The sequence below is a fragment of the Erigeron canadensis genome, chromosome 2 (genome assembly GCF_010389155.1).
Source record: "Erigeron canadensis isolate Cc75 chromosome 2, C_canadensis_v1, whole genome shotgun sequence".
Classification (NCBI taxonomy): Eukaryota; Viridiplantae; Streptophyta; class Magnoliopsida; order Asterales; family Asteraceae; genus Erigeron; species Erigeron canadensis.
The window spans coordinates 5,704,085-5,770,545 of record NC_057762.1 but is presented as its reverse complement, the minus strand read 5'-3'; the positions used below and the strand labels follow the sequence as shown (position 1 = coordinate 5,770,545).

General features: G+C 32.6%; 8 protein-coding genes, 2 long non-coding RNA genes and 1 other non-coding gene across 13 annotated transcripts; 7 read left to right on the top strand and 4 right to left on the bottom strand.

Moving 5' to 3' along the window:
• Positions 1-9,417: 9,417 nt before the first annotated feature.
• On the top strand, positions 9,418-10,482 carry LOC122589182 (zinc finger AN1 domain-containing stress-associated protein 12). The gene is made up of 2 exons (XM_043761432.1): positions 9,418-9,653; positions 9,903-10,482. The coding sequence occupies exons 1-2, from the start codon at positions 9,549-9,551 to the stop codon at positions 10,380-10,382; spliced, it is 585 nt and encodes a 194-aa protein (XP_043617367.1). The 5' UTR covers positions 9,418-9,548; the 3' UTR covers positions 10,383-10,482.
• A 1,581-nt stretch (positions 10,483-12,063) lies between these two features.
• Positions 12,064-12,972, top strand: LOC122587591 (metalloendoproteinase 2-MMP-like). The gene has a single exon (XM_043759769.1). It carries the CDS (start codon positions 12,064-12,066, stop codon positions 12,970-12,972), a length of 909 nt encoding a protein of 302 aa, XP_043615704.1.
• A 5,810-nt stretch (positions 12,973-18,782) lies between these two features.
• On the bottom strand, positions 18,783-20,851 carry LOC122587590. Its single transcript, XM_043759768.1, has 2 exons — positions 20,744-20,851; positions 18,783-19,280 (listed from the first exon to the last, which is right to left on the bottom strand). Exons 1-2 carry the CDS (start codon positions 20,849-20,851, stop codon positions 18,783-18,785), a joined length of 606 nt encoding a protein of 201 aa, XP_043615703.1.
• A 5,316-nt stretch (positions 20,852-26,167) lies between these two features.
• Positions 26,168-31,409, top strand: LOC122588621 (uncharacterized protein DDB_G0283697). Of its 2 annotated transcripts, XM_043760777.1 has the most exons (7): positions 26,168-26,395; positions 26,558-26,690; positions 27,491-27,594; positions 27,781-27,925; positions 28,022-28,162; positions 28,658-30,521; positions 30,991-31,409. In XM_043760777.1, the coding sequence occupies exons 1-6, from the start codon at positions 26,208-26,210 to the stop codon at positions 30,497-30,499; spliced, it is 2,553 nt and encodes an 850-aa protein (XP_043616712.1). In that variant the 5' UTR covers positions 26,168-26,207; the 3' UTR covers positions 30,500-30,521; positions 30,991-31,409. The 2 variants fall into 2 exon arrangements, with proteins under 2 accessions (XP_043616712.1, XP_043616711.1); XM_043760776.1 differs by lacking the exon at positions 30,991-31,409 and having other exon boundaries at positions 26,169-26,395; positions 28,658-30,894.
• Positions 31,410-35,901: 4,492 nt separating this feature from the next.
• Positions 35,902-37,162, top strand: LOC122587588 (arginine--tRNA ligase, chloroplastic/mitochondrial-like). Its single transcript, XM_043759767.1, has 6 exons — positions 35,902-35,971; positions 36,222-36,299; positions 36,402-36,471; positions 36,633-36,722; positions 36,800-36,868; positions 37,145-37,162. The coding sequence occupies exons 2-6, from the start codon at positions 36,274-36,276 to the stop codon at positions 37,160-37,162; spliced, it is 273 nt and encodes a 90-aa protein (XP_043615702.1). The 5' UTR covers positions 35,902-35,971; positions 36,222-36,273.
• Positions 37,163-37,369: 207 nt separating this feature from the next.
• LOC122588462 lies at positions 37,370-37,785 on the top strand. The gene is made up of 2 exons (XR_006322164.1): positions 37,370-37,464; positions 37,548-37,785. It is a non-coding gene; the product is annotated as an uncharacterized LOC122588462 (long non-coding RNA).
• Positions 37,786-39,375: 1,590 nt separating this feature from the next.
• Positions 39,376-41,040, top strand: LOC122588457 (protein ALP1-like). 2 transcript variants are annotated; one of them, XM_043760583.1, is made up of 4 exons: positions 39,376-40,043; positions 40,120-40,345; positions 40,432-40,599; positions 40,711-41,040. In XM_043760583.1, the coding sequence occupies exons 2-4, from the start codon at positions 40,246-40,248 to the stop codon at positions 40,881-40,883; spliced, it is 441 nt and encodes a 146-aa protein (XP_043616518.1). In that variant the 5' UTR covers positions 39,376-40,043; positions 40,120-40,245; the 3' UTR covers positions 40,884-41,040. The 2 variants fall into 2 exon arrangements, with proteins under 2 accessions (XP_043616518.1, XP_043616517.1); XM_043760582.1 differs by having other exon boundaries at positions 40,432-41,040.
• Positions 39,705-40,191, top strand: LOC122587587. Its single transcript, XM_043759766.1, has 2 exons — positions 39,705-40,043; positions 40,120-40,191. The coding sequence occupies exons 1-2, from the start codon at positions 39,705-39,707 to the stop codon at positions 40,189-40,191; spliced, it is 411 nt and encodes a 136-aa protein (XP_043615701.1).
• Positions 41,041-46,512: 5,472 nt separating the features above from the next.
• LOC122588461 lies at positions 46,513-47,902 on the bottom strand. Its single transcript, XR_006322163.1, has 2 exons — positions 47,668-47,902; positions 46,513-46,849 (listed from the first exon to the last, which is right to left on the bottom strand). It is a non-coding gene; the product is annotated as an uncharacterized LOC122588461 (long non-coding RNA).
• Positions 47,504-47,594, bottom strand: LOC122590364. Its single transcript, XR_006322500.1, has one exon. It is a non-coding gene; the product is annotated as a small nucleolar RNA snoR20a (small nucleolar RNA).
• A 3,917-nt stretch (positions 47,903-51,819) lies between the features above and the next one.
• Positions 51,820-53,189, bottom strand: LOC122588456 (secoisolariciresinol dehydrogenase-like). Its single transcript, XM_043760581.1, has 2 exons — positions 53,090-53,189; positions 51,820-52,762 (listed from the first exon to the last, which is right to left on the bottom strand). Exons 1-2 carry the CDS (start codon positions 53,113-53,115, stop codon positions 51,943-51,945), a joined length of 846 nt encoding a protein of 281 aa, XP_043616516.1. The 5' UTR covers positions 53,116-53,189; the 3' UTR covers positions 51,820-51,942.
• Positions 53,190-66,461: the final 13,272 nt, after the last annotated feature.

The following is a 66,461-nucleotide window of genomic DNA, read 5'->3' as shown; positions in this document are numbered from 1 at the left end:
TTAACCTTTATAAAAAAAATATTTAAAAATCTTCTTAATATTATAAAAATATGATATGTGAATTCTATTAACTTTCTTTTCTAATGTTTCTTTTAATTTTGTCAATTTCGCAACATACCATGATCTTGTAAATTCAAAACTTTACATTAATGGTCAAACGGTAAAAGATCAAAACTTAATGGACAGATTAGAAAAATTACAAAACTTCAAAGATATAATTTTAATGACCAAACCATAATATACCAAAAGTTATGATAGAAGTTAAAACAAAGAAAATGATTAACTTCTATAAAAGTTCTTTGTAAAATCTTATTAATATTATCAAAATATGACATGTGGATTCTATCAACTTCTTTTTTTAAGTCTCTTTTTCTTTTAATTTTATCATATACTATGATCTTGTAATTAGAAAGTTTTATAAAATAATTAGTTAAAATGATACATTGTCTCTCTTTATTTAATATACAAGCTAAATCAAATAGTTTATTGGTTGGGAAATATTGAAATTGATCTAAAATGTTTTTCTTTGCTGATATAGATTATTTTTGTAAATCCATATGTATCCAACCAAAAAATGATATTGTATTAACTATCTAGCATAATATCCGCATGATGTGAGTGAACAAATAATTTATATCTTATCAGTATTTAGTGATGGTTCCCAAGTTTGATATATAAAAGCCGGAGAGTTTATTGCGTATCATTTGTTTTTATTTCCTATAGTATATTAAATTAACTTAGTTTTAATGTTTTCTATAAAACAGTTTTTTTGTTAATTTATTTTTTATCAATAATTATGATATAATTAGCTTTTTCGTACAGGTGATGTTCGAATAGAAATAAACTCCCTCACTATAATTAGGTTTCTTGACAACCGGATCCCGCTACCATTAGCTGAGCAACGGTGGCCAAGAAAAAACGTACCATGCTAAGCTCCCCAACAACTAGGCCTTAACAGTGTATGAATTTATAGTTGACAAGATTCAAACCCCGCCTTATAGGTAAAACTTTTTTATATGTATTGTAAATTTGAAATGGATTAATAGTACGTGTAATTAATTAGCGCAAAGTTTATGTTCAAGAAAAAAAAATATATGTTCATAAAGTAAAGTAGTAAGTAATGGGTAAAATAGATAATTCATATATTAAATTTTAAGGAATTTAATAAGTGGGGAAATTATTATAAGGGTTAGAAGATAAATGAATATAAAATTATCAAAAGGCGTGAGTTTAGTAAGAAATGCAATTTGATTGTATGTTAATATATCAACTAGCTAATAAACCAGGGTTCAATCCGGGTTAACGGATAGACACTTTGCAAATAAATCGAATGATGCCCAAATAACTTTAAAATATGTTGTCATATTAAAATGTATAATAACAACGTTAAATAAGTTGAAAAGTTGTGATAATTTATTACGTAAAAAACAAAACTAAACAGAAACTAAAGTTGTGTAATTGTGGACACACGTTAAAACACATTCGGTTGACAAAAAAAATACGCTATCTGAAAAGAAAAAAACCAATAGTCTTCTGCCTATTATAACAAAAAATAAGATGATTAAAATCTTATATAATAATATGAACATTTAATAAAAATCTATATTAATGATCCATATTTTTAAAAAAAATACTTTGTATGATGTCATAATTAAATTATAAAGATGTATGGTAATACAACTTTTAAAAAAATCTTATTTCACAATTTTTTTTATTAATATAATAATAGATTTGTGGGATTTTTTATTCTGCTTAAAGGAGTGAAGAGTTGACTACTACTTCTTAGCGGAAAAATGCAAAACGTGGTCTAACATTTTAAAGAACACAACTACACAAGTATTGATGGAAGCATGCATGTATGTATAATGTATCATTTATATACTTTGCTTGGGTGCTAAGGATTTTAATGGCACCAATGATTATGGTTTTGATCATTATATTTAATTGGTCATTTTAGTTATTAAACCTTAGCTTACTCTACAATCTTGTCTTATATGCATAAACTTTTTTCTCGAACACAATAATCGCACTCAATAAGTGATTTGATAAATTGTGTATAAGCTAGCACACAACAAGAAATTTGGTTTTTCGGCAACGAATTCTGAAAACTCGTCACCAAAAACCAACTTTCTTGTAGTGGCAGAAGTGTATCCATACGTCAACTACTCAACAATCAAATGCATTTCAAGTTATCTAGTACATGGCTAAAGATTGGGGTGACTATGTCTGGCTACGTTGGGCACCGATCGATTTCCTATGATGATATGTTGTACTTTTACTAAGGGTAAGAGTGAAAAATTATTATGTTCTGGGTGATAACGTATGGCTTTCTTCACCCGCCATCGTATAAAAAAACTTTATAACTAATTTTTGCTACTTCAGGTAAACCTATGTCTACTAGCTTTTTCACCAACACATGCCTCGGATTTTAATGTCACATTATTCGAACAAATAAGAATTTTAAGTAGCTTTTTAATATTAAAAGAATTAATGTTTTTGAATTACATATCTATATTATAAACGCTTGTTAACATATCATTTACATTTAGCAAAAAACTATACTATAGTATTTCTTTTTTACATCACAATGGTATGTCATTAATTTATCTAGCAAAGTTGCTAGATCGAGTACATCATAAAAAAGAAAATCCACTCTGCCCACGATAGTTAATTACAATGCCAATTATAGTTATATCAGTGCAGATACTAATTTGTTACCTTGCCCACATTTCCCGAGTTAATGCCCAAATTAGTGTATTTGAAACAAATAATTACCAAAATGATGTTCTTTTAAATATATTTGTTAAAATAGTGTTTTTTTAATATTATTTACCAGAATAGTGTTTTTATAAGTTTTTTATATTTTGCCATCTCTACTAGACCATTGAAACTTAAAAGTTTTTTATATAAGTTTCAAACTTTTAAGTTTTAATGGTCTAATAGAGATGACAAAATATAAAAAACTTATAAAAACATCATTTTAATAAATAAGTTTGCAAATATTTTTAGAAAAACATTAATTTAGTAATTATTTTTTTCAAATACACCATTTTTTGCATTAACTCCACATTTCCCACGATTAATATTTCATTTTAACTTGAAATAATAACTTCCAAAAACAAAAGGACAAATATTGTTTCGCATGTGAGTATTCTAATGTTGACATTTAAGGGGTTAATTAGGCCTGCATTTTCAAAGTCATGAAGCAAGGGTTTAACCAAAAGGTACAATCCTTTGAAATTGGTGACTAAAATTGGGGCCCTCTTGATTATGTTATATGACTCCTGGCATCCACTTGATCTTGTTGTCTTGTGTTTGATTAGTTTTGAGGTAACCATTCTTTTCCTGTTCATACCCACTTTTCTTTCTGTAAAGTGCCAAAATCAACATCTAAAAAGTTCACTATTTCTATATACCAAAATTTTATTTATAGTGATATTTATATAAATGGGAAATTATTAATACTTTTAATAAAATAGCCTAAAAATCCTCAGAATTAGTGTTCTATTGAATAATGACATGTGAAAAAATCAAGGAACAAGATTAGGAAATAGAATTAGTGGATAATACATGTCACCTTTTTAAAACTTTAAAAGAATTTTTAAGCTAATTTTTAAAAGAATTTATTATTTTCCTTATGTAATAGTAGGTAGGCTAAGATTTACTTAATCATATCAGTTGAATTAATAATTTCGTTAGTGACTGCCTGTAAAGATATGTATGTAGATATTAATGGTTTTTTATGCATATATTTACTTTAGATATTCATTATCATAACCAAATGATTGGATCAAATTATTAACACTATTGGTTTATTGCCTCTATATATAGAGTCTTTCTCATACACCGTCGTAGGTGGTATCAGACCCATAACTCGTAAAAGACCATATTGAGTGTTACGTTTATTGTACATACCAAATGCTTTATATGTAACTACCTATTGGTTGCAAAAGAAGCAAGAACACATAACAAAAATTACTTTAAGGCCATCACTTTTGGATTTTTTAAGTTGAAGAATGCCACACGAGTTTTTATTTTTTATGTTTTTTTCTTTTATAAACCATTCGATTTTAGTTATGAAGAATGACTTTGTTAATTATGGACCAACTACCATATTTGGTCCGTTACTAGCTCGATCATCCGAGCAGTCCATATTACCATTTCAACCTGTAAAATGAAACGTAAGAGATCAATCAATTGGGTAATAGCCTAGTCGCCACCAACCGTCACTTTTTAAGGGAGGTCTTGGGTTCAAGTCTTAACTTGAGATAATCAGGAGATTATTAATTGGTTAAGAATCACCTGAACACTAGCCTGGCTGAGGGATTAGTGGGTACCAAATGGTACATGGAATCAGGGGGTTTCCATCCAATTACTTTTCTTTTTCTTTTTTTTTTTTTTTTTTTTTTTTTTATGTGGGCAGGGACGCATGGTTAATAAAGCATTGAAAGAAACAGAAATAGTTAAAAAAAAAAAAATGGGTAGGATTATGCTTTAGAACTTTATCGAAACGAAAGGGTATTATTCCTTGTCTTTACAAATGGGCAACTTTCCCTTTTGTTTGCTAAAAGTCACAAAAACACGTCTTCTTGGAAGTATCAACGTACCACCAATCCACCAGTACTAATCATCATATATCATATGCTTAACATTATTTTCCTCACATCTAACCTCAATAATTTGCAAGAAATGAGAATTAAATCCTGACCTCTATGTTCAAAAACAATGGTTTTCCAACTAATCCAACTTTTACTTATTTTCCAAATTAATCTAAGCTCAGTTATAACTTAACTTCATTATAATATAGAAGACTTAGATATAGATTTCAACACTTTTTAGTGGTTTTAAGTAGGGGTGTTTGTGGTCCGGTTTGGTCTGGTTTTGACTAAATCTCAAACCAAACCAGGATTCGCGGTTTCAACTTATTTCAAACCAAACCGGACCTGGTGTGTTGTCAAACCGGACCAAACCAAACCATGTAAGTCGGTCCGGTTTGACCGGTTCAACGGTTTTGTGATTTTTTTTTTTTCATTTTTATCCCCAAATAATTTTATGCATATATATTCCGTATATATATTTTTTTCTTTCTTTTATTACTCAAATAAATATCACGAACACTATGATCTTAATATTATTAATAAAGACACAGATAAAATTAAAAGTATATTGTGTTTTATACTCACAAAATATGAAATATTAAAGGTGATGAAGGACTCGAGTCTTATAATTTTGATCTTTGAGTGGAAAATAGTGGAGTAATGAAGATGAAAAAAATAAAAAGATAAACTAAAAATACGAAAGAATGAAAGAAAAATTAGATATATATAATATAAATAAATGTTTATTAAGATATCTTATAAATGTCTACCAAATTTTTTTTTTATAATATATCTGAACTAAAATACCTGATAATATATTGCGCATAATACTAAAATAAGTAAGTAGAATATTGATGTGCAAAATCGAGCTTTAAATTTATAAACTAAAACTACCCAAAAACTCACTACTACGCACTCACGGGCAGTGGACCCGATCGTTTGTAATATAGTTAAGAGGTAAGTTTGAGTTCGTTCTCAGGGACTGGGAAATGATTAGTTGCTTGTAAAATGGTTTGAAAAACGGATATTGCTTCGAAATTCCTTTTTGACAATTAAATAAATCGGTTTTGCAAAATGTTTGCATAAATTTAAAAGAACAGTGCAGACAGTATAATTAAAACTCATCCACCTTGACTTCCCTTGACTTCAAATGTGATTGCATTTGATGAAGAACAAATTCTCTAGAGTTTAAAAGATAATCGTGACAAGATTAAGCTACTCACGTGGTACCACCAACCGTGAACAAATTATCGAATCACCTAACTACTAGTCGAATTACCCAAGCCGGTACCACCAAAACCAAGACAATTCTTCTAACAATCAGTTTTATTGACTATCAAATTATCAACTGAACCTATGTGACAATAACGTGGTACCACCAACCGATATCAATCACGTTGACAAAACTAATCTTTTCTTAAAATGATATTCACTATCATATCATGAACTAGTGATAATTACTTATAGACAAGTAATCATTTTAAAATCACATACACATTCAACTGGTACCACCAACGAAGAATCATATGCAACCAATACCGAAATTAATTAATGAAAAGAATTAATATCATCAAGATCACAGAACAACGATAATTAAATAAATCCTTTTGAATTAAAAATATTGCAATCACATTATCCGTCTAGTTTCATCAAGGTAGATGATTAAACAGTTAGCCACTCATGATCAATTCACAATAATGAATAAAATATAAGAGAAACATGATGTACCAATTGTTTGAAGAAAATAAAATGCTAGACAAAAAGTAGATACGATCTAGATGGGTGCCCGTAATATCTTCGATGAGTCCGCCTAAGTGTTTCACTTGATTGGAGAAGGAAGAATCTTGATAGAGCAGCTCCTAGAAAGATTTTGGATGATTGAAATTCGACCTGGGGTTTTCTATTTATACCCCTCCAAAATCTGATGCAGAAACAAGGCAGGGTCTGTTCTCCCGTGCACCCACTGCGGCGCAGTGGGGTTAAGACTTCCCTCACTGCGGCGCAGTGAGGTATTGGTCGTTCTTGACTTCGGCTGACTGCGGCGCAGTGGTTCGTGTGATCACCACTGCGGCGCAGTATGATTCCACGACTTCTTTTCTTCTTCAACAACCTGTGGCGCAGTCCTTCTGTTGCCATCCCCAATGCGGCGCAGTGGGGGTTTGTCCATGAATTTCCGTGGATCGGGGCTGCGGCGCAGTGGGCCAGTGCATCCCCACTGCGGCGCAGTCAAGAGCTTGTACATGACCAATTTATTTCGGTCTCGATTACTTGCTAAGCTCTGCCGTCTCGTCCATTCAAATCAACTCTCATCAACATAACGTACTTCCTGGCCAATAATCACCCGAAAATGTACCAAATAGACGCGTAACCTGTTTAGAGCCTGTAAACACTAACAAACACCATAAACGCGTCAGATGCATACAAAAACGACTAAAAACATATATTAAAATGGCCAATAACGATGTGGGTAATGGGTATAAATTAGTCACATCAAATATCTTCGGTAAAATTTGATAAATATGTGAAGTAATATATTATATATGTACATATATATCTTTTGGTCGAGTCCGGTTTTTGACGGTTTACGTTTTGCTCAAACCGTAACCGAACCAAGGAACCCGGTTTTTCAAAAATTAAAACGTCAGACCAGGCTTTAACAACTCAATCCGACCAAACCAATCCAAATACCCCGGTTTAATCCGGTTTTGACGGTTTGATGAACACCCCTAGTTTTAAGTTCTATTGTAACTTTGTAAGCTACCCAAATGAACGTGTGAGGGCTAAACTTAAATCAGATGAACTTCATATATATCAAGTATTGGGATGGGTTCATTTGTCTTTAGTCTTTTACCCATATATATGTATGATAATGGATAATATGTTATATATATATATATATATGGTAACACTCCGGTCAGAACACTTTTAAAATAAGAACGGTGAGAACACTTAAAAACATCATGTTGATGCATTAAAAGTCCATAAAACTAACATAGTGCTTAACTAATTATTATTATTATTTAAGTGTTTAACAACACATTGATCTGTCAAAATCGAAAAAATCACGTTTTTTATTGGATGCATCATTTTGATGAATATGCATCTAAGATGGATGCACAAAACAAAAAACGTAATTTTTTCAATTTTGACGGATCAATGTGTTGTTAAACACTTAAATAATGATAATTAGTTAAGCACTATGTTAGTTTTATGGACTTTTAATGCATCAACATGATGTTTTTAAGTGTTGTCACCGTTCTTATTTTAAAAGTGTTCTCACCGGAGTGTTACCATATATATATATAGGGATCAAATGAGAAGGAACCTTAAGGAGAGAAGGTTCGTTTTTTATTTTTTTTAGTTTGTTTTTTTTTTTAACTTTTTTTATTTTTTTCATTCTCTCTTTAATTTATTAATTCCATAGAAAAATTCTAAAAAATTTTAAAAAATTTTTATTCCAAAGGGGGTAGCCTGTAAACTATAAGCGAAGCCTCTCAATTTATGGCGGAGCCATGATGGCGAAGGACGAAGCCCGTTAGGTAGATCACCCCATCACCGATCACCCCCTATTACCTATCACCCTCTACGACCTATCACTCCCACCAACTACCCCTTATTAATATCCTTAAGGGCGAAACCCGTACCGTACCCTACCCTTACATGTATAACCCACTAACTCGGGTTGAAAATTTTTTTATTTTATATATTTTTTTATGGATTGAGTTAGTTAAAGAAAAAAAGGATGAAAAAGGTGAAAAAAAGAAAAAAAAAATCAAGAAAACAAGCTAAAAAAAATTTAAAAACGGATCTTCTCTCCGGATCTCTACCCTATATATATAACCAATTAGTAAGTTTCCAACTTGGTTAAAAGAACATAAAATACTTTATATATTGATATGATGGGACCAACAAGAAGTTAGCCTAATGGTAAGACTTAGTTGATGATCTTAAGGTTCTAGGTTCGATCGCCGTTTGATACAAAAAAATAATTCTTTTAAAGTACCCGTTACCAATGAAGCCTAGACCCACATGTGAAGTTTAAATACGCGTGTTCCATCCTTAGGGGTGCCCGGGATCATGTGGGGGTTAAGATGGAGGTATTGTACCGGCATCATATGACCCATACGTGATGAGTCGATGGGTATCCAATTATGATACCAGGGCTAGAGTTCCCTCCATTACTTTTCTTTTTTTTTTTATATGATGGAGTTCCCTCCATTACTTTTTTTTTTTTTTTTTTTCTATTTGGATTCGAGTCTCATCACTATATTTGTGAGGTGGATTAGTGGTTTGGTGTTTCATTATGCATTGGTTTGTTCATACTGTCGGTACATTTGCACTATAATTATGATTCTAAGAAGTAATTACAAGTTTAATTCATTCCTTATGACTCAATGGGTATTTTTATAAACAAAAAAAATGCACACCCAATGCTTCATAAACCAAAAAGAAAAACATGATTTTTGGCTTTTTGCTTGGTCAAATATTCAAATGAGCAAATCATAACATATATTTTAATGGGCTGGGCTCGTTATGCATTTTGGATCATGTTCAGATATTTACTAGCTACATTACATACATATAAATTTTCTTTATTTACTCCCAATCCAACTAGTCAAGCCTACCCCAGAGGCCCATACCATTTAATTCAACTTAAAGCCCAAAAAACACCACAGCGCGTTATCTCGTTAACGTGTCGGTCCCACACTACTTATCCACCTAAGATCGAAAGAACCACCTAGAAGCTTTCGGTCAAACACGTACCTACACATATATGATTCATGTCTTACGCCCCAAGCCAACCCATAATAAAACTATATCTGTGTATCTATATATACGACTTCCCCCAAAAAAATTCCAACACAAATTTAGCTAACAAAATTATTATCGTCATCTATTTCATCCTGCAAAATTTAATTCTATCTTAAGATAAAAAAAAAAATTGTCATCATGGGAGGAGGAACAGAAGCTTTTCCTGATTTAGGCCAACACTGTCAGCTTTCTGATTGCAAACAACTTGATTTTCTTCCATTCAAGTGTGATGGTTGTCACAAGGTATATATCTATACATAACTTTTTATAGTTCCCGTAATTAAATAAAAAGCTCATTGGCATAATTATATAAATTTTTTAATACATGTCCTAGCAATTGTGGAAGTTTTATTGTTGGATGGTTGTTATTGTATTATTAAGGGTCCCTTTGGTAAAGGGCTTTTTGGGTTTTTAGGAGCTTAAAAACCTCGAACTTTTAAAATGAACCTCTTTTAATGGTTTAATTAATCTTTTGATATTTATATATTGTAGGTTTTTTGTGTGGAACATAGATCATACAAGTCACACGAATGTACAAACTCGGACCATAACAGTAGAAAAGTACTCGTATGCGAAACTTGCTCAATGTCAATCGAGATTCCACGAAACAGCACAGGTGGAGAAGCCGAGATGAATTTACTTATATCGAAACACGAAAAATCTGGAGATTGTGATCCAAAAAAGAAGAAGAAACCGACTTGTGGGGTTAGACGATGTAAAGAGATCCTTACCTTTTCAAATACAAGTACTTGCAAGTCTTGCCAAAGCAAGTTTTGTTTGAAACATAGGTTTCAATCGGATCATGCGTGTAAAAGTACTAGTACGCCGGCCGTGGCTGCTGCTGCTCGTGCCGGTGGTAGAATCGGGCCGTTTTTGGTTGCTTTGGCGTCGAGAAACGGGCAAGATTGTACAAAGAAGAGTAATGGGTCTAAATTGGCTTCTAAGCCTTCTACATCTATCAAAGCTTATTAAGATTGTTGAGCATGTTTGTGTTTTGAACAAGATTGTTATGAATTAATTGTAATTCAATGCGCTTTAAAAGACGTAAATAAGGGGTGTGTTTAGTTGCTTATTGATTTGGGATTTTGGTTGCGTGTGATTTACATCTTTTATACGATCAATTATAAAAGATGTTCATATCTATATTCCTTTATAAAACAAACTACCTTTTTTTTCTTCTTAATTTTAAGAACCTGAAATAACACATTTACTTTCCATCTTAATACATCCTTATTTCTGTTTTATAGATAGTGACTAAAATGCCTTTAAAAAAATTCAACCTTTATCTCTCCCTTATGTAGAAACACATAGCAAAAACTCTAACTCAAAATTCATTCCCCTCCTCCCCCTTTGATATCCCCACCGTAACAATTCATCACATGTCTGACCACAATGAAATTATTTTTACGTTAATAACCACACCATCACCGTTGCCATTACTGCCGCTGCATTGCGTGAGCATCAATCTAGTGAATGTTAATAAAACTTGATAAATAGACATAAGTATAGAAATGTTAGACTTATTTATAAAGAAGATATATATTGAGATTGAGAAATTCTATTTGGTTCGAAAACTACGGTTTATATTGGGATATTGGAATTGGGATATTCTATTTAGTTCGAAAACTACTGTTTTATTTGTGGATGAATTGATTGGGAGTTTCGGAAACCTTGGGAATTTGTTTTTCTTTTAAAAAGGGATAAAAGTATACTAATTATGAATTAATGTTTATAACGTGAAAGAAAAACTAATTGCGTTCATTATAATAATAAAGTTTCAAATATTATTTATTTTATGTATTCGATCAATCAAAAACTTACAAATGACATCTTATATAGTTGTCATATATACATAAATACATACGATGCATAATTAGTTATATTCACAAATATTTATCCCTTTTAAGAATCTTCTTGTCATACTACATAAACAAGTTTAAGCAACCGGATAGTATTAAGATAATTTGTTATAATTATTGTTATGTAAATGTTAAATATGAAAACGAAACTTTTTATTAACTAAATTTTAGGATTGGATGCATCACCTTTAAAGGGATATATAAATGTCATAGATAGATTTTATACTAACCCGGTTAAAAGTTCTTTATCCCCCCAAAAAAATTGTAACATAGGTTTTGATTATTAGTCTTATTTCCCTTTGAAAAAAGATGTTTACAAACATACATAATATTTGAGTTGGTATAATCATTAAAAAGAAACAAAACAATCACGTGATTTGATTTGCGGAAATTCTGTTTTTAAATTATGGTTTATAATCATAGCAATATAGCATTTTTCTATAAATATATGTAGCGCTAATTAATCCAGTTGAACGAGCTCTAACACTCTAAACCATTTGAATTTTAAAATCTGTTTAAATTTGTAACATATCTGATCCACTAATTTAGTTAGCTATAATTTTCTTCATAATGGCAAAAGTTAAAACGCACAAAAACAATAAATACAAATTGAGACCATTTTGATATACTACTCGAATAATTTTAGACAAGATAATATATACTACGTATGTAATTGATTGAATATCCAAAGTTAATGGAGGGCGAAATCAACGACCAATACCCCCATTGCCATTGCTATAAAAAGTCCCAGTAACTTTCAACTTCTTACCACAACACTCTACTAAATTATACTAATGGCTTTCATTGCTTTTTTATCCTTTTTGTTAATCTCATTGTTTTCTGTTCTGCCAATTTTTGGTCATCATCTAAATTCATCACCTTTTTACTTCATCAAAAACCTTCAAGATTATGAAAAAGGTAGCATTGCACCAGCCCTCCATGACCTCAAATTATACCTAGCCCGATTCGGTTATCTAAATTACAAAAAGTTCCCTTACAACATGAGTCCCGAAAACTACTACTTTGATGAAGACCTTGAGGCTGCTCTCAAACGTTATCAAAACTTTTACCGTTTGAACCCAACGGGAAAACTAGATAAGCCCACGGTTTCACAAATGCTCTTGCCTCGTTGTGGACAGCGTGATATCAGATATAACCAACCTAACACAAATTTTTTACATACCGTGTCTCATTATAAACTCTTTCCTGGCTTTTTTAGATGGCCTGCGGGTAAAACCAACCTCACGTATGCATTCAACCTAAGCTTTCCAAATGAATATATACCTCCTGTCATTCGTGCTTTCGACACCTGGGCTTTGGCTTCTTCTGGATACTTCACATTTACTAGAGTTGAAGAAATCACGGGTGCAGATTTAAAGATCGGGCTTGAAAGAGGGGAGCATGGAGATGGGCAAGCTTTTGATGGGCCTTATGGTATAATAGCACATGCTTATGCGCCAACAGACGGAAGATTTCATTATGATGCAGATGAGAATTGGTCTGTTGGGCCTGGACCCGTTCCTTCAACACTTGATTTGGAGACAGTGGCTCTTCATGAAATAGGACATCTGCTTGGATTAGACCATAGCAAAGATGAAAATGCCATAATGTGGAGTATAATTTATGATGGGTCTGTAAAAGGATTGGCTTTAGATGATATTTTAGGGCTGAAGGCTTTGTATGGGCTTATGAATGGGCCTTAGAAGGTTTTCGGGCACTAAATGGTTCTCGGGTCATTCATGTCACCTGCGTGACCCTGTGCAGTTACTAAGAGCCGGGTCACGGGCATGTGTGGAAGCAGAACTTTTTTTTTTATAATCAGGGCCAGTCAATATCTATGAATTGCTTGCCAAGCAGTAGTAAAATAGTTTTTATTTTGAGTCTATTTATGCACTGTTAAGTTGTAAAAGTTCCTTGGCAACTTCTAATAGCATTTTCTAGCTTTATAAAGAACAAAATTTCTGAAAGTACCAACTGTTGTTCCTATGCATCTTGATCTATTAATATAGTGTTCCCATAAACCATATCCCTGTATTAGAGTGGCACATCTGATGGAATTTCACAACATTCGTGCTGCTGAGGGTACAAACATGACCCCATCACCGGGTTTCATAGACAAACCAGCTCCATGAACCGGCAACACGCATTTGAGGCTCAAAAAAGATACAATTATATACTTATAAAATTTATGCAAACAGATATCTGTTGGAGTGTTTTCAATACGTTTACACAAGATTTTTCTTTATATTATATCACTTTTAAAAGTGGTGTATGTCTAATACCTTGAAATTACAACAAACAACTAGCAACTTGTCTTAGCTACTGGTATAAACTAATTACTCCATATCTAATCAAATATTGAAATCTTATAACATCGATCATGGTGATTATTCTGAAATGAACATCCAAACATCCATATATTTATATCAACTCAAGACATCGTAAGCATATCAACGAACACTTCACGAACTCCATCGATTCAATAAGTTGTACAGGTGTAATACAGATAAATGCACGGATAAAAGGATGATCCATCAGTAGGTAAAAAGACTAATCAGTAAACACAAATTGGGTACATTGCAAGGAAACCAAACAAGTAGGCAACAATTTCTTCATTCTATCTATAAACTCAAAAATTATCAGAAGGCAGAAAGCAAACAATTCCAAAAGAAAATGCCACAATGTTAGAGGACATCCAGGAATGAAAATTGTTTCAATTTCATGAGAAGGAATGAAAGTTGTTTCAATTTCATGAAAAGGGGTTACAACTTCAGGAGTCACAAGATGAATAGATCTATCCTGGATTTCAATATATCAACAAAAGGCTCTAAATAAGTAACAAAACTAGTAATAGGAAAACTGATTTTAATCTTAAAGCTAGCAAAAAGCCTTAACTCCATCGTTGTTCCTAAATATATCATTTTACATGATGCACTTTGCATAGTGGTAAGTCAATGCTCTACCAATGTGAAGCAGGCAACAAACCAAGTAATTTGATGCTGCAGATCCAACTCCAGTCACTTGAATACTGCTAAACCCGGACCAATCGTGTAGTCTATATCTGCTTTTGGACATAATATAAGCAATCATAATACATGGACTTATTTAGTCATGACACTATTCATGTACGTTTAACATAAATTGGGTACATGATTCTCAAAACTCTTCAGGAAACCAAGAAACTGTAGCTCAGCATATTTCAAAAACGTTATGAGTGCCACTGGTTCTTCCAACAACTCCTTCTCTTTCAAGATTTTATAAATCTCATACCTTGGTTTTACCCGTTTCTCTAAACTCAATGTCATAGAAGACGCGCAACCAATCAAATACGAAGGGGTATAACCTAACTCTATCATGAAGAAGTTTAACTTATCCGTAAGTGTAGTTACCGACTTAGTAAAACAGTAAGGTTGAGACCTAATCATAGACGCTATTTCGTTATCAGACCAACCAAAACTTCTAAACACTTGTTTCTTCTCCTCTATTTCAGAGTCACGACGATACATAACCACAACTAACCCATGAACAAAATTTGGTTCACGACGAGAAATCCCCAATTTACGTTCGACATATTCCATCTTACTTTTAAACAATTCTGGTTCTTTCTGCATACGCTTAGAATGGTCGCGCAACAGCCTTGAAATTTTCACATCCGGTACACCATACCGTCTTAATAAAGTAACATTTGCATATATTCTTTTAAGCTTATCGGTGTTTAACAACACCAAATGTAAATGCTTATTCTCATCAAACAAACCTACGTTTTGAAATATCGAAGCATTCGTCGAAATCCGATTTATCAAAGAATTAGTCCACCTAAAACTCTTAACAGCTTGAATCACATTTTCATTACTACCTCCCCCTAATCTTTTTAAAATATCAAGCCCGGGAATAATCTGGGTATGTAACCCGCACCTAAATATAGGGTTTGGTGAGGTCTGCAAGTTAGGATATGTGGAGCATAAAAGATGATATCTTTGATCTGGTAAATCTTGAAATTTTTAACAACTGATTCATAGTTAGAAGTGGATTTGGGATGAGGAAAGTTACCTCTGGAAGAGATGGAAATGGCGTCTTGTTTGGAGAAGAGGAAAGTGTTGATGAGGTAATCGACTATGAAATTATTGGGATTCTGATCGCCGGAAATTGGTAGAGCAACGGAGGAGTGGTGACGAAAACCATTTGACCGGAATCGGAACAAACCGGAGATTCGATACATGGTGTGATGATGGTAGACTGAACTTGGTATGACAAGAAATTGGGATTTCTTCATTTTCAAATTTTAGCTTTTTTTTCCTTTTTTTTTTTAATAAAAGTAAAAATAAAACTTATTTAGCATTTTTACTAGGATATTCATTGAGTTTTGTACTTCAGGATCTCTTTCTTTCTCCCCCATTTCTTATGTTGTTATTGAAAAAGAATAAGCGCTATCCATTGAGTAAAGTAAAAAAGGGTTTTTTACATTGATTTCGATGGTTGGTGGCCCCTTCGAGAGTTACGGGTCCTTGTCGCTGCATAAGTGGTAGCTCGCGCTCAAAAGTCTTCCGACACGAGTCCTAGTCGTTGCGCTGCGGTCTGTTTCCCGGCTTCGCTTGCACGATTTTAACTTAAAAGTGGTACATGATAATTTGCTTGACATGAGTGTTTTATATGATGGAATCGAACCAGAAGAAAAGAAATGAGAAAAACATCTCTTATTTAGTTGCATTAGAAAAACTACAGGTTATTAGGCAATTAATAACATGTGATTGTTTAACAAGTTACGTATTGTATTTTTTTAATAATAGAAAGTTTAACAAGTTGTAACTACGAACTTGTATAACAAATTTTAGTTGTACAATTTTAATTTTGCATTGGGCCATATCGATGAAGACATATTATAGCATGGTTTGGATTAATGGTATTTATCTTGTTTTTTGGAGACAAAGATTATGAGTTCAATTATCATACCATGCAAGAAAGACCTTTTTTACCATTTAGGTAGAAAGTGAAAGTAGTCTCTCCACTTAAGTAGAGATAAGATTTGCCTACGTCTTGACATCCCATATTAAGACTTAAAACTCACAAAACTCTTCCAAGTATATTTCAAACATAAAAAAAAAACCAAATATTTAAATAATATGCATAAAAATGTGTATAACAAAAGATGTAGACAAATAGAAAAATTGATGTTTAATAAACAAAAATATAATACATATGTTAATAAGTGAACTAAATTTGCATATTTTGTATATAAGAAAAAGTTAAATTAGGGACTCTTTATTTTAGGGACTCCTTCTACCTACTTCTCCGGCCACCACCACCACTACCACCATAATCACTTCCGACCACCACCGTGATCCTCCACCGACGGTGACCATCTCCGGCAAGTACAATTTTTTTTAAGTAGATCACCCATAACCGGTGACCCCTTATGAACTATCACCCTCTATTACCTATCACACTATGACCTATCACCCTCAATGATCTATCTCCCCACCAGCTTTGGTTTATGAATATTGATGTGTGAAATTCGAGTTAAATTTAAATACTAGAAATACTCTGAATCAAATACCACACACAATCGGGCAGTGGACCCGTCCGTATGCAAAATAGACTAAAGTAAGTCCAGGTTCGTTCCATAGAGACTACAAAGAGCTAGCGAGTTTTAAGTAGCTAAAAAGAGTGTGGTTTTTAAAGACACCACGTCATCTTGATTTTTGTATTGAAAAGTTAGTTTATTGAAAGAGTTAGAAATTCCGAAGAATTTATCGAAAAGAGAATTGTCTTATTATCAAATAGAATTAAAAGATCATCCACTTCGACTCCATGACACACATTATTTAGGTTGCATCTATGTTCAAACCAATTCAACTTGTTGATTTTATAATGAGGTTAGACAAAGAACTCACTAGTTGTACACCTAGCTTATTACCCTATCCGACCCATTAACCAATCTTTCGACCCCTAAGTTCTGGTGACCACCTTCACTATCAAGACCTTGACGAATTTGTATTGTTATTGTAAAAAATCTTGTCTATCGATTTTACCAAACCGTTAACACTTTGAATTCTATTATATATTGTCGTTTATTGTCTTGTTACCACAAGTCAACACCTATTAATTGTACCCAATTAACTAGAACAGTGTACTCCTAAACTTAGATACCTCTAAATCATTCATACATTATCAACAAAACAGTAGATAAGAGCACAAGAACTCAAAACATTAAGATTACAACAAAACGTTTAACAATCAACTTGAATTCAAAAGATTATGCAACCATTATTCAATGTGTCACTTCATCTTAGTGGATGATGAAGTTATTTAGTTAGACATAATCATAAATAAGTTACAAATAGTAAAAGAAAGAGTAACATCTTGTACCAAAGTGCGAAAGAGAATGAAAAGCTAAGAAAATCGACGTTTGATTGCCTTGAAACTCACGAGCAACCCTTAGATCTTGGTAGACGAAAAAGCTGCTGAAGATTGCCTCAAAGAACCCTAAAATCGACTGGAAGTGAATGTGTATCGAATGGGAGGGTTTTGGTCTTGTATTTATAGTGTTTCGCAAAAGTCTTCATAAACCGACCTACAGGTGCGGCGCACCTGGCCGTGTTTCCAATTTTATCTCTGCCCGATATGCTACGCACCACAGGGTTGGTGCACCGCACCTCCCTGTTTTCTCACATCTTCCAACTCCCTGATCAAAATATGCTCCGCACCAGCCTTCCAGGTGCGACGCACCAGCTCTGTTTTCAGCCAAAACTTGTAATTTTTATTCCGTCTTCACTCGTACACGTCCACAAACCATCCTAATGCATCTTTTAATCATCCGAAAGCCGTTTCTAACCATTTTACCTGTTCTAAACTTGCAATCACTAACAATACCATCAAAGCATCGAATATACATGTAATTTGCACATAATTAAGCTTAAAACGACTTAGAAACGATATGAGAATTTATATATAAATGAACATATCAATATCCTTAAGGACAAAGCCTGCTCCGAATCATAATTTTTATTTAACTTACACACGTGTAAGTTGTACTTACACATGTGTAAGTCTCGCCGGAGATGATCGGTGGTGATTAGATCTGATGAAAATGGACGGTCTAGATCGAGTCCCTAACAGTCTCTAAAATAAGGAGTCCATAATCTAACTCACCCCTTTGTGTACATATATATATATACTTACTAGACATTCTTATTTGCAAGGCCTATACTTATAAGGAATCGCTTTTAACCCACTTCTAACACTATTTATCACTTCTAGACACACCAAGAACACCCCTTCCTTATAACCCCTACTTCTAACCCACTTCTAACACTATTCATCCATTATTATATTATTTCATTTTATATTTTTCACAAAATTAAACAAACACAATCTATTATAAATAAAACACATTTTATTATTAGAAAAACAAATTGCAACACTTATAAAAAACATAAAACACATTACATTTATTTAAAAACTTAAACATAAATTGTGAAAAAATCACATTATTATAAGAAAAAAAAAATTGACATCAACGTTGACGGCCGTGTTCCGGGAGGTTCCAAACATGTTCAACCAAAGCATTGCGGAGTTCATGGTGAGTCCTTCTATCGCGCAACTCCCCGTACATACGAAGCTGCGTTGAACACCTTTCAGACCACGTGCGAGTTGGGAGGACAGTGTTAACTATCAACTCTTTTTCAAACTCTGTAATTGCGCCCCCGTTATCTTCAACGATCATGTTGTGCAGAATCACACAACATAACATGATACGTTTTATCTTGTTCACACTGTAGGCCCGGGCTTGTTGCTCAACAATCTGCCAACGACCTTGAAGAACCCCAAATGCTCGCTCGACATCCTTCCTTGCAGCTTCTTGGTATCTCTTGAACTTGGTGGTTTTCGGCTCCATCGGGCACTTGAAAGACTTGATAAGAGTGGCCCATTCAGGATAAATACCATCTGCCAGGTAATATCCCTTTACAAACCGGTGGCCATTCACCGAAAACTCTACTTTAGGAGCCCTTTCCTAAAGCAAATCGTCGAACAAATCTGATTCGTTGAAGACATTGATGTCGTTGTTCGAACCAGCAGGGCCAAAGTAAGCATGCCAGATCCACAAATCATCGGAAGCAACCGCTTCAAGCATGATTGTGGGATGCCCCTTGTCGCCTCGCGTGTACTGCCCTTGCCATGCCACCGGACAGTTCCTCCACCCCCAATGCATGCAATCTATGCTACCAAGCATACCCGAAAAACCCGAAAAATTGGGATTTCTTCATTTTCAAATTTTAGGGTTTTTTTTAATAAATAAAAGTAAAAATAAAACATATTTAGCACTTTTAACTAAGAACTTTTTTTTTCTTTTAAAGTTGACTAAGATATTACTTAACAAGAGTGTTTTGTAGGATGGAATCAAATAAGAAGAAAAGAAATGAAATTTTTTTTTCTTATTTAGTTGCATTAGAAAAACTACTTGGTTATTAGGCAATTAATAACACGTGTTTGTACTTACCATTATAACCCAGTGATTGAGCACCAACTTTACATGTTATAGGTCTTGAGTTTGAGACATGAGAAAGACATTTAAATGATTTTTACAAATAAATGTTTGAGTCCTATAGAAGGGGCAAAGTTATATCCCAATTAAATGTCAAGGAAACAAGGGTGTTTGTAAAGAAACATATTGGTGTAAAACGAAGGTCTAAGCGTTGTTAAATAATTTTTGTTAGACTGAACTAACAAATAATTTTTGTGAAAAAAAAACTAAATTGATAAATAATACTTTATGTATTAAGTAATAAATAGGTGATTTATAGTTATTTTTTATTAAGTTAAAAAGAAACATAAAATATGACTTAATGTGTTAAATTCCTAGTTATTAATTTTATTAAGAAAATGTAAATGAGGCCACGACATAACCTTTATTTTTTAGTGCAAGATATGTGCAACCTAAACTGTTTTCGAGTGGATTCGAAGTAGATCACTTTCAATTCTTCTGTTTAAAACAAAAACTCTTTTCGATTCACTATTCGAAATTACTAACTTGATTCTATTTCTACTAACTAACTTTCCAAAGCAAAGTGACAACACGGTCACAACCCTCAATTACTTTGAATTGCATTATTTGAACAGCTTCTCTAACAATAGTCTTTGTGTTCAATATCGTATTTACCAAGTTAACTATATTGTTTATGAACGGGTCCCGCAAATGTGTAATAGTCAGTCGCTAGGTGATTCGCGTTATAAACTTTAAGACTCGAAATTACACATCAAGTTAATACATCTATATTATCTAATAAAACAAATCATCCATTTTTATCCTCAAACTTTCTGTCTTTGAAAAACCAAAAATATTTTTTTTCTTTATTCACTAATTTAAACATCTCAATCTAATATACATATAATACCTTTAATGAAATAATTTACAGTATAGATTCCCAAACACTTAAAATAACTACAATACTACCTTTAACATCAATTACCTTTTACATTCACGACCATCGTTGCCCCATCACCATCATCACTGTCGTCTTCACTGCCACCCCCACCACCGTCATCACCGCCACCTCCGCTATCATTACCCCACTGCCGTCGCATTGTGCGGGCATAAATCTAGTTATATAAAAAGTTTATTGGTTCTTTTTTTTTAAACGAACCAAAAAGATTTTTATTATGAAGGTGGATTTTAACAAGGCTTATGATAATGTAAATTGGGGCTTTCTCATTCACACTATGGAAAACCTAGGTTTTCCTAACAGGTGGTGCAACTGGATTTATGGTATCCTCTCCTCTGCTAGGGCATCGGTGTTGGTAAACGGGGCACCCACTTCTGAGTGATAGACTAATATTGGACGGGCCTCTAATATTGAATGAGGCCGTTTCATGGGCTAGGAAAGAAAAGAAAAAGATTTTTATTATGAAGGTGGATTTTAACAAGGCTTATGATAATGTAAATTGGGGCTTTCTCATTCACACTATGGAAAACCTAGGTTTTCCTAACAGGTGGTGCAACTGGATTTATGGTATCCTCTCCTCTGCTAGGGCATCAGTGTTGGTAAACGGGGCACCCACCTTCGAGTTCCAGTGTCACAAAGGGATGAGACAAGGAGACCCCTTATCCCCCTTCCTTTTCTTATTGGTGATGGAGGTTCTGTCGAGGCTCATGACCAAAGCCTGCGAAGCTGGAGCGATTTGTGGGTTGCAACTTCCTAATCAAGGTCCAACTCTTTCCCATTTACTTTATGCAGATGACTGTACGTTTGTGGGGGTTTGGAGTAAGGAAAATTTAAAGAAGATTACTCATCTTTTAAGAGTTTTCTATATTATTTCGGGCTTGAAAATCAATTTGAGCAAGTCTAGTTTAATCGGGGTGGGGGTGGAGGACATTGAGGTGAGTAGGATGGCGGAAATAGTTCATTGTAAGCGTGGCTCTCTTCTTTTCGACCACCTTAGTATTAGAATAGGTGGGAATATGAATAGAATTTCCAATTGGGACTTCCTGTTCAATATTTTCAAATCAAGACTTGCTATATGGAAAGCGAGGAGTCTATCGATGGCAGGGAGGATTACTTTGATCAAATCAGTGATGGAAAGTATTCCTTCTTATTACTTTTCTTTGTTTAAAGTTCTTGAAAAAGTTGTGAATGGGTTGGAGGCGATTATTAGAAAATTTTTATGGAGTGGGTCGAGTAACAACAAGAAAATTCATTGGGTATCATGGGAGAGGGTTACTTTACCTATTTCGTCTGGTGGGTTGGGGTTGTCCAAGTTGAAAGATATAAACATTGCCCTACTGTCTAAATGGCTATGGCGTTATAGGAATGAACAAGAAGCTCTATGGAAGAGGGTCATTGATTCGATTCATGAAACTAGGAGGTGTTGGGAGCCTATGCCTATAAACAGTGGGGTGTCGGGGGTATGGAAGGCGATCGTGGGCTGCATAAATAAAGTGAAGGTTGGTGATAAATATTTGGGAAGGTGCTTTAAAGGTATATGTGGATCGGGTGATAATATTAGGTTCTGGCTTGACATTTGGACAAGTGAGAGACCTCTAAAACTGGTTTTCCCTCACTTGTTCAAGTTTGAAAGGAAGAAAAAATGTTTGGTGAAAGAGAGATTTGGTGGCAATAGCTTGGTGTTAGGGTCTGATTAGTCGTGGAGCCGAGCCCCTCAATCTTTGGATGAAAGGGATGAATGGGAGAGTCTAAAAAATTTGCTCGATGGCATTGTGTTGAATTAACAAAGAGATAGATGGAAATGGTTAGGAAGTAAAGATTTGGAATTCTCTGTCAAAGGAGTGAAAGAATTTCTTAGAAGTGAGGCTATTCAAAATAATAATTTTGTGTTCAAGTGGTCGAAATGGGTGATGAAGAAGTGTAATGTATTCATGTGGAGAGTTTCGATTAATCGGGTTCCAACCTTACTTGCTTTTAAAGAAAGGAAGTGTCAATATGGAAGCTTAGCATGTGGTTTGTGTCAAGAGGCAGACGAATCCATCGAGCATTTGTTGTGCTCGTGCTGGGTGGCGATGGATATATGGTATAGAATTAGCATGTGGTGTAAGGTTAACCCTCTTTTCTTTTTCTCTATAAAAGATATCTTTGATATTAGCAAGAACGTGGACTAGGCAGAAGAACAAGGAAAGTGTTTAAAGGCGTGGTATTTGTCACGTGTTGGTGCTTGTGGAAGGCGAGGAATGAGAAGAAATTTGAAGGTAAACCGGTAAAAGTGGAGGAAATTATCCAAGATATCATGACTACGAGTTACCTATGGTACAAGAATAAGTCTAGATGTTATTCACTTAGTTGGCAAGATTGGGTTTCGTTTGATGTAAATGTGTAAATAGTCGATGTATATTGTTAGCCACTCCTTAATTTTGGGAGTTGGCGAGTGATGAATAAAATTTACTTTTCAAAAAAAATAAATAAATGTTTATTAAAGTATTATTGTTAGGGTATCCCCATGAGAGCCTGGTCATAAGCGAATGCACTCTATCAAATCGAGTAAGTTCGGATTTGTACTTTATTTATCGAGATTTAACATTGTTTTAATAATGTATTTTATTTACTAACTTATAATTTTTATTTTGAGTATTTAGAAATTAAAAGAGTTATAAACTCATAAGTTTTGATGAATAGTGATGCATCAAATTTGGTATTAATGATCAAGGTGTTGATAAATCAATTCAAGATAAAGAGAAAACATGAACATATAAAGATAACATTTTATTTAGTAAGTTATATACTCGTAGTTAGTTTTGATGAATAGTGATGCATCAAATTTGGTATTTTATCAAAGTGCTGATAAATCAATTCAAGATAAAGAGAAAAGATGAACATAGGGTTGGTGATTCATTGGTAAGGTCTTTGACTTTGGGGAAATCCATCAGGGTTCAAATCCCACTAGTTCTTGATTGTTTCAGTGTGTTGGGTGTGTTTTGGGGGATTAGTTCTTTAAGTGTTTTTTCTGATGTAACGCTGACAGAGTCTAATTATTGAGGGATGAGTGATAGAGCCTCTTATCATCTTTGGCAGAACATGTGAACTCTAAAAAATCTCTCTATATTTGATAGAGGTAAAAATGTATATATTTCAACCTCCTCATATATTATCAAAAATGATATTGAGACTCAAAATCTGTAAAAGACGTTATTGGGTTAGTTACCTTTTTCCTGGTAGCAAAATGCACATTCAATTCATACGTTTGTATTAACCAAAACATTGTTGAATTTGTCTAAATCCAACGAGACCACCGATTCCCAAAAGTACACGACTTGATCGTATCTGTGGTCACAAATCGTATCTTCACTACTCTTACCAATCTAGAGCTTGTTGGCAACGGTTAGTGTTTTTGAAACCAAAATAATACTATTATCACCTCTCATAAGTCCATTAATTTGGTTGAGTGGGGACCTGCCCATTGAGTGAGAGGCAGTATGTCTCAATCAGGAGCCATCACCACCGTCCAACTGCCTAACCCACGTCTCCCACTTCACCCTATGCATTCAACGGTCACGATCTAATATCAAATACGACAAAATAAAAAGTCATTTTCATCGACCAATAAACATGGATTGGTTCTAGACTTCTAGGGGAAAAGTGTTTGACGTTAGAAGAAGAAAACCCACCATGTGTCAAAGTTTCTTAATCCCATCCTTAAGACATATAAATTTGCTTTTACCTCCCACCTATTTTATATTATTACATTTTACTCCTGATATCTTATATATTTTCACCAAACAATTGTTAGCTTCAATGTTAAGTTTCACTAATGTAAAAGCGTTTGACTAGTCTATTAATCAACGAAATATGATTATTTAGATTTTAGACAATGATGTTATTGATAATACAATGTCATCTAAAGAAAAAGGATTATGCAATATGAATTTCTTTCTTTTGATAAGTTTCAATTATATAGTTATGATATTACCTATATAATATAAATAATAACTAGATTATTGTCCTGCGTAATACACGAGTAAATATATTTTTATACTTATATATATCACAAATATATTTTTCTTAAGTAATAATTAACGAATTAGTAATAATTAATAAATTAAAATATTCAATTTCACTTTATTATTATTTGTGTTTTTGACTTTGATAATTTCACAAAAATTTATTATGTTGTTCATTAAGTCTTATTGATTCAATAAATTATTCAATGCCAAAAGTTATTGCTTATCCAAGTCATCACAAATATCTTGATGTTATTCGGATTTCCATATCATATCATAAAAAATATCATAAAAAATATTGGTAGATAATACCGACAGCAAATAAATCTATATAAATATTAAAACAATAGGAATCCTAACTTTTTAAAACCCTCTTTAATTTAAAACTATTTTTAAAATTTGCCACATAAGATTTTATCCTATGTGCTATCTCTATAATTTTTCACAATATTTATTTATATATGCAATAAAAAATATTAAATATATATTGGTATGTAAAAAATAAAATTATGAAATTAATAAAATTGATTTTGTTTCCTAAAACCCACATTAGTTTCATATATAGATTACATAATTGTGTCGACACATCACACCATTGTCATATTTTTTTTTTAAGTTGGTTTTTGATTTCATCTTTAAATTCTTTCGACTTTTAATATGAAAGTAATTGGGTTGTTAATTTTTTATGTGCTTTATATATCATTATATTTCTCAAAAAATTTATATGCTTTAATGTATTATTATATATTAGTTCATGTTCATTTTTATTCTTTTTACGTAGGTTATTTTAAATAGCCGCATATTGTGCGGGTAAAAGACATAGTAATAGTATGAAAGTGTACTGCGTTTTTACTTGTGAAGCCCGCATAAGCTTTACATCTACTGTATATTAAAATTATTTTTATTTCGATATTATGCCATTACTACTTGAGTAACTTCCATACCTTTGCTAAGAAATAGTAGTTCCATAACTTTCTTATACACAGTTTTTGGAAATTCATATTCATTTTATTTTAATGACTATTATTTATTTATTTTTAGTCCTGCTTTTAAACTAGTAACCATTGCAAGATATTCAGTCTTGTACTTTTCTTCGAGTCGAACCTTTATTAAAACTAAAACGACTCAAGACTCATATTCATTTTTTTGTTTTTATTTTTTGCGGAAAGCAAGTTGAATTCAAACTTGTTTTTTAGTTCAGTTTGTATAAACATTTTGTTTCTGTGCATCTTTTGGACTGCATGCCAAAAAATAAAAAGCACCAACCGAACAATCCGTTCCGGTGCTTATCATAAAGAAATCTTTGTATGAAGTTATTTGAGCAAATAATAAACTTCAAAACATCAGGGACCGAAAAACAAATTACAACATCACTACGTATAAAACATTTATTTATTTATTTATTGATATTTGATTAAAGAAAAAAACAGCTCCCCCTTCGTTATTTTGAATTCACCAGCAGCTAAAAGTTCCTCACACAGTTACTACGTGTATATGTATTTTTATTTATTTATTTATTTATTTGAATATTATAGATCCATATGTTTCATTGATTCTTGGAAAAACTTATATAAACAAGGAAAAAGAAATAAAAAAAAAAATCACTCATTTTTCGGTGTTGGATCTGCTGCTGCAAGAATGTTAGACGGATTGTTAGGGCGCAGTGGCTTCAGCTCTAAATGGTTTGCTTTTTTTTCTTCTCTATCTCTCTCTATATATAATAATAATAATAATAATAATAATAATAATAATAATAATAATAATATTGATAATGTGTTTTATTTGATTTGAAATATATATTAGTAACGGAATTAATTAATTAATTAATTATTGTTGGTATGAAGTAAATCATTAGTAAAGCCAACGAGGACACGGATAGAGGCGTTGCGAAAGAGAGCCGAGGCGAAACAGAGGTTTTCGAAAGAAGATCTTGTTAAATTGCTTGCCAATGGCCTTGATGTCAATGCCTTTGGAAGGGTAATTATTTAATTAATTAGGTTTTTCATTTCCTTCTGTTAAATTATACTTGTATTGTTTTGTGCAAATGTAATTGAATGCGAACAAGTTAATTTAAAAAATATATATATCGTACATGGCAGCTAGATACATTGAGAAAAATGATACATACATTATGATATGTGGAAAGTACTCTTGTGAATATTGAGTTTTCGTAACCACTGGGTAATAGCCAAGTGGCCACCAGCCGCCACTTTTCAGGGGATCCTGGGTTCGAGTCTTGCCAAAGGCAAATTTGTGATAATCAGGAAATTATTAAGTGGTTGAGAGGAATTAGTGGGTACCAAATGGTACATGAGATCATGGGGTTCCCATCCAATTACCCCTTTTTTTTATTTTAATATTGAGTTTTCGTATTCTATCCAAGTAGTGATGTGGCTGTTTAGTCTCACCAAATTCCATTGCCTTTTGTTGTATATTTGGTAAAAAGCGATACTCAAAAGAATAGGGGAAAATAACCTACCTGATTAGACCGTACAATAAGGTTGCTGCACGTAGGTGTCCTGATTCTTTTAGACCGATCATACTGGTGGACATTTGTGCCCCTTTCCCTTTCCGATATAGCTTCTGGTCTCGTTGTCATTGCAAGTTTTAGTATACTACATAATCTCTGTACGAGATTCTGGTTAGTGCTTGCCTTTCGTTTCCTAGCTCTAAGCTTAAAAAGCACTCACTGTTAGAGTATTTGCATATGTTTGTTGTTGATCTGATTGATAGAATAATTTCTAACGAGAGTTGTTTCGTGCGAGGTGGTGATACAGACTGAAGAGTTTATAGCTGGATTAGATCTCTTATCTTGTTATACCTTCATTGACCAATCATGTGAATACATATTGAAGCAGTTGTCAGTCATGTCGAAACTAGGGTATGAAGAAAACGTGAAGCTATATTTACTCATTTTCTACTATTGTATTGTTATTTGTTTATTCTCTAGTAAGATTGTTATATTTCTATACATTGCTCCCAAAAATAAAATAAGATCATAAAAAAGGACGGAATGTGCACATTGTTAAGCCATCTAATGCCAACGTCATGCACTTGATCCATTCAGGCAATGCCCAGAAGAATGCAGAGAGACAGTTGCATCCCTTATGTTTGCGGCTGCAAGATTTTCTGATCTTCCTGAATTACGTGATCTTCGGGATGTATTTCAAGAGAGATATGGAAATGGCTTAGAGTGTTATGTAAATCAAGCAGTAGGTCTTCAAATTTTAAGTGAATGAATAATCCCATAAATCTTCATTTTATACTCATTACTATATACATATAACTGGTTTGTGGATGTTTGCTAGTTTGTTGAGAAGTTAGCCTCTAAACCTCCCGTGGTAGAGAAGAAAATAAAGTTACTTCAAGATATTGCTGCAGAGTTTTCCATTCAATGGGATTCTAAAGGATTTAAACAAAGAATGGATAAACCCACCACAGTTGCTCAGGTATTGTTAATTATACAAGATTAATACCAACCCCTGCTCCCCATCAAAAGACCCTGAAAAGGTGTGGGATGCTGGTCCTCTTTGTGTGTTGCTTTGATGTCCTCCAACTCTTTATAGTTCAAAACAAGCCTTTGAAAATATTTCAACTGACCCCTTGTATTCTATTATCATATTTGGCTGGCAGATAGGAACGTATTGAGTTTTTTTTAATGAATATCTTGTATTATACCAGACTCCAGATTTAGTGTTTAGTTTTATCTTTAATATTTTATTTATATTAGTTAATATGCTAGTTACTGAATTTTCACAAGTTTATAAAAACTCATCGAAACATTATATAAGATTGTAAATTTGTTATACTTAGATATCTATTATAGTTAGTTTTGGAGAATTAAAAAATCAACGTAAGTTTCTTCCTATTGAATTGATCATTCCATTCTTATGATACATTGCACCAAACATAACTGTAATTTAGTATGCTTATGAATACTGTAGGAACAACCAAAGAAACCTGGAGCTGTGGGTGCCACTGATGATAAGTTCAGACCCCCAAATGCAAATAACTTTTTCCGGGAAAATGATCAGCGTTCTAAAAAAAGAACAGAGCATGCTGAAGAAAGGCTGATAATGCACAATGATGGAAATGTAAATATTAGAAGGAAAGAGGGGTTTGATAAACCACCCATAAAAACAGAAGAATGTTCTAAAGAAAGAATAGAGCGCATTTACGAGGGATCGCTATCGAAAAATGCCATGAATGGAAATGTTAGGAGGAATGAGGAGTTAAATATCCCATTTGTAAGAAGAGAAGAAAAATGTTTTAAAGAAAGAATACCTCATGATGAAAATGGGATTGGAAATGTTCGGAGGAAAGAGGATCAAGATATTCCGTTTGCAGGAAGAGACAAAAAGCGCTCCAAAGAAAGAATAGAACATGCTCCTTATAATAGGAATGGATATGAAAATGGGAATGGAAGTGTTAGGAGGAAAGAGGTGTTTGAGTTTCCATTTGAAGGGAGAGACGAAAAACTTGCCAACAAAGACGAGGGACTCGCCAGGAGGAAAGAGGTGTTTGATTTTCCGTTTGTGGGAAGAGACGAAAAACATGCCAACAAAGATGAGGAACTCTCTAGGAGGAAAGAGGTGTTTGACTTTCCGTTTGTAGGAATAGACGAAAAACGTGCCAACAAAGATGAGGAATTCGCCAATAAGGCAAAGAATGGTGGGGAATATTTTAAGCCAAGGCATGAATCTGATATGGAGAAGAATGCACATGGACAGTTTGGACAGCACGATATCCCTGTGATGGTTTTAAGTTTAGGTAGTTCTTATCATGACAAGGAGCGGGAAGCTTTTGATGAGGATCGGGTGCACAGAAGTAGAAAGGAAAGACATCGCTACAAACAAGAGCCAGTTACAAGCAGGGAAGAAACTATTGAATCCAGAGAAATTGATCACTTAAAAGGAAGGTCTGAAATGAAAAGTTCCAGAAGATCGCGTGACAGACGACCAAAAAATCTTGACAACGGTCATGTGAATGCTGACCCAAAAGTAGAAAAACCTGATCTTCTAGATCATGGAAAATCAGAAGGCGTTTCAAATGGTAGAAAACATCCAGATTATGATGATGAAGATGCTTTGAAGTCAGCAGGGAAAGTCAAAGCTGAAGAACAAATTAGGTTAAAGTCCTCTTTACCTCCACCACCATATGTTAAGCTAAACATCCCGCCACCATACAGTAAGCCTCACAATGCATCAAAGTCAGAAAGGGTCAAGGAAGAAGCAAGTCTCAGGGTTGTGGACGATCAGCATTACCAGAATGATATACCTTTACCTAAGCCAAGATCAATTAGGCGGAAGCACTGTAAATCCTCATCTATTCATGACGATATTGGAAGCTCAGAAGATGCCCATATTGTGAAAAGAATTTCAAGTAGCAGAAGAAAAGAAGGAAAGGGGTTACAGATTTTATTTGACGACGAGCATTATCATAGCCACAAGGATGAAGAGGAAAAAATGATGGATAAATTGTTATTACACTACAGTAAAAAACCTTCAGCTTATGATATAGCAAAATTGAGAAAAAAGAAATCTAGATCCAACACAAGCAAATCTCCATCTCCACATCATATAAGCAAAGATGAGGTGGCAGAAATGATTGTTCCTCCAATGAGATCACTCTCTCTTCCAAACGAACATAGTGGCGAATCAGAACCTAAGAAAGTGTATGCTCGTGCCAACTCATTTCAGCCCGATAATCAAGCTCCACATGTGCATCCTAAGCTGCCTGATTATGATGATTTGGCAGCCAGATTTGCAGCATTGCGAGGAGGGTGAAACAATCTTCTTGTGGGTAAAGGTACACCATTTATCTGATACTAGTATGAAACCGCAGGAGGCTGGACCATACATATTGTAGTCAACAACAAAGGCCTGTTGTCTTGATTTCTTTTGTTTCTCGACGCGTTAAACTTAATAGTAATGATTGTTTGAAAGAAGAGTGTTGTGATGGATTAATGAGTGATGGTTTTGGTTATGTTATTTATCTCTCGCGGATCAAATATCTAAAACCAAGAGATTTAGCTAAAAAGGAACGGGCCGAACAGCTCAAAAGTTGCAAAGTGTAATTCTGGTGTGTACAAGTCTTATATCCCTTTATTCAATGATCCCGGTTGTAACTCTAATGAAGCAGTTTCACTGATTATATTAAAATGTTCAATGATTGTTTGCTAGTGAACCCGATCCTATCTATCTAATATATTACGCATTTTGCCACCTGTGTATATGAACTACTGCTCAAGTTTGTAATGTGTTTCTATAAAAAGCAGGGAAGCTTAAAGTTGCATTTGAATTTCCAACTTCGCGTAGGAGGTTATGAAGTCCACAAGAGTGCAACGGGAGCGGGAATTTGCAATTGAAGATGTTGTCACATGTGTGAAAGACTTACCAGCGTATAATCTTTTGAGACGATGAAAAAGTGAAAAACAACACTTGAGCTACGATTTTCTTCAAGGTTAGCTCATTGTAAATTGATTTTCACATATAACATCATGGCATCTGATGAATGATGCAAATATTCATATTGCAAGAGAGAAAAACAAGTAAAGGTTGGTCTTCTAATTTTTGTACAAATAAATGTGATTGACTTGACTTAGTCAGTTGAATGTGTGATTTTTTAGTTGAGGTTGTTGATTTACATTTTATTGTAAAGCTATTTTCAATTTGAACTTCCAAATATACTCTTGCACTTGGGAAATTTGAAGATTTCGTAAGGTGCAACTGTTTGTTTTGAATGGTTACCCGTTACCCTGCCCGATGATTTTGCCACGATAACACTTAAATGTTCATAGCTAGAGAAAGGTAAATCGAGACCATGTGTGAAAAATGAGGCGTTTCACTAAGCACTCCACATGTTAGTTTGTATACTTGATTCATGAACCATATGTCCATATGACTGAAACTAAATCCATCTAGACATATAATTTTACAAGTACAATGCTTGATTCTACCAGACCCAATACAACAAATCAAGATGACCAGCCATGGCCTTGTTGATTGGCAGGGGATGGCAGCATACGTTCTGCAGGTTGATTTGTTTCTTATTTAGATAGAATGGTAATGAAAATGGGTCAATGGGTAGATCCCTTAATCATTTTATTTATTTTTGAACGAATATACTTATTTTATATGAAAACATACTACACTATACTCGTTGGAGTCTTAGCCAGTGGCCAGAGTGTTGTTTTCTAAGAGTTTCATTATATGGGAAAGAGTTCAAATCACGCCAAAGATATTTGGGTTGGAGGCCTCAATTTATAATGCTATATACATTCAAAACATGAGAGGAAAATTTTTTACGGCATTTTCAGGATTCGAACTTGAGTCAGACACATGCACACCAATTTCAAAGAGTATTGTCATTCCCTTGCTAAAAAAGAATATTTTGAAGAAGTTATCACTAACTTAAACAACGTAAGTGATCTTAGTGAAAATCAAAGATGGATAAAAAAAATGCTAGTCATTTGTGTTACTTACAATTCAAACAATTTTAAAAGATAGTAATATTTTTACAATTTTTTTAGTCATATCTAACAAATACTCCACAGAGCTTAGAAAAAAAATTAAAAAGCTCCACGAAAGCCAGGGCAAAAGTCCGGGTGTCCAACCACTAAGGTAATCAGTGAAGGACAGAAGGTTTTCTCTTTACTTAGGATGAGTTTACTCATATGGTGTTGGAATCTAACCGGGGTGATATAACTGGTAACACGATGATATTCTTATGATCCATCAATGGTCTAAATTATGCGTTTTTAAAGAATTCTATAGGTTATTATTATAGGATTGTGATCATTTGAAAACTAAAATTTTTATGAAAACTAGAAAACTGGTCAAAACACACTGTGATCTGAATTTAACACAATGTGTTTTGAATTTTCTTTTAAAAAACACAATGTGTTACACATTGCGTTTGAACAATTTTTTTAATTTTTACGCGCTATAAAAAAACACTGTGTTTTTAGAAAACACAATTAAAACACATTGTGTTAGATTCAGATGACAATTTATTTTGATCAGTTTTATAGTTTTCACATAAATTTTAGTTTTCAAATGAATATTTCACTATTATTATAACATAAAATTTTAAAAGAGGTAATATATGAATTTTGATCGTAACAACCTAAGCAAATAATAATCAAAACTATAATCGGTTCAGTTTTACCAAACCTAAAAATTTAACCTAAATTGGGCTTATTTGAAAATTTTCTTCTTGGATTGATGTTTTCGGGCTATTGAAATTAAAACGGGTCCAACAGACAAACAGGTAAACGAAACAGTAGACCGGGACGTTCGGACGTGTATATAGACATGCAAAGAAAGTATGAAAACACATAACTTAATAAACCTATCCTTCCCCTTTTTTCGCCAACCTTTTTCGCCGGCGACATCTCGTTTCCGGCCGCCTTACCGCCGCCCACAGTTTCAAGCTGCCATACTTCAGGTTAGTTTTCTGGTTATTTTTCCCTTTCTGCTTGCTATTTTCTACTGTACTATTTTTCTTTCTGATTTTATTTATTGGACTTGTTTGTTGTCATCTATATGAAAAACAACTATATATATATATACACACACACATATACATACAACTATCCGATAAATGCATACGTAGTACGTCTTTGTTAGTTTCCACTTTGTTTAGTCCTCATCGGGGTGTTCAAAAGTTTCCAAAAACCAAAACAATCGAAAAACCGTTTGGTATAAATACGATTCATGACTTTTAAGATGGACCGTTAACTTGTTTGGGTTATGGAAACTTAATAATACAGGCCCAGTTTGCTGTTAAGGCAGCAGGCCTTAAATTGTTTTAAGAATTAAGACAAAGCAATGGGCCCCTTTATTTACTTAAGCCCAGTTTGCTAGGTAAACTTGGGGATCAAGTTATTATTTTTTTTATTATATTATATATTATAGTATATTTATATTTGTCATGTACGAGAGAGATTAGAGACAGAAAGCTTTAATTAATAATATAAATTTATGTGGTTGTTCATATATTATTGTTATTTGTGCTGTGTTTACTCTCTTAATTAATTGCTTGTTACTACAAAACTAGCCAGATATTCCGATCGAAAGAAGCATCTAGAAGAAACTTTAACACACGATCCGCATCAACCATGGCAGATTTAAATGCAAGTCTTTTAGACTTAAACTTTGTCATACTCCTGTCGAACTAATATGTAACTTGTTTTATGATTACACTTACTTGAAGTATAGATACAAAAAAACAGAGTTAATTACAGAAATCGTCCCTGTCGTGGTATCTAACTTACAGGTTTCATCTCTAACTTTTAAAAATTACAGTTTTAGTCCAAAAAACTTTGCTCCGTCAACAGTTTTAGTCCTGACCATAAACGTCCGTTTAAAATCAGGTCACATGATTCACACGTGATAGGTAATCTCGTAAATTGACTTAATAATACCCAGAGTTAATTACAGAAATCGTCTCTGTTGTAGACGGTCACTTGCAACTTTCATCCCTAACTTTCAAAAAATTACAGTTTTGGTCCAAAATTTAAAATAAAATTAAACACAAAATCATTTGGATTTCTAATGCATAACATATATCACATATACAATCCCAGATCCAAAACCAAACAAAAATTTAATCCAAAATTTAATGAAACTCCAAATATCATTACTTTCATATCAATACATGATCTGTATACAAACATAATATATAATTATATATATATATTAGATCTATTCATTATATACAATTAACTCATAAACAAAAAAATCTTATAAAAATCTCACCATCTTTATTATTCTTAGCTCTTCCTTTGTTTTTATAAGTTCTCAAAACAAAAATAAAACTAAGTAAAAAAAATATCAATTACTTAAAACCCATAAACATTTAAATCGAAGAGAGTCTGAATCTTTAGTTTTCAAAAAGAGAGTAGGGTGTGAGTTAAGATTGTTTGTGAATTTATATCTGATAGAAATAGAAGAAGTTGGATAATTAGGATTTTTTTTTTTGTGTGTAAATGTTTCTTTTCATATAGATTGAGAATACAAATTTTGGACCAAAACTGTAATTTTTTGAAAGTTAGGGATGAAAGTTGCAAGTGACCGTCTACAACAGGGACGATTTTTGTAATTAACTATGGGTATTATTAAGCCAATTTACAAGATTACCCATCACGTGTGAATCACGTGACTTGGTTTTAAACGGACGTTTATGGCTAGGACTAAAACTGTTGACGGAGCAAAGTTTTTTGGACTAAAACTGTAATTTTTGACAGTTAGGGATGAAACCTGCAAGCTGGGTACACGACAAGGACGATTTCTGTAATTAACTCCAAAAAATATGACATATGCATTGTATTATATATAAGTGTACACAATTAATTAAGATGATGACAATTTGCCTATGGTTTACAGGAAGATAATACAGGGAGCCTTAAAGATCAATTGTCAAAATTATTTGAGGCTTCACTGAAAGTTACTATCCCTGATATACAAGTTGAGCCTATAATTGTCGCCTGTGCCAAAAAAGAATTTGGTGACTACCAATGGTATATACTCTTTCTTAAACTTATCAATTTTCAATTTGTAATTTAATTACTAGTTAAATACTTAAATTATTAGTAACTATGTATATTGCAAGCTTTTCTTCAGACTGAGAAGTACTAATGCATAAGTTTACATTTGGTAACAGCAATAATGCCATGAGTGTATGGCCTAAAATAAAAGGCTCCGATACGACATTTAGAGGTCCTAAGCCTGTTGGAGAGGTAATAATTTTTTTTTTTTTGAATGTCAACTATCATGGATGTTGAATATACAGATTGGATTTTATTCGAAGCTAGTATTTGGTTACGAACGATCTTTGTTATTATAGGCTATTTTGGAAAATATTCCGAAATCTGAAATGCTAGAAATAGGATCATGCTCGATAGCTGGAAAGGGCTTTGTGAATGTTAAGTTATCAAAGAAATGGATAGCTAAGGTATTAGTCCTTTCTAACTTTTCTAAACATGCATTCTAGTAATTAGTTTTATGTCTACTTAATTATTGTGATTGTTATCCCTGCAGAGCATTCATAAGATGCTGATAGATGGTATTAACATCTGGGCCCCAAAATTTCCTTTCAAAAGGGTAATTGTGGACTACTCGTCTCCCAACATAGCGAAGGAATTGCATGTGGGTCATCTACGGTCGACTATCATTGGTGACAGTATAGCACGGATGCTTGAGTTTTCTAACGTTGATGTCCTCCGAAGAAACCATGTTGGGGATTGGGGCACTCAGGTACACACATTAATTCATCTCCCCATATATTTGTTTGTTGTATCTAAATATTGAATATTTGTTTGTTGTATATATCTAAATAAGTTTATACTCGCCTCTATGTATTTTGTTTGGTTAGTTTTTATGCTGTTCTAATTTTAGACACACACAACTCGCATGTGGTTAGAATAGAGAAATATATATTGCCCACACCTTCTTTCTTTGTTCTTAGGTATGTCTGACGAATAGTCTGTAACATTTTATGTTGCAGTTTGGGATGTTGATCCAGTATTTATTTGAAGAGTTCCCTAACAGGGAAGTAAATGATCTGGATATCAGATAACTTCAGGTGAGTATATATGCTTTTACATTACTTAACATGTACATGGACACTCAATAGATTGACCAATTACACCTTCAATTTGACTCTTGGATACTTGGTTCTTAACAGGTATGCAGACTTGAAGAACAATAGATTGACCAATTACACCTTCAATTTTGATCGGATGCTCAATGACAAGGTTTATTTTATGATTTTGTCTTATTTTTATCATGTTTAATCATTTTTTAACGGCAGTTTAAAATTTCAATTAGTGATGTTACTTGCATTTTAGACAATTATTTATCACTTATAGTGTTGTGGGTTCTCTTTTCTTATGTGCTCACATTTGTCAATAATTAGGGAAATACTGCTGTGTATCTACTGTATGCATATGCTCGAATATCTTCCATCATCCGGAGATCTGGTAAAGACATTGAGCAGTTGAAGAAGGTAACGTTTTTTCCTTTCTTATTGAATTTTTGATTCGAATATCAAGTTTTATATTTGAATTCAATTTTTTGTGACAGGAGGGGCAACTAATCCTGGAAAAAAATGAAGAACGCGCACTGGGATTACATCTGCTCCAGTTTGCTGAGGTAAGACAAGTTTTTGTACAAGAAACCACTATTTAAGCACATTTGCTCACTCGTGGCAGTGGGTAATTTCTTAATTTTTAAATGGCCTAGAATGGCCAAAGTACTTTTTTATGTTAACTAAATAATGTGTTAGATATGATTACGAAAAGAATTATTGCACCATTAAACCAAAGATTATTTTAGACCAAAATTGGAGGTTGTATGCCTTATTATACTTTCAGTCACTTTCAATGACTTTTGGCCCGTATCCTTTTTTATTTCCCCTGTTTAATGTAGGGCTGCCAGTGGGTTTGAATTTCGGGTAAGTCCTAGTTTAATGTGGTAAAGAGATGAATCATCTAATATTATGTTTGACTCGTTGGAGATGAAACATAACCAAAATAGAATTGCTACCTCTCTGTGTTTATAGGAATTCTAGCTACACATCATATCTAACGTCAATGCTAACCAGATTTTAAGCTTTTGAGTTCATTGGTTTAAACCGTATTCTTTTTCAGGTTGTCGAAGAAGCTTGCACAAACCTCTTACCCAACATCCTGTGTAAATTTCTATATGATTTATCCGAGAAGTTTACTAGTTTTTACTCCGTATGCCAGGTATTTCTTATACATTATTGATTTGTCTAAATTAAATAGGATGCTTCTTGTTTATATATTCGCTTTACAATGAAAATGCACAGGTTATTGGGTCTGCCGAAGAGACAAGCAGACTATTGTTGTGTCAGGCAACTGCTGTGGTGATGGAGAAATGCTTCGATCTTTTAGGCATTACCCCTGTCGACGAGATTTGATTTTTAATTTTACAGTTTGTACTCTGAGGAATTTTGAACTAGCTCAATGTACCCTTGAAGACTGTAAAATTCTTGTGGGTCCTTGTTACTGATTTTTTTTTTGGAGTTTTTAGGTATCTTTTTGTAATATTGTCACTAAATTATGATTGTAAATCAAGTCTAGACATCATCACACATCCTTTGCATTTTATATTATCTTTATCTTTACTCCTATCTAGTAGAGGAGCCTCATTTTCTAAATCTCAAATTACAACTTTAATTACCCATTTTTTTTATTAACTAATTTAAACATTTTTACATAATATACCTATAATACCCTTAAATCTCAACCACTCATTTTTCTCTCTCTCTCTCCTCATATCTCAACCATTCATTTTTTTTCTTCCTTTATAAACCATTTTATTTCTTTAATTCATTCAAAATCATGTATCTCAAAAACCGTACTCATTTTTTTCTCTCTTCCATAAACCATTTTATTTTTCTAATTCATTCAAAATCTTTTATCTCAAAAACCATATATTGATAAATTATAAAAATTATATGATTGTTTTTAAAATTTCATGCTCTTTCATTAGAGATGTCATTCGATATGCTTTCGACGAATTTTTAAATCCAAGGACGGACACTCTATGACTTATCACCTCCTATGACTTATCATTCCACCATCTCATCATCACAACGTGCGGGTATTTTCTCAAGATATAAATGGTTAAAATATAAAAATCATGTTAAGTATTTTATTTAATAATGATATACTCATTTTAAAACTTATCTAATCCACTAATTTAGTCTGCTATAATTCTATCCATAAAAAGCTCTAAGCAATAAATACAAATTGATACTATATTTCTAACCAAAATATCATATATAGATAGATTTAATGTAATAATATCCTAAGTTAATGGAAGGCGAAATTATAATCAATCTAATGTATTAAGGGTATGTTTAGTAAGGGGAATTCAAACAAGAGAAATGGAAATAATGTGCTTTCCTTTCTTTGGTACAGTGAAGAGATAAATGAGCGGAGAAATGTAATTTCTCGAGAAATTACATCCTTCACATTTTGATTTCCATCCATTTTTCAAGGAAATGAACTTTGCTAGTAAGGAATTCTCCGTGTTTTTATGCTGAGAAATTGGGCTCCGCTTAAAATAAAGAGTATAAAAGCAAGATCACGTGTTTGGCACATTCGAAAACCAACTCTATCCCTCTTTTATCTCTCTAGAGAAAAAAGGTGCAAGCCCTAGCTTTTTGGTGATTATCATTCTTTCCACAGAATCCATCATTCTTTTCAATTGATGCTCCTCTACTGGTGCTTCTACACCACTCCATATCTCTATCATAACAGTATCACGGGTTCGTGTCTTTTCCTTTGATTTCCATTAGTGCTCCTCCACTGATGTATATATGTGTGCAAACTGATAAGTGGCCGTCCATGGCTTTGTGTAGGCCCTTGTTTGTGAGATATAAGTTCAATCATATAAAGCATATGAATTTTAATTGTGCACGTCAATTTCGAAGATTATATATAAAATTATAATGTTGCATATTTTAAAGAGCACAAAATAGGAACATGTTTGAGATAGATTTTAACTTTGTGTAACCTGTATTTTAGGCAAAATTCCCTACATTTTAATTTATATAGTGATATTTAGTGCTTATTGATTTACTATGAATTCTGAACACACATATATATGAACATTAGTAGACATATTTAGGTGCTGTGTTACGCTAATTAGACATATTTATGAATTTATTGCTTCTTTTATGTAGTGTGTAAAGAAAAATGATTGTTCCAAGTAGTACTAACATATTTATAACTTACATTAGCATTCATATATTGACTTGTAGATGGCAAGATCACCGTTGGCTCAACAACGAAAATGAAAAATGGTTGTGGTCACAATGGCTTCCATGGCAACGTTTAACATACTATCAAATATGGCTCGTTGGTTTATGTTAGGCTGTTAGATAATAAAACATATGATCGAGTCTAGAACTCTTAGTAGGAGATATCTATTGAATTTTGAAATTAGACGTAAAAATATGTGGACTGTTGTGTATCAAAGTGATATTACGAGTGTGGATACTATTAGAATGACTAGACTTGCATTTTCAAAACTTTGTAACTTGCTTGAACAAAAAGGAGGATTACGCAGTAGTAAACACATGTTAGTTGATGAGCAAGTTGCAATGTTCTTACATACACTTGCTCATAACGAAAAGAACCGAATAATAATCAATAGATTCCAAAGATCTGGTGAAACTATAAGCTGTTATTTCAAGTTAGTTTTAGATGCAGTTTGTCGGTTACACAAAGAGTTCTACAAGACACCTGTTCCAGTTCCAGATAATGAGACCGATGAGAGGTGGAAATGGTTTAAGGTTAGTCAAGTGCATCATTTATAAGAATAGCATTACATATGATATTTTTGTAAAGCGTTATATGTGGTTATTGCAGGGTTGCCTTGGGGCACTAGATGGGACATACATAAAAATTAGGGTCCCTGTTATTGATAAAAAACCTTATTGAACACGAAAAGGGGAGATTTGTACCAATGTTCTTGGTGTATGTACAAAAGACCTCATGTTTACTTATGTGTTGGCTGGATGGGAGGGTTCTGCAGCAGACAGTCGAGTGCTTCGAGATGCTATTAGTAGGCCACAAGGTCTTCGAGTACCCCGTGGTATGTTACATATCATACATGTAACTACTTGTACATATTTATTCTACCTAATTAATGACTTATTGTTTCATACTTGGTGTTAATAGGATCATACTATCTTTGTGATGCCGGTTACACGAATGGAGACGGTTTTCTTACTCCTTACGGTGGTCAATGGTACCATATTAATGACTGGTCGAACCCGCCTACCACGGCTAAGGAGCTATATAACAAAAGGCACTCATCGGCAAGGAATGTTATCGAAAGAGCTTTTGGTATGATTAAAAATAGATGGAAAATCTTGCATGATATTTGTTTTCATCCAGTCGAGTCGATGCCGCGCATCATCATTGCTTGTTGTTTGATGCATAATTTCATACGTACAGAAATAAGCGAAGACCCTTGTGAGAATTTAGTACCAATAAATTACTCGGTAAATGGAAATGAACATGATGATCTTATTAGCACGGTCCAGACATCTCAAGTATGGAGTGATCATAGAGATAGTCTTGCTAATGACATGTTTAATGAATGGAATACAAGACGTCGTAATCGATGACATGTTCTAGCTGTGAATTATGTTCACTTTTTGAAAACTATATAACGAATTACACATGTAGTAGATGCATGTTATCATCTCCATTGGTTTCTCTTGTAAGATGATGTATAGTTTAAGTGGCAAAATTTATGTATTCTAGTATGTTTAGATTTTGAAAGCGTATGAATGTATCATGTTTAAAGTTATACGCTTGTTTCACGTTGCTAGCTAGTTTTGTATATTTAAATTTTCATCATATCTTATATGTCACAAAGTTTATACCCATAATGAAGTCATGTTTTCATCTAGCAAAGGTCAAAATATAGTTGTGGTTCTATGGTTTAGTCTAGCATATTGTACAGAAGGTATGTTTTGAGACATTAAGTTGATCATATTTTTGAAATGAAAACTCATTTTTCATTTCTCTACTTTTACTCTACCAAACAATAGAATTGATTTCTTTCAGATTTCTCAGGTTAATTTCTCTGTTGATATCAAACAAGAGAATTTGTTGAATTTCTCAGCCAATTTCATTTCTTTAATCATTTCATTTCTCTGAATTTCTCCCTACCAAACATGCCCTTAGTGATTATATGTAAGTCCCATGGGGATTTTGTGACAGTCCCATGGGGATTAGTTCCTTTTGTTCTTCTGAAAAATTATATGCAAGTTATGGTTAATATCTCTTACTGATTATATGTAAGTCCCATGGGGATTATTTGTCAGTCCCATGGGGATTTTTACCATTTGACTGATATCCCAATGGGATTTGCACAGGCTAAAAAATTTACAAACACAAAAAAACAAATAAAGCAATGTACAAAAATTAACCAACTGATTTCCCAATGGGATTTGCACATGCTAAACTACTTATTTACAGAAAGTAGGTTCAAATTAATTTGGTTACCATATGTTTTGCAAATTCTAATACTGTTTAAACGATTAGTAATAATATATATAAAGTACGTGAAAAAGTTTCACAATGATATGACATGACTCAAACTTTAATTACTTCAAATCCACTGGATTCTCCTTGTCCAACCCTTTACCATCTCTTGTTACAACCTTTTTTCCAAGCTTAATCTTTGTCAACCTCTCAGATTTCTTCCTTTCCATTTTTTCACCACATAAACTAAAAAAAAAAGACAAAAACAGTTAGAAAAGTGAGATAATCCGAATTTGACAAATAAAAAAACATTAACCAAAAAAATGTCAGTTACCTCCCATTCTTGGAGGTACTAGTCTTTGTTGATGCAACTATTCGAACTGGAACAGGAACATTTTTTTGAGGGATCAGAGCTATGATAGGAACATCATCAAAATTTGTTTCCTCTTCAACAATTTTAGGAGTAGGTTTCCGAGGACGTCCACGTTTCTTCTTTGGCTGCACCTCTTCCTGAACAGTTTTGTCAACATCTTTATTATCAAATGACCTGTTAAACCTAGTAATTAGGGGTGTTCATCGGTTCGGTTTTCGGTTTTTTTATTTTTATTTTTCAAAACCAAAACCGAACCAAAACCTAATTCGAATTAGAAAAACCAAACCGAAAACCAAATTAGAATTCGGTTCGGTTTCGGTTTAAAACCGAAAAAACCAAATATGAAAAGCACAAATTTACCATTTCTTTTTGTCTAAGTTGTGATTAACCAAAATAGGTTCATAATTTCAATTTTCACCAAAGTAGTAAATTTAAACCATATGGATAAACAAATAACATAAGTGAAACAACTAAACTCTTGTTTGTTATCATTATTAAAAATTATTCATTAAAATTGAATTTATCTAATTTCATAAAAAAAGTTAATACGATAAACAAATAGACATATAAAGTAAAAAATACATTAATAATTGTCCATAAAAAAAAGATACGAATTAAATATTTTTAATAATACATAATAGTAATATAAGTTATTCGGTTTTTTCGGTTTAACCAAATTCATTATCCTTTACACATAACCAAACCAAAATCCGAATATATAATTCGGTTTCGGTTACAAACCAAACCCAAAACCAAATTCAAAAACGGCTTGGTTTTTTTCGGTTTTTTAAACGGTTCGGTTTACAGTTTAACCGGGTAAAAACCAAACCGTGAACACCCCTACTAGTAATCTTGTAAATGCCAGACAAACTTACCTCAAAAACAGGTTTCTGCTTAACATTGTCATCTTGTAAATGCCTATTGTAAATCTTTGTTGGAAGTTTTGCATAATCAAATTCAACATTCTTTTTAGAAGATTTTTTCTGCTTTTTCCTTGCATGGCTACAATCATCATCAAATTCTTTTTCTCTATCCACAGTATGTTGAACAAGATCGTCTTTAGGGTTTGCAACATTACCTTCCTTCTCGACAACACAACTCTTGTCAACACCAACACCCTGATTACCTTCCTTCACAACATCAGCATCTGTATTTTTAGCAACACCAACAAATTTTGGACTTATATCAACAACAAACTCAATATCAGAAATAGATTTTTCAACAAAAGACGGAGCTTTTTTGGTAAACTTCTTCCGGTGACTAGGACCAGCATTAGAATCAGAAATCACTTTGTCTTGTTTCTCTGAAGTAACTTGTTGGTTGCTAGTCACAGTAGGATCTTTCACATTCTCATATTTCTCCTTTTCGACATGATCTTCAATTTCTTTGTGATTAGGGTTAACAGCATTATAATCTCCTTCATTACCAACAATTTTTCGATAATCATTTGTTTGAGTATCTTGTTCTTCATTCAAGTTTTCAGAAACAGTTGTCATTCATTATAGAACAAAGATTCCATACTAAAGACCTCAGAAATCTTGGACTTGAAAAACTTGAATTTCTTTTTCTCTGGTTCTTTAACAGATTTAGCATTCAAAAAATCAAACAGCATATTTTTCTTTTTTGAAACTTCAACCAACTGGATGAAAGCGGTTTCATATTCCTAAAAAGAAAAGAAAATAAAACACTTATACTATGGAAGTATAAAATAGCAAATGAATATGTTATAGTACATTACATTATTAACCGATGAGTCAATTTCAAAGCTGAATTACCTCAATTGCCAATGACTCTTCACTCATGGGACCCTTGATATCCATGATACCGAATCGACCAGCCTCGATTTCCATAGCCTCCCTACGTTTCAAATACAGGCTCCAGTTTTTGAAAAAATTAGCATCTGATCATACTTCGTTCTATCCAGGTACAGAAGCTTCAAAATATGCATAAGCTACTCATTAAGTATTAAAGATTAAATGTTATAATTGAAAAAAAATAGAATATTAATCAGACAGATGAACTCACCAGTAGAAAGGTAGCAGGACCGCAATAGTAGGACTCATATTTTTGAGGTTTCCATGATGCTTTGCTTTTTTTCAAATACAACAACACTTTTTCACTCCAATTTAGGGTTGTTAAATGTGTTTTGTTTCCAACACGGTGCAAAATATACTCATCGATACGTCCACCGTTCTCACAGTGTATAACAGAAGTGAGAAACAACATTAAAAAGTTCATTTTGAAAAACTTGTCAACCTCTCTTGATTCCACCAAGACGTCTGCAATCATCTTGGCACTTACAATCTGCAAATTTCCTTTCTTTTTTTTGGTTTGCGGAAACTGTTTCGTCCATAAGGTAAAAAACACCACAAATTCAGGGTCCGATTCTACGAAAGTAAATGAAATATTTCCACTTGGAATTCCAAAAACATGCTCAATACTTTTCGCATCAACTTCTATTTCACCTTTCTGTAATTCTATTTTATTTGTTTCTGGATTGTAGTTAGAAACAATGAAATGAACAAGTTTGCTAGGAAGATCAAATATCTGGAAGTCAATTAGTGAGCCAAAACCATACGATCTCACAGCCTCTTTCTGAGCTGCACTTAAGGAAACAACTCTTGAGAAATTTTGCGGAGTTGTTCTCAGATGGATACTTGACATTTCTGGATGGTCATCAATGATCTCCTTATCAGCATTTGGGTCCTCCTCAACGGTTTGTTCTATATTAGATAAAAAAAAAAGAATATGTTTCAGACAAAAACATTTTGAACACAGTCACCTAACCCACCTACATTGTCACATCTAGTTATATGTCACAAAGAATTTGACAATCTGAAGTGCATAATGTGGCTCACCAGTCAACAGTTACCACAGAGAATATACACAACACTTTTGCCACTTAATCAGAAAGAATAAAAGCAAATAAATCTTGACCAATACTGATTCTAAAATTAAAGCGTCAATCAACTAATTTAGTTCCATACAAGTACCTTGTTAGAATATTAACTAAATAACTATACGTAAGACCAAAACAAATATGAATTTCAATTATAGTAGTAAGAAAACAGTAGACAATCCAAATTGACGAACAAACTAACCGAATATTACATCAAAATTCGAGATTGACGAATCAAGTAACAAAACAATAGACATGTAGGACTAAAGAATCCTTATGCATTGATCCTGAACATTCACTCAAAATTTATCAATTCTGATTTCTAAAATTTGATTATAAACATGTTCACTAGCTGTACGAATAGAAAAACATTGATTCTTGATACATGGTTGCATACACACGGAAAACAAACACCTACCATTAACTTCAAAAAGTCAAACAAACATAACGCAGCCTATAGAGTTCATAACAACAAAATTTTTTAATAAAATCATACATATACAAACAAACGCATAAATCCAAACAACAAAGATGTTACCAGAAATTATCATCCCAAAATCTACTTAAAATACCACAACCATATAAAATTAAACATAGACATCTACATATACATAAGAAAATGACAGTTTTGACCGAATATAGACAAACTATATATATATATATACACAGATATAGACTTGCACATAGATATAAACATGAACAAATAAAAAGTATCATGATAACGAAAATACCTTCATTAGGTTTTTCTTTTCCTTTATTTTTTTCTCCAGGTTTTGTACCGTCTGAACCTTCCCCTTAATCTCTACATTAACGACTTCAGCATCTTTTGATTTTCCTTTTTGCTTTCCAGATTTTTGTACCGTCTTAATCACATTGGTAGTTTGTATATCTGCTAAAAAAAGAAACAAATGAATAACATTATGAATGTGTAAAAAAATTTATAAAAAAACCCAAAAAAATAATTATTAGGTCAAAAACTTACTATCAATGATGGGAGATGCAGATTGCCGAGTTACACGCTTGTTAGGGCTTTGAACTGTTTGAGAAACTGATTGTTCTGCCATTGTTCTTGGATTTAGCAATGGGGTTGATGATTTTACTTAGGATTAATTTTTTGATTTAGCGTTATATGAATGTGTGAATGAATGTGTGTTTGTGTTTGATGACAGAGCGCGAATATAAAAATATTAAAAACCACAACCAACTAATACCACTTAAAATATCTGAAATTTGAATTGATAACACAATGATACCACTTAAAATCATCAAGAGATTTAGCTATCCAATTAGTTTTTTAATAATATAAGTGTATCACTAAGTGATTTGTTTAGACTCATTTGTATTTTTTCTTATCTCTATATCTGATTTGCAGTCCCAGATTAAGTATTAATAATAATTTTTTCAAACAAACAACATTGATAAACGAATTAAACCCATATTACCGAAGCTATGAAAAAAATACAACCACAACAAAAACAGTCTATCATCAACATTACAAATTTCAGTCCATGAGGGAACAAAATGTGAAAACTTGATATGATTTGAAACAGGATCATTTCACAACCAAATGTACGCACACACAACAAGGATAACTAATACAACCAAAGCATGACACAAACAATACCAATCTATACAAAGAACACCAGTCTAAAATATCGATATGCATTGATTCTGAAAATTCTCTCTAAATTCATTGATTCTGATTTCTGAAATTTGATTCTGAACACGTTGCTGTCACTCTGAATCTGAACCTTCCAAATCAATATCAGAATCGGCACAGTTACTTAATGAACTATCTTCACAGACAACATTGGTTGGAAGGACAAACCCTTTTGAAATCAAAACAAAAATGAAAATAGTAAGAACTATTTGCAACAAAAAAAAGGCAAAATAAAAATATGAAAAAACAAAGGACCATTTGTAACATTTTCTCTCCTATATATTTCTTTTGAGTTTTGATACAAAAAACATCCCCTGTTAGTGTTAATCACTTAACCATGACTTTAATAACATCAGGAGCTTCAAACTCAGAGATAAAATCCATAATTTATGAAAAGAAAAAACAAATCATGTAATTTTTGACAAACCATTGGACATCCTTTCTATGGAATGCAAAGAGCGATAATGTGAACAATTATATTAAATTAGATGAAACAAAAGTATCTTAAAAATATGTATTAAAAAAAAAAGAAATGATAAGGTAACTGTGTAAATATATGATCTCATTATCCTCAATCAACATTAAAAAAACTGAAAAACAAATAGTAGTTATAGGATTCGTTTATCAACATGTATATAATACAACAAGGAGTAAATATATGATTCCTTTTATAACAAATATCAATAATCATAAGATTATTATATTATATCGTAAAAAGAATCAGATATCTACTCATTTATTGTAATAACATGATCACCAAGATTTTATTTAACCCATCAAACCCAGCTCACAAAAAAAAAAAAAAAACACTTTCGAAAAAAAAACCTCAGACCGTCCTAGTTCATGATTTTCAACAAATTAGCAAGTTTACTTGCTATTTCAGTCAACCATTTTTATAAACTGTCATCACTGGCTATTATTTATCAAAATATTAAAACAATAAATTTATATATATACAAAAAAAAAAAAAAAGGGAAAAAAGTATACAGATTTGTAAAATATGAGTGAAAATTGGGCATCAGATCTTCCTATACAGAGTAAGAATCACAATACATCACGTTACATAAACGTGAAGTATTCAACTCAATTTTATAAACACATCCTTTACCCTATTTTCACTTCATCTAACTTTAAAAAAATATAACTGAACGTATGAAAATATAAATATTTAAGAAAAAGGAAAAAAATGGCAATTAAAATGGTGAAGGAAGCTGCCGGTTGTGAGTAGGGTTTTGCAGGGTTTGAGGATTTTAGAGTCAGGCTGAGTGGTGATTTTATAGGGCATTTTTTGTTAAGTGTTTAGGTATTAGGGTTTGATCCAACGGACTGTGTATAGTTGAGCCCAGCCCATTTGAGTATGGGTCCCTAGATGAAACTTAGGGGGCGTTTGGTTCACAGAATGTTTTTGGAAGGAATGGAATCTTTCGAAGGAATTGGAATCTGAAGGAATGTAATTTGACGGAATGTTTTTGATTTTTTGAAGCTTCAAGTGAGGGACGGAATGAAATTCCTTCCCCTATCCCCAAGGAATGGAGATTCCATCAAATGAGGGAATGTTAACATTCCAACGGAATGTGATTCCTCCATCTTTAACCAACCAAACACACTAATGAATGAAATTCAATTTCAATTCTATTAAATTCCATCAAATTCTGTAAAACAAACGCGACCTTAAATGTCAAAACTCTACTCTTGTTATAGTAAGTAGAGCCTAGGGATTAGGCCATGAAAAATATGGTTACAATACTCCGAATAGGCGAATACAAAAATGTAACAAGATTTTTATTGGAAAATGTATATTTACACTCTAGCAAAAACTTTGTTATTATCATTTTCAATTTTTGAGTTCCATTAAATGCACTTTATGAGTCTTTTAATGAAAACCAGATTTTCTAAACCGGACTAACCTTTAGACCTTGAACGGGTCACTAACCAATTTTTTAAAATATATTGTGATGGATTTTTCTAAATACTAAATACAAGCATGGTACTCGCACAATGTGACGTCAGTTTTGTGGTTTCGGTGATGGGTGGTGATGATATCGATTATTGGTGTTGTGTGGCGTAAGTTGATGTAATGTGATAGTGAAAATATTTTAGAAGTGTAAATTAGCAAGATTAGGGTTTAGAGTGTAAATTATTCATTAAGGGCAAATTTGGTAATCTTTAATAACCCTTTTCATATAAGGTGTTTATTAAAGGCAATTTCGTACTTTCGCATGTAACCATTATGTAACATTTTCTAAAAATGTGGTGTGGGATAATCTATAATCCATATTAAAGCAAACTACCTATATTTTTTCAACCATTCTACCTTTATAATACCTATTATACCTTCCTACAAACAAATATCCCTTCCACTCTTTTAAGTGATTTTCTCGTACTACCCTTCCATCTATTTCCCAATATCTATCCCTAATCTCTTCTCTCTTGCTCTCGCATGAACCCTAATATAAAAATTAGTTTCATCTCGACAGCAATCAACATCAACCTACAAAAAGATTGGTCCCACTCTCTCTTAACTGCAAAAAGGTACCAACACATTCAACTATCACTGAAAAGGTACCGCCGCATCGTGCGGGTACCCATCTAGTTATTATAAATGATTATAGATATAGAAGTATAGATATTCAATGTTTGTAGGCCATGAAAGGGTCCAACGTTGTAGTTTTTTTTTTATCTGAAAGGTATTTACACTTCACCCCAAAATTTAAGGGTGTTCAAAATCGGATATTTGAAGTTTTGGATATCCGAAATTCAGATAATGAATTACAATATCTGAACACATATCCTAATTTTCGGATATCCGAACTATTCGAAATATCCGAACTTTTAGAAAATAAAATAGATTTTCGGATAGCTTTGGATAAATTCGTATATTTTTGGATAATAAAAAGAAATATCGAAGATATTTCAAAAATTACTATCCGAATCCGAAACTTCGGATAAAAACGGATCGGATTTTAGGATAACGGATTCAGAAACGGATAGTTTTGAACGTCCTACCAAAATTTGATACGTGATAGTACAACACAACATAAGTAATACTTACATCAATTTGAATTTATACCACTCGTCCCATTTTATCATTTTTTTTTTTTATATTCTTATATCACAAGAAACCCAACGTATTAATATTTTGCGTAACCATCTCAACTTGTGTCAAAACCAAACTTATGAGCATTTTATTATACATAAGTATTGTAAAGATTAACCAAACATTTCATGCTATTGGGTTTTGAGAAAGAGAAGTGATAATGCATTTATTAAAATTATATATTTTATAGCATACTGTACAAGTTTGTAATGCATTAGAGTACTAAATTAATAAAATTATATGGTACGAATATCACTTCCTTTAAGAAAAGTTTATTGTATTTTTTGTTTTTAAGTAAAATGTGTTTTGAACGTAAAACACTCACAACTTACATGCAATAATAACCAAGACCCACATCTTTCGATTTATAAAAATTATCACACTCCCTATTTTTTAAATAGTTACACAATAATTACATACGAAATTATTAAATTGCCCTTAATAAACACCAATTATGGAAAGAGTTTTTATAAAATACCAAATTTGCCCTTAATAAATTAATTTACACTCCAAACCTTTATTTTAATAATTATCAGTCTAATCCCTTATTTTCTAAAAAAATTTCACTATCACAATTACAATACACCCCTTGACACCGCCACTACCACCAATAGTACCATCATCGACATCACTAGACCGCCTTTACCACCACCGTCGCTGCATTGTGCGGGTACCATGCTTATATCTTCTGATTTTGAAACACGTGGAGATCCTATATCTTGTGATCCTATGTGTGAGGATGGTGACTTACCGGGCATGAGTTCTATGCAGTGTACACTTTGGGTACCAAAGCAGTACATAGAACTAGAAGGTTTCCACTCATTTACCCAATTGACAACATTAGAGAAGATATGTCGGCGAGGCAAATGTTGATTTCTGTGTGTCCACAAATCAACACTAAAAGATCGACACTTCTCAATCACATATACATAAATACAATAATGCATAATACTGTATAAGATAATGACATACTAATAACGTGAGCACTCCCGTATAGAGCGCAAATACTTGTTAGTATTAGCACGATATCTTCACAACACGACAATGGTGATAACATCAAGTAGTGTAGGTTGATGTAAATGTAATTGATATAAAAGTAATAATATAGATCTTTTAGAAGATAAATATTTTTAACGTATAGATTATAAGATAAGAATGTATGGTGTAAATTAGTTTATCAAGGATTTTAAAGGCAAATGGAGTAACTTTTTACAAGTGTTTTCAATAGTGTGGGTATTTATTTTTGGATCATTGTCAATGTTTAATTTTTTCTGAATATTTCTTAAAAAAAAAGAGGGATAAATTTTTTTATAAGGCAGTATAGATCATTTAAAATATACTATCAAGTTTTGACATTGCAATATACGCTTACCTTCGATCAAAAAGGACTTTTTTCTAAACAGATACATTATATTAATATAAATTATTTCGGCAAAGGGCTGAAAGGAAAATCAAAGTTATATCAGATATAACGGGCTAATTTGCCATAAGGACCAATCTAATGTTTTTTTCTTGTTACGACAATTAATTCAGGAAAAAAATATAAAAGCTATAGAGTCAAAAACATCGACATTTAAGGTAGAGCTCCCGTTAAAGACAACATCATTCCTATACTTCCATAGGATCCACCATCACGTAAAACAAATAGATCCCGTCATAAGCTTATACTTCTTAATTACTTGTAGTTCCGAAATTTATTTAATTTCAGTTGGGCATGAGACGGGAATAGTTACTTGTAACCAAGAAGATAAAAAAGTTGTCAACTTTTTTTTATCGGTGCCAACAAACGTGATTATATTATATTATCCAAAATATAGTTTGGATTAAGATTTTCTTAAATTCATTTTCAACATGTTGTCTCCATTTTCTTTTAACAAATTCTAAAATTTCATTTACCACACGGAATTAGTTCTTAAAAGTATGAATGAACTATGATCAAAATTCTGCAAACTTATAAATTCGCGTGAGACGTTAGCCATTTATCCGTTATTGTTTTTTAAAAAAATAAATAAACTAGGAGATCAAACAGATGGGATAACATATGAGCAAAGCTAATATTGAGGTTTTCTCAATATGTTTATGTTCTTTCGTTACACAAGAAACATGGTTTTACAAATAGAAGCAACTATTTAAGAACAAATATGCAATGTTAAGAGAAAATCTCTCTACAACAATGGTGGAGGATTTTCAAACCTTTGTTGTAATAGCCTACGATAATCTTGATTAGTGGTGCTATAACCACCATCAACCACCAAATTAAGCCCATTAACAAACTTGGATTCACCACTTGCTAAATACAATGCGGCCTGGGCCACATCATCCGCGGATGGGTTGACCTCTTTCAAGACCGACGAAGCACACATAACATCATCTAACACCGTCTTATCCAATCCCGTTACACTAGTCAACATCGGCGTTGCAACAGAGCTTGGTGAGATACAATTCACACGAATCCCGTATTGTCCTAATTCAACACACAAGTTTTTGATTAACCCCACAATCGCGTGTTTTGACACTGTATACGAATTTGGTGTCACGCCAGCACACACTGACGCCGTACTTGAAGTAAACAAAATCACCCCACTTTTTTCGGGGATCATAACTCTGGCAGCGTGTTTGGCTACCAAAAATGACCCCAACACATTAACATCAAAAACCCGAGTATAGTTCTCTTTATCAAAGTCTAGTATTGAAAAATCCGGATTCCCTGGGATGCCAGCATTACTAAACATGATGTCGAGTTTTCCAAATTTGGTAATAGCAATGTCGACCACGTTTTTCACATCGGCTTCTTTAGTAACATCACAGTGAACAAATACGGTTTCAAATGATTGATCAGATACCAAATCATTACAAAGAGAAATCCCTAAGGCGTCTTGCACGTCGGCTATCAAAATTTTGGCACCGTGTTTAGCAAACAACCTCACCGTGGTCTCTCCAATACCGCTAGCACCACCCGTAATTATCGCGACTTTTCCTTCTAATCTGTATGAATTAAAACAACCGTAATATATATGTTAGAAACGTGTATTATAATCAGATCACTATATATCAGTTATGCATAATTATTATATAATACCAAAATGTTAATTGGAACCATAAAGTAAAATCACCATATATGCTATGTATCCTATCCATATTTTGTACTCACTAATTTAGTTTAGTTTTTTATCCCTACTTTTATATATGCTATATCAACCATAATACTCGTATATATATAGCTTACAACATTGAGGTGAATTGTTAAAAAGTAATAACAACAGAAGAAATCGTGATGATTATATATAGATATATGGAAAGTACTATACGTACCTTTTGGAAAAATCAACATTCATCATGTTTTGGAAATGAATAGGCCAGATATATGATTGATATACAAATACAAAATATATGTATAAATGATGATGAAGAAAGATGCGACACATATCGGTATTTTATAGTGTCTTTCATTACTAAATATTTAATGGTCGGAATATATGGCCCTAATCTTTATCACCATTTGATTAAGTATCTTGTGAAATATTTATTTACGAACTAATTTTTTATTAATCTTTATCACCATTTTATTACTTTTTTTTTTATTTATTACTTTTTATGTTTATAAGAGGTTGTATAATTATATACTAGACGGATGCATGCACGATGCGGCGGTGATGATGGTAGCAACGAAGATGTGGTGACGACGTGTGGTGGTAACGGTGGTGGTAGCGTGGTAGTGAATGTAAATTAATTTATGTAAGAAAGATTAATATGGTTCCTTAAGGGTTGGAGGATTTATATTGTAATTTATTTTATTAAATATATTATACGTAAATAAAATAAAATGTTTAAATTAGTGAATAGAAAATAAAGATAATATGATCTTTTCAAAATTTTAGTTACTAAAAGGGGTGAGATAGTATAGATATAGATTGTCATTCAAATTATGCGTGAGCCGATTCTATGGTTGCCATAACACTTGCACTGGCCCCAACCTCATGGGGGGCCTCTAGATTTGTCCATATACTTATGTTGGTTTTCAAGAGTCAAAGAAAAGGTCTGATGTATTTACTACCTATTATTTCACTGCATACAATTTTTTTAGAATTTTTTTAAAGTGAATTTCATATTTCCCCTCCTAAAATATATAAACATAATATATATTAACGACAACGGTACCCAATCCCGGTTAAGTGGGGTATGAGTGAGGTATGATTTAGACAGATCTTATCTCTACATAAAGTAAAGAGGTTGCTTTCAGATCCACTGAATTGGAAAGGACCTTCGGCTCAAAGAGTGTAAAAAATAAGGTTAGATCCGCTAGATTGAAAACTTTAACGGGATGAAAATAATCTCGATCTCAAACTCTCAATCTCAAATACACGATATGAATCTCAAAATCATATATACCCAACTTAAATAATGAATATCATACTTCCCCTATTTAAATCCTAAAATATCATATATATATATATATATCCAATTCAATAACTTTAATGATATTTAAATATTTAAAACAGTTAATATGTATTTTTAATTATGGTAAAGACTATTTTAACCATCTTGTTTTTAATATAAGACTACTGTAAAATATAAAGCCTTATAAATTGAAAAGAAAAAATCTAACGATTGAGAAAGGGATATGGATATTCCTAAGGACAAAGTTATTAATTATTCATTCATTACATTCAATTCAACCATATTAGTAAAAAGAAAAATGACCACTAGGAGTTTAAAAAAGTAAAGTTGACAGAATTTATTGCAAAAGCTATTCAACTTTTAACATACTCCGTACATATAAGTTGTGATGGCAGAACGGGTGGTTGTGGTAGCCGAAGCAGCGAAAAGAGATAGCGGGGAAGTGGTCTCCGGAGAATCATCAGAGAAAGGGTCGTAATTGGCGGTAGTGATAGGGGTCGCGTGGTAATGGTGATTGGTGGAAGTGGTCGCTGCGGTTGTTATGGCGGCCAGAGAGACAAAAAGGGTTTTGTAGAGAAATGATAGAGGAATGTTTACAGCCTTTGTTAACCTGCACCACTATTATGTTTATTTTAGTTAACTTTGACTTTTAATTTAGAGGGCTCAGATCGTCTTGTCCAATTAATTTAAACGGTCAAGATTAAAAAACAGATTTATTTTTTTCTCTCACCTCTACCAGCAATATATATATAATATCAACATGGGAATAAAACTGTTAATATATGCAAACCATTAATTTGCATATATATTCACCATCGTCGCCACCACACACCGCCAAAGTCAGACCGCCCACTGTCATCGTCGCCATTACCATCACACCGCCATAGCTAGCAACTTATGTACGTCTATGACTCTTGAACAAAATGAGCTTTAGAGACTCAATGTTTTAAATGTTCGGTCGTTTACTGCGAATTACAAAATTTTTTGACAGGCCTGGCCTTTGGTCTCCTCGAACCTTACTTGACCGCTATATATCATTTCTTTTCTATTGTTTCATGACTGTGAAAGTTATGGTCAGATTAATTGATTAAAATATTAATATTGGTATCACCTGAATTAAATTATGATACTTATCTTTTATCTTTCTAAGAGCATCCATAATATATAGGAGTTTTTCTAAAATATTAATATATGGTATCACCTGAATTAAATTATGATACTTATCTTTTATCTTTCTAAGAGCATCCATAATATATAGGAGTTTTTCTAAAAGCTTTTTATGAAAGATTAATTTATATTAATTTTTGCTCCAATGGATCAGGTCTTTAAAAAGCTTAAAATCATTTAAAAAATATTAAATTAAATAAGACAAATAGTGTATGACTTGAGAAAAAACAAGTCATTAATTAACAAAAAACTTTTACTTTCAATGGAAAAAAAGCTTTTAGTTTAAATCAAAAGCTTGATAGAATAGTAAAAAGTTTTTGAAAAAGCTCTCCATTGAAGATACTCTAACAAGCAAGAAATTATTTACCATATAAAAAGTATCAACAAGAATACCTGACTAATGGTTCTTCTGATTAATTTAAATCCACTACATTTTCTTCAATTTCAAAACTAAACATTATATAAAATACTAGTTTTCAGGCGCGTTCAATGGACGGATAGTCTCAAATGTATATTAAAACAAAATAATTAATAACAAAACAAGTGAAAAATAACAAAACATGAACAAATCAATATTAAAATAATAAACCTTTTTGTAGTAGAAGTCATAATCAAACTACAATTGACAACAAACTAAATTAAAAGAGATGAAAAATAACAATAACATAACAATTCAATATCAGATAATAAACAAACACGAACAAAATATCAAAAATAAAATTATAGTGATATAAACAACCGTATGTTTTTTTTGTTGATTAATTTACTAAACTTGATTTGTTTATTAAATATAGAATGAAGATGAATAATGAGAATGATTATTAAAAATTTAGGTTGTATTTATAATAATTCATTGAGAGAGTTTTAAAGATATTATATATATCTTCAAATTTTAAAAAGATTTGTTTTGATATAAAAGATTTAGCATAGAGTTTTAAATATAATAATCTATCTAATAAGCAAATAAAAAATAAAAAAACTAGAAAAAAAAAGAGAAAGCTCTAAAGTAATTAAACTAGAGTTTTAGGCAAAAAAAAAAATGCTTTAAAAAATGCCAAGTGTACTCTTCACCTCCTTTTTCAGTTATAAGATAAATGATTTTCATAATTAACTTGTAAAAACATTTGTTGGCAATTCAATATGGTAATAAGAAAATCTTTGACTAAATATTTAAAGAAAAGTATAAATTACAAGTAATATATAATATAAGGGTATATTAGTTAATTAATATTCATCTTGAAAATTTAAATAAATTAGATGCTTATTAACCGATCTTACATGTAGTGTTGTGTTTTTGTGTAACCCATATATAGATGTCATGTCTTATCGTGTTGTCTTATCATCGTGTCTGATTTATCACACCAACTTTCCTACTGTTTTCAAACTAGTATCAATTCATATGGGATTAAGATCGGTATCATATTTTGATGCTTTTTAAACCGATTCGTCCATATTAGTATGTAATGGTAACTAGTTTCATGCCTGATACTTTGATAGTATTTAAAACAAGCTCGTAAGATCTTTATGTTGGAACCACGTTAGTGTGACCATCACTGATCATGTATCATTCCTGATATGATAATTGACGATAACTGAAATCCCTATGTCTAAGTAAATATATGATGGGCGTATTTACTCTTAGAGACGTAGTATAGGGTTTCCCATTAGGTGATTGTAACTAAGAGGACTAATGGTACACACATTAAAGACCAGAAGGGTTGAATGTGTAAATACTAAAGGGTTGAATGTGTAATTACTCTCATTATAAATAGAGGGTAATTAACCCTAAGTTAAGGTTAATCCCAATACACATAATACCCTGAAATTCGTGTATGTATTCCTCTCAAATTCGTGCATCATGTTCCAGCCGAATTACTCATCCCATTATTACTCAATCACCTTGTTATAGGAACCTTAAATCAATAGCAATTATGCTTTAATGTTCTTACAGGTTCCACGGGACGATTGGGGATGTTTTATCACTCGAATCGAATAATGTTTATTCCAACATGTGGTATCAGAGCCTCGTTACGAACAATAAGTCGGGATCCGGTTCGAATTTGATGAATTTCGCGAACTAAAAATCTGCAGAATAAGAACTTCGCGCTGACGTCATCTTTGTGATGACGTCATCCGACTTTTGCTCTTCGCGCTTACGTCATCTTCGTGCTTATGTCACCTTCACGCTTATATGATCACACGAACTTCAGCTTATCTCTATACACGAATTAACTACAAGCTCGTGCTTATGTCATCACGAGTGTATGACATCTTCGTGCTGACATCATCACGACTATATGATATCTTCGTGCTTATGTCCTCACAACTTAATGATATTTTCGTTCCAATGTCAACACGACTTATGATGACTTCGTGCTTATGTTATCACGAACTATTACCTAACTTTGTGCTTACTTGATCACAAATTATTACTTAAGTTTGTGTATACTAAAGACGATCTTAGCTAATGAATGTGTTCGTGCTTACTATTTTACCCTATAATTTTGTGGCTGAATTTGTCTCTAATTTTTTCAAAAATAATTTTTTCTGAGTCATTTTTGCCATAGCACTTTAAGCTCGATCCCAGCTAGGGGCTCTGCCCCTTGGACCCCGCTACCAGGGGCGCTGCCCCCGGACCCCCGTAATGTGTGGGGGCTTCGCAGTAATGTACATGGTTTCATCATTTGTGCCCAAAGGTCAAATGTGATTCTCATGGTGCGTTTTTTTCCTTTTGGCATAATGAACACTTAGTATATTGATTATGCCCAAAGGTGATTCAATATTCTTTGTGTGCTAAAAAGGACTATCTTCATGCATAATATACACGATTCTTGATTTTGTGCCCAAAGGTCAAAAGATAAGCGTTGTGTTGCATGACCCTAATGCTCATTTGTACTTAGATATTAGTTACTTCTGCCCAAAGGTGATGTAAATTCTAAGTAGAGCCTTATGTTAACTTATTGTTTTGGTGTTTACAATAGGTTTACTTATCATTGGCTTCATTAATATAATGGTCTTAGTCTCGTTAATCTTAGGAACATTACTTTAGCCTGTTACGTATTTTAGGCATTACATTAGTTCCATTACTTTTAGAGACATTACTTAATAAGGCTTAAATATCTAATCATGTTATTATAAGGAACATTATTATTAGCCCTTAGTTAACTTTAGGCATTACTTTAGTTCCATTAGTTTTATAGATATTGCTTAGTCTGCCTTAGATAGCCAATTATGTCACTATAATCTTATTGCCCTTAGTTTTAGGCATTACTTTAATAATCTTCTATTACTTGTATCATAAATTGACATCCTCCTTATTTCCACTGTAGTACCTAACTTATGCATTAAGCCACTTATTTGTGCAAACTTTGCTTTATGAAAGGATTAATTACCTCTAACTCTGAAGATGTTAGACCTTGACTATGTCATTCGCCATAATGAACCCACTGCTATTACTGCTAACTTTTTCGCAGCTCAGAAAGCAAATTTTAAGAAAGTGGGATAGGGCGAATCACTTGTCACTAATGATGGTCAAGAACTTCATCAATCATAGTATCTGAGGGAATGTATAAGGCGTATGCAAGTAGCTTAAATACAAAGGAAATAGCAGTATTTGTGAACATATAATGAATATGACTGACATGACTCATAAGTTTAAGAGTCCTAAAATGGAAGTCTTAGACAATTTTCTTGTGCATTTTCTAATGATCTCATTGCATGCTCATTTTGACACCTTCAAAATTAACTTTAGCGCTATGAAGGATAAATGGTCGATGAGTGAACTAAATGCAATGTGTGTGCAAGAAAATGTTCGTCTTAAGTTGGGCCAACCTAAAGTGTTCACCTTACTACCACTGCTAATTCCATTAAGAGGAAAGATATAACAGTAATAAGGCTACAATTACAGTTCAAAAGGATAATCATGGTGCTACTGCCTCTAGCTTTAAGTCCTTGATGAGCAATCCTAACTGCAAATTCTCATTGTGCCCAGATTGTCTTAATTTCAAGGAATTGCTAGCTAAGAAAGGTAACTTATTTCATGTAATATTTGATTCTTTTATGTTTAATGTATCTTCTAATACATGTGTGAGTGATTCTAGTTCTATGGTTCATGTGATTAACTCAACATAAGGATTCCATACAATTCAGAAGCTATCAAATGACCAAACAAAGCTTAGAGTTGGAAGGGTTGATCTCTTATATGTTGAAACCATGGAGACTTATGATTTACATATAAACACTTGAAAGCGTATTAGACTAGTGGATACCTTATGTGTACCGAGAATTTCTCAGAACCTTGTGCCTCTAGCTTTAAGTCCTTGACTAGCAATCCTAACTGCAAATTCTCATTGTGCCCAGATTGCCCTAAAATCAAGGAGTAGCTAGCTTATAAAAGTAACTTATTTCATGTAATATTTGATTTATTTATGTTTGATCTACTTATTAATAAATGTGTGAGTGATTCTAGTTCTATGATTCATGTTATCAACTCTATAAGGGAGTTCCATACAATCCAGAAGCTATCAAATGACCAAAGAAAGCTTAGAGTTGAAAGTGTTGATCTCGTATATGTCGAAACCATGGAGACTTATGATTTACATATAAACACTTGAAAGTGTATTAGACTAGTGGATACCTTATGTGTACCGAGAATTTCTCAGAACATTGTGTCTATTTTTTTTTGGTCTAACACCTTGAAAGTTATGTATTAATTCATGGTTACGACGAGATTGTCATTACTGATAATAATGAATTCCTTGGTCCTAGTTTCTTGAATGGATTGTTGTATAAGTTAGAACTAGATCAAAATTTCTCACAGTCTTTGTTGTCTCCTAATATTGATGACATAACTAAAACAAAGACAAAATCACTTAACTAATTAAGAGAATTACTCCATGTAGTGGCATAAATACCTTAGCCACATCTCACGAGTTTGCATGATACGACTCATAAATGATGGAATATTACATTCTCTTGACTTTAGTGTTTGAAACATGTATTCAATGGCTTAAGGGATTAAGAAAGAAGTCACTAGAAGTTCCAACTTGTTGGAAATAATTCACTCTGATGTTAGTAGCCCCTATCTCGCAACCATCTTAGAACATACATCACTTACTACATTTATTAATGATTATTCATGTTATATGCACCTATATCTGATCTGAACCCTTAGAGACTTTTATTGATCTTAAAACTTTGTTTTTTTTAAACCAACTTGATCATAAAATAAAAGTTGTGAGATCAGATAGAGGAGGTGAGTATTAAGGTTGACATATTGATATTGGTCAAACTCATGGTCCTTTACATAACTTTTGAAAGGAACATGGCATAATAAACCAATACACCATGTTTGGTTCTCCTCAACAAAAATTTATGTTGCTAAAATGAGAAATAGAACCTTAATGGACATGGTGAAAAGTATGTTTGTCAACACTAACTTACCTACTTTCCTTTGGACTGAGTTCTTACACACAGCTGTTTATATACTCAATGAGAGTTCCATTAGAATCTATCCTCAAGACTCTTGGACAGAAATAAAACTGAGTCTGAATTATATGAATGTATGAGGCTGTTCTGCCAAAGCATAACTCTATAACCCTAACTTAAAGAAACTGAATCCTAAATACTTTACCCGTTTCTTTATCGGTTATTAGTTTTATTGTCTTTCCTACTCTACTAGCACTATTGACACGCAGTATGTCACATTTCATGAGAACTAAGAGATCAGTGGGAGCATGACAAATCATAACTTAAGATTTGCAGGAAGTACAAGAAGCGGGGGGAACCACTCGTCGGTTATTATTACTCCTCCGGTAACTCCTCTTGTACCCAATGTTGCTCCTAATATCACTGATCCACTTTCTCCTAATCAAAATCCTAATCCTCCTAATAGAGATATTACTAATGTTAAAGCATCTTATTAATAATGCTAAAGCAAAGCATCTTTTGTACTAAACCTGAAAATTAACTCAGGAGATCATCTAGGTCACGCAAGACCATAGCTTTGATGATTTCATTATTTAACTGAAGTTGAGGACATTGGAAAGCTTACTGATCCTACCTCTTATTAAGATGCCATTAATAGCGATCATGCCGCTTAGTGGAATGAAGCCATAATTTGAGAGCTTAATTCCATATAGCATAATGACGTTTGGGAATTGGTTGAATTTCTTAAAGAATCCAAATCTATAAGTTGCAAGTGGATCTTCAATTCAAAACCAAATTAGACCCGAATGGAAACGTCACACGCTATAAGGCCATAACCATTTGCGAAGGGCTTTACTCAAAAGGAAGGAATTGATTATCAAGAGACCTTATCTCCTGTCTCATAAAGATTCCTTAAGGATCGTCATGGCATTCGTAACTTATTATGATTTAGAGTTACATTAGATGGATGTCAAGACCACTTTCCTAAATGCAAACTTGCATTAAGACGGATACATGTGAACCTGAAGTTCCATAAAGTAAATAGCACATGATCTACAAGTTGAATAAGTCCATATACAGGTTGAAGCAAACATCACTAAAATGGTACGTTAAGTTTAATGAAGTCATAAGAGGACAAGACTTCCTAAGAAAATCAAGTGGATTAATGCACCTATCTCAAGATCAGTGGGAGTAAATTTACAATCCTTGTTTTGCACGTGGATGATATACTTGCAAGTAATAACTTGGATATGTTGCATAAGTCGAAGCGTTTACTTTTCGCAGAATGTCGACATAAAAGATCTCGGTGATGCCTTTAATGTCACAGGTATCGAAATACATCGGGATAGGCGTAATGATGTTCTAGTTCTTTCTCAAAAGGCTTATATTGAACATATCTTAGAACGCTATAACATGCAACACTACACACCCACTATAGATCTATTAGTAAAAGGAAATGTATGTAATTGTTTCCAAAGTCTGAACATTGAGATTAAAGAAAGGGCAAATGAGGATGATACCTTACTCATAAGTAGTTGAGAGCATTATGTACGCTCAGGTCTGTACTTGTTCAGATATCGCTTACATTACCGGTATGCTTGGGAGTTAACTATTTAATCCCATAATAGCACACTGAAAAGCGACTAAAGGTTCTACGATATCTTCATAGGACCAAAGACTACATATTAGTTTATAGAAGAGGTGACAACTTAGAAGTAGTGGGATGTTTTAATTCCAACAAGAAATCTACTTCTGGATGTATATTTATGATTAGCTGGCAAACCTATCTTTTGACGGAGTCATAAGTAGAAACTGACTGCAACGTCTACCATGATGTCTGAACGTTCATAATTTCATGTCATGAGATGTTGTTAAAGAACCTGGTCAGTGGACTTGAAAGTTGTCAACTTTATGATTAGACCATTGAAGTTTTACGGTGATAACTCAGCTACCATAATTCTTCAACAGTAACAGTTCAACTGGCGCTAAGATGTATCTCGATACAAAGTATCTGTTTTATGTGAACGGATTGAGGAAAATGTTCTTTGTATTGAGTACATAAGCACACATAAATATGCTAATGGATCCAATGACCGAAGGTCTTCCTCCTAAAATCTTTGTAGGACACGTGTCGAAGATGAGGCTTACTAAAAGACCCATTATGATAGCATGTTGTACTTATTGGTCATTATTATTATGTTAATGAAAAAAATTTCTCCTTATTCAGATTTTGTTTGTCTATTAGTTACACTTCGAGCTCATAACAGTGTAAAGACATTATATAACAAAATTTGTCTTAGTCAATTGATCATTGCTTATTAGTTTTAAATTTGAGTTATAGTTTGACTAGTAGGGGTCCTAAGTTGATATTCTTCTCTACGACTGTACTTATTGGCTATGATTTCGGTTTAAAACAAAATGAGTATATTCCGAAACTTATTTGAATACTCATAGATAAATGATCGCTTGGTCAAGTGGGAGAATGTTGGAACCACGTTAGTGTGACCGTCACTGATCATGTATCATTCCTGATATGATAATTAACGATAACTGAAATCCCTATGTCTAAGTAAATATATGATGGGCGTATTTACTCTTAGAGACGTAGTATAGGGTTTCCCATTAGGTGATTGTAACTAAGAGGACTAATGGTACACACATTAAAGACCAGAAGGGTTGAATGTGTAATTACTCTCATTATAAATAGAGGGTAATTAACCCTAAGTTAAGGTTAATCCCAACACACATAATACCCTAAAATTCGTGTATGTATTCCTCTCAAATTCGTGCATCATTTTCCAACCGAATTACTCATCCCATTATTACTCAATCACCTTGTTATGGGAACTCGAAATCAATAGCAATTATGCTTTAATGTTCTTACAGGTTCCACAAGACGATTGGGGATGTTTTATCACTCGAATCGAATCATGTTTATTCCAACACTTTAACCATAATGTACCACCATCTTTGTATGAGAAATAATTAGATAATTTATCCACTTAAATAGATTTTGTAAATTGCCATAATCTTAGGTGTAAGGAGTTTGTATAGCGGGAGAATTGGTTAGCAAGAACATGTTATTCCATAAGAAATCTAGTTGGCCTACATGGTTACATTTGGGTGGAAGCTGTTTTTAATACACAATTTAGTATGGAAGTTGTTTTTAATACACAATTTTGTATGATTTTAAGTTGTTGTAATACCTCAATTGTTGGGTACAAAATCGGTCCAAAACCCAAAGAAGAGGCTTTCGTTTCTAGGGCTAGACTTTGTCTTAATCTGTATTTGTAAATTCATCATTTTAATTTGTATTTGTCTAATGTCGTGATAGTTATGTAACATATAAAAGTAGGGAAAGCTTAAGTAAAACATGTTGTACCTATTTAAGTAAAGCATGTGTATTTTCAGGGAGGATTATATAAAATTCAGTAGGATTATGTATATTTATCAAATTCAAAGATTTAATTTGTAACTTTTTTTTAACATGGGAATACCTAAGAAAAATAAAATCATACAGTACAGATCATTTTTCCATAAAAGTATCATATAATATAATATGTTATAAATTTGATTCTCATCCGGAGTTTTATACATTACAATTTATTGCTTTGTTTGACTTTTTAAATTATAATAATAAATGTTAAATATTTGTTTTAGTTATTATTTTTTCATTTATTGATATTGCAATAAATTTGGTTAGTATGTTAAATGCAATATTAAATACTTACTCAAATGTTTTATAACGTATAATTTAGATAATATATCTAAATCCCTATCTCTATATTAAATAGTAAAAAACTAGCTTTTAGACCCGTATCCAACACTGATATTTATCAATATTAAATTTTCATACATTTAATTCATAAAAGCTTATAATTTTGAACGTATACGGTTCTAAGTGTCATACTTTGCAAGTTGTAGTACAATAATCACAAGGTTGTCACTGTCATTATTAGCTGAGACATATTGATGGAATTGTTTGTCATAGTCATTCCACAAGGCACATGCTACAATAATTTCTCTATTATAGATTTTTTTGAACCAGTTGTACTCATAATTTAATATTATTATTAAAGATAATTAGGAATTAAAATATAAACATACTTGTGATCTTGTACTTGACATTCAAGTATATGTATTTGATCATGATGCACACTCATAACCAGTGGCGGAGCCAGGATTTTGGGTTTGGGGTCACCAATTTTTTTTTAACAGGATATACTAAAGCGTAAAATCAAACTACAACATTATAAGCAGTGGCGGAACCAGAATCGGAAGTGACCAGTAGCACAAATTTTTTTCCACTGGCATTGTATCGGCATAAAGTGATGATAACAACGATAACGACTAAATTGTTACGAATTTTAGCATTTTTCTAACAAAGTTTTGGCTATTTTTAATGAATTTTAAGAATTTTTTGCCTTTCTTTGAAGTTTTTCTTTATCATTTAGTTGTATATATATACATCTTTATAAGTTTTATTGGTAAAAAAATGTTTCAAAAGTTTTAAGTTGGTTACAAGACCTGTATCCCATATTTATTTGACCCGTAGTACCAATAAAAAATACATCATTTTTCAAAAACTTTTAACTACATAAATTTAGCGGACCTGTAGCCTGGGCTACCCCTTGTAGCAATGTAGTTCCGCCCCAGTTATAAGATATACCAAAATATAACTACGTGATAACTTCACAATAGATTTTTCATTTAGAAAGTTTGAGTTGTACACGACGCTCTCTTACATCACCAAAATCATCTAGAATTGAATCTAAACTAAAAGTTCAATCCATACCCTTCTCATTGTAGAGAACAGGACTGTCGGAAATGAAGTCGTCACTCATTTTATTGCGTAGTCTAGTTTTCACAATTTTCATGGCTGAAAATGCACGCTCAGTAATTGCAGTAGACACGGGTAGGGTCAACACAAGTCGAATCAAACTATCAATAAGATAATAGTGACTTGCTTTTCTCGTTTTTGCTAAGGCTTGGTATAGTTCAGCAATAGATTCAACTTTAAACTGAAGGTATAATATTTTAGTGTGTATAATTGGTGGGGTTGCCATTTACGTTTAAACTAAAAAAATACATGAATATAGTACTAAAAATATAGAGTTTCATAAAAATTGAGGGTTTGCCATGGCAACCCGTTGCAACCACATAGCTCCACCACTACTCATAACACGAATAAGTTTACTTTCAATCACATGTCTTAGGATAATTAGATAATAATTAGGATTCTTGATTTGAGTGACAATTAAAACTTTAAAAAATTAAATATAAATACCTTTTGTAACTTTTTTAAAAAAGTTTCCTCAAGTTGATGCTAAAAATAAATATAAATTAAGTATTGAGGGCTAAAAAGTATAAATTATTGACGGAAAACAAAAAAGTGTAAATTAATGAGATTTTTTATACAAATTAATATAAATTATAATATAATAATATATTTGGATAATAATTATTAGAGTTTTTAATTTATAGCTAATCTAAATGATGACATAAGCGAGAGATAATTTGATGAAATTGAGCGATATGATTGGCTGATAAGTCATTAGTTCAATTATCTTATAGTATATACTAGATTGTTATGACTTAAAATTTTATTAAAATAGTTTATTTGTCATCTCTACATTCTTTCTTAAAGCTTCATTCCTTTTTTTTTTTAACTTATGATGTCACAAACATTTTT

Excerpts from the sequence above, each read along its gene's own strand:
- LOC122587588 (XM_043759767.1), top strand. The coding sequence starts at position 36,274 with ATGATCTGGATATCAGATAACTTCAG. Across the intron at positions 36,300-36,401 it reads TGGATATCAGATAACTTCAG|GTATGCAGACTTGAAGAACA; the intron begins GTGAGTATATAT and ends GGTTCTTAACAG. Across the intron at positions 36,723-36,799 it reads ACATTGAGCAGTTGAAGAAG|GAGGGGCAACTAATCCTGGA; the intron begins GTAACGTTTTTT and ends TTTTTGTGACAG.
- LOC122588456 (XM_043760581.1), bottom strand. The coding sequence starts at position 53,115 with ATGATGAATGTTGATTTTTCCAAAAG. Across the intron at positions 52,763-53,089 it reads AATGTTGATTTTTCCAAAAG|ATTAGAAGGAAAAGTCGCGA; the intron begins GTACGTATAGTA and ends TAATTCATACAG.
- LOC122588621 (XM_043760777.1), top strand. The coding sequence starts at position 26,208 with ATGTATTTTTATTTATTTATTTATTTATTTGAATATTATAGATCCATA. Across the intron at positions 27,926-28,021 it reads AGTGTTATGTAAATCAAGCA|TTTGTTGAGAAGTTAGCCTC; the intron begins GTAGGTCTTCAA and ends GATGTTTGCTAG. Across the intron at positions 28,163-28,657 it reads AACCCACCACAGTTGCTCAG|GAACAACCAAAGAAACCTGG; the intron begins GTATTGTTAATT and ends TGAATACTGTAG.
- LOC122589182 (XM_043761432.1), top strand. The coding sequence starts at position 9,549 with ATGGGAGGAGGAACAGAAGCTTTTCCTGATTTAGGCCAACACTGTCAG. Across the intron at positions 9,654-9,902 it reads AGTGTGATGGTTGTCACAAG|GTTTTTTGTGTGGAACATAG; the intron begins GTATATATCTAT and ends TATATATTGTAG.
- LOC122587587 (XM_043759766.1), top strand. The coding sequence starts at position 39,705 with ATGTGGACTGTTGTGTATCAAAGTGATATTACGAGTGTGGATACTATT. Across the intron at positions 40,044-40,119 it reads AGAGGTGGAAATGGTTTAAG|GGTTGCCTTGGGGCACTAGA; the intron begins GTTAGTCAAGTG and ends TGGTTATTGCAG.
- LOC122588457 (XM_043760582.1), top strand. The coding sequence starts at position 40,246 with ATGTTTACTTATGTGTTGGCTGGATGGGAGGGTTCTGCAGCAGACAGT. Across the intron at positions 40,346-40,431 it reads AGGTCTTCGAGTACCCCGTG|GATCATACTATCTTTGTGAT; the intron begins GTATGTTACATA and ends TGGTGTTAATAG.
- LOC122587591 (XM_043759769.1), top strand. The coding sequence starts at position 12,064 with ATGGCTTTCATTGCTTTTTTATCCTTTTTGTTAATCTCATTGTTTTCT.
- LOC122587590 (XM_043759768.1), bottom strand. The coding sequence starts at position 20,851 with ATGCGACGGCAGTGGGGTAATGATAGCGGAGGTGGCGGTGATGACGGT. Across the intron at positions 19,281-20,743 it reads GGGCAACGATGGTCGTGAAT|GAAAGGGCTCCTAAAGTAGA; the intron begins GTAAAAGGTAAT and ends GATTTGCTTTAG.